General features: G+C 47.3%; 3 protein-coding genes across 5 annotated transcripts in view; 1 reads left to right on the top strand and 2 right to left on the bottom strand.

Moving 5' to 3' along the window:
* SFRP5 (secreted frizzled related protein 5) overlaps positions 1 to 4,985 on the top strand; it is a 6,019-nt gene extending 1,034 nt beyond the window's left edge. The window contains exons 2-3 of the mRNA XM_049855886.1: positions 1,874 to 1,951; positions 4,371 to 4,985. Of these exons, the coding sequence (XP_049711843.1) occupies positions 1,874 to 1,951; positions 4,371 to 4,717 (425 nt within the window). The 3' untranslated portion in view covers positions 4,718 to 4,985. The remainder of the gene's footprint in view (positions 1 to 1,873; positions 1,952 to 4,370) is intronic.
* A 6,221-nt stretch (positions 4,986 to 11,206) lies between these two features.
* Positions 11,207 to 37,757, bottom strand: ZFYVE27 (zinc finger FYVE-type containing 27). 2 transcript variants are annotated; one of them, XM_049855350.1, is made up of 12 exons: positions 37,528 to 37,757; positions 36,140 to 36,337; positions 32,903 to 32,973; positions 31,099 to 31,285; positions 26,981 to 27,076; positions 24,908 to 25,020; positions 23,745 to 23,881; positions 22,852 to 22,923; positions 21,143 to 21,341; positions 17,009 to 17,055; positions 16,555 to 16,636; positions 11,207 to 14,629 (listed from the first exon to the last, which is right to left on the bottom strand). In XM_049855350.1, exons 2-12 carry the CDS (start codon positions 36,334 to 36,336, stop codon positions 14,565 to 14,567), a joined length of 1,266 nt encoding a protein of 421 aa, XP_049711307.1. In that variant the 5' UTR covers position 36,337; positions 37,528 to 37,757; the 3' UTR covers positions 11,207 to 14,564. The 2 variants fall into 2 exon arrangements, with proteins under 2 accessions (XP_049711307.1, XP_049711308.1); XM_049855351.1 differs by having other exon boundaries at positions 11,208 to 14,629; positions 21,143 to 21,287; positions 37,528 to 37,756.
* Positions 37,758 to 64,644: 26,887 nt separating this feature from the next.
* Positions 64,645 to 68,998, bottom strand: MARVELD1 (MARVEL domain containing 1). 2 transcript variants are annotated; one of them, XM_049855669.1, is made up of 3 exons: positions 67,473 to 68,998; positions 66,837 to 66,958; positions 64,645 to 65,611 (listed from the first exon to the last, which is right to left on the bottom strand). In XM_049855669.1, exon 1 carries the CDS (start codon positions 68,805 to 68,807, stop codon positions 68,286 to 68,288), a length of 522 nt encoding a protein of 173 aa, XP_049711626.1. In that variant the 5' UTR covers positions 68,808 to 68,998; the 3' UTR covers positions 64,645 to 65,611; positions 66,837 to 66,958; positions 67,473 to 68,285. The 2 variants fall into 2 exon arrangements, with proteins under 2 accessions (XP_049711626.1, XP_049711625.1); XM_049855668.1 differs by having other exon boundaries at positions 66,837 to 68,998.
* Between the last annotated feature and the right edge of the window lie 1,899 nt (positions 68,999 to 70,897).

The following is a 70,897-nucleotide window of genomic DNA, read 5'->3' as shown; positions in this document are numbered from 1 at the left end:
CCTGCGCCTCTGAACGTTCCCACTGGTTCTCCCTACTCCACCTCCGTTCCTGCAGACCCCTGACGTCCCTCGCAGCGCCCACCTCCCCAAACCGCTGGCATCCCTAGGACGCTCCTAATCTGCCTCCCTCCCCAAACCTGGGGCGTCCTGATAAATGCCTTCTCGCTTCCCTCAGCCCGACAATGTGGTGATCGCTGAACAGTGCCTTTCACCTCCCCCATACCCCGGACCAGGGCACTAAGGCAGGCATCGCCTCCACTCCAGATTGGGGGCTTTGCAGGAGGAGGGGAGGGCAGAGGAAGGCAGGAGAAGACAGAGCAAAAGACAGGGGGCTAAACATGCGCTTGGGCTATTGCTCCCCTCCGATCTCTGCGCCAGGAACTTCTCCCACCTTCTTCCCAGTTTCCTGGGCTGGGAACCCTTTGGGCAAGCCTCTGTGTGGAGAAAGAGCCAATTAGCCAGACTCTGCCCCTAACAGACTTGAGAGGAGTTGCTTAACTTTTCTGAGCCTCGGTTTCCCTATCTGTAAAATAGAAAGCCATCTAGGGTTCCCAAAACCTCAAAAATCCTGCCCTTGCCCCCAGTCCCCTTACCCCATTTCTCTCCTGTCTCAGCCTCCCTCTCTCTGGGCTCCTCCACGGGCTCCTCCGGAGCCCCAACTGGCCAGGTAAGCTCCAGACAGGACGGTAAATGGGTGCACCGAGTAGGAAAGCGTCACCTGGGCAATTAATGTGGGAGTCTAAACACCCCAATGCAGAGACTCCCCCAAGGGGCAGCACCACTCCCTCTTTTTCATATCCTCTGTGCTCCCTGCTCCCCAAAAAGTAACTAGACTCAGTTGCCGATGGGTGGCCCATACCATTCACCCCCCGCCAATACCTGATCCCACCCCTCAGGGCTAAGCTAACCTCACCCATACACTCTGCCCAGGCTACCCACTTCTACCCAAGCCATGCCATCTCTGAAAGCTGCTGTTGGGTGCCAGTTCTGTGACTGGGGAGGGTTGGGACCTACTCAACCCCCTCTCCTGGAGGTCGAAAATCAGAGAGGGAGGGGCAGTTGAGGCAGTGACATCACAGTCCCCAGTGAAGATCCATGCAGGGGGCTCCATTCCAGTGGGCATGGAAATCCCACTTGACCCTGCCCTCTGCCCTCCCCAACCTCTTTGAGCCTCCCTTTCCCCAGTGATGGGGGCCCACCGGGAGGCAGAGACAAAGGAGATGCTGAGCAGAGATCAGGCAAGGTTGGGTGTGGTGGCCTGAGGACCAGAGACAGCCTGAAGAAGTGTCTGTGTGGCCAACAGATAAAACTCAAAATATATCTTGTAAGAATTAAGAATTCTGGCTTCCTTTGAAAAATCAGCAGTTCTGGCAATGCTAATCTGCCCACTTGAGGGAAGGGAGGCCCTGCCCAGCCAGCTCGACTTGTTCACCTACCTGCCTGACCTTGTCAGCATTTGTTTTCCTAGAAAGACTCTGCAGACACCCCCACCCCAGCGCCAGACCAGGAGTCCCCAGCCTGGTTCTCAAGCTTTACAGAGTTGGGTAATGACTCGGGGCCTCAGTTTCCCTTTCTCTAAAATGAGAATATAACACCTACTTGCCAGGCTGAGGACAGAATGAGATAAAATTTAGAATACAAGGCACAGGATGGTTGTGGCTGCCAGTTGTGAGTGCCCACCTGGGCAGCTTTGTCCCTGCACCACTCAGTGAGCAGGTGATGGTGGTGTTCCCATCATCCTCCTTTACTGATGAGGAAGTGAAGGACTGGGGGAGGTGGGGGTGACTGGTATGTGGGGAAGCCTGCATCCCAAGTGGACCCTTGGACTCAGGTCCCCTCAACTTCCCGAACCCACCCCGCCTTCTCTCCTCAGTGACCAAGATCTGCGCCCAGTGTGAGATGGAGCACAGTGCCGACGGCCTCATGGAGCAGATGTGCTCCAGCGACTTTGGTGAGTGTGGGCCTGAGCGGCCACCCCACACACCCAGCCCCTCCTCCTTGACACACCCAATCAGACAGTGCCCAAGTCCACCACAGTGAATCCCCACCGTTTCTGCATCATGGGCCCCTTCTAGAATCTGATGACAACCAGAAAGCTTCTCCCCAGAGAAGTGCACCTCTTTTTAAATACATATACTGTGGTAAAATGTACATAAAGTTCACCATTTTAAAGTACCATTTAGTATATTCACAGTGTTGTGCAACCACCGGCATCATCTAGTTCCAGAACATTCTTATCACTCTAAAAGGGAGTCCTGTGCCCATTAAGCAGTCACTCCCCATTTCCCCCTCACCCAACCCCTGGCACCCACTAATCTGCTTTCTGTCTGTTTTTGCTCATCATCACAGGGGCTTCAAGAGCCCCCTCAAGGCCATGGTCATAGACTTTAGAAACCACTCCCGGGCAGGGCTCCTGCAGCCGTCCCTGGGCTCTGTCTAGAGGTGCCTCGAAGCTGCTTTTGTCTCTTTAGGGGATGTAGGCTTAGCCTAGTGATGGATGGGGGCTGTGGGGGGAGAGATAGGCTCCAAGATGGAAGGTACAACATCCTCACCTCTAGCCACCTCTGCCAAGTACCTAGCACACCTCTGGCTAGGGAACTGTGGTCACCTGTCCCTAAAACTTCATCCTGGAGCTTCCTCTTCCTGGGACAGCTGAGCCAACAGTCCAGTCAGGCCTGGTGTGTACATGGACCACACAGTCCAGCATGTGATCTCTGCCAAGTCAGCTCCCTATACGGTGTCTTAGCCTCCCTGTGTATAAAAAAAGAGATACTTCAGGGTGTCTTTTATGAAGTTAGTCGGTTTGGAAAGAGAATACTGCTATTGCACAGTGTGTAGGGGTTGTGTGGAGGGTATCAGAGAGAAAGAGAAGGGAGGAGAGAGAAAGAGATTTTATGAAACTTTCCTGAGTGGGCAAAGTTATTCTGTCTTCTCCTTGGCCACTCCAGAACTGGGGCCCAGAGGCCTGAAGAAGGGGGACACTAGCCCAAGTGACTGGCTGAACCCAGAACTTCCCATCCCGAACCATACCAGGCTCTCTGCCACCACCTCAGAGTAGCCTGGACTGTGACTCTCTGGCCACAAGCCTTGCCTTCAACCACCTCCCCTCAGTACTCTCCCTACACACACATACACTCACACACTCTACACAAACCACAGACACGCTCTCCTACACACACGCACACACACACAGTCTGCATATACCACAGACATGCTCATACACACACACACTACACATACCACAGACAACACACACACACTCTACATATGCCACAGACATGCTTTCCTACACGCACATACACACTCTACACATACCACAGACATGCTGTCAAACACACACACTCTACACATACCACTGACATGCTTTCCTACACACACACATACTCTACACATACCACAAACATGCTGTCATACACACACACTCTACACATACCATAGACATGCTTTCCTACACACACTCTCTACACATACTACAGACATGCTTTCCTACACACACACACACTCTACACATACCACAGACATGCTGTCATACACACATACTCTACACATACCATTGACATGCTTTCCTACACACACTCTCTACACATACTACAGACATGCTTTCCTACACACACACACACTACACATACCACAGACATGCTGTCATACACACACACTCTACACATACCATACACATGCTTTCCTACACACACTCTACACATACCACAGACATGCTTTCCTACACACACACACACTGTACACATACCACAGACATGCTCTCATACACATACACACACACATACTCTACACATACCACAGACACGCTCTCATACACACGTACACACAAGCACACCATACATACAGACTCTCTCACACACACACACACACACTACAGTGGTGTGTTGGAGCTGGTGCACACCCACAAGAGCGGATGATGTATACCCACCTCTGTGTTCACTGAGGTGACTGGCAGTAGTGGGAGTTTTACCCCAGGGGTAAACACTATAGATTATGGCTCTCTCTGCCCTAGAGTTAGGTGTTAAACATTTACCAGCCCACCTCTGCTCAAATCAGACTCACACCACACACCCCATATGGACTCCAAACCACACACACACGCAGAGTCAGAAATCCAAGCCAAAAGCATCCCTAGACTTCGGTCCACTGCAAGCCCACAATGCAGACAGGTCACTGCCTCTCCAAACCTCACTCTCCCTCTCCTGTACATCGAGGGCAGAATGAGAGAATGCCCGTGAGAGCCCAGCATATGAGAGGAGGTGCATAAACAGTAAAATATACACTACACGCTCACCATTCCCAAGCCCCCAGAGCACAGGTCCCGCACCTGTGGTGCCAGCATCCCCAGCTTGCCCTATCCCTCCCTCCCACAGTGGTCAAAATGCGCATCAAGGAGATCAAGATAGAGAATGGGGACCGGAAGCTGATTGGAGCCCAGAAGAAGAAGAAGCTGCTCAAGCCAGGGCCCCTGAAGCGCAAGGACACCAAGCGGCTGGTGCTGCACATGAAGAACGGCGCGGGCTGCCCCTGCCCACAGCTTGACAGCCTGGCAGGCAGTTTCCTGGTCATGGGCCGCAAAGTGGAAGGACAGCTGCTGCTCATGGCCGTCTACCGCTGGGACAAGAAGAACAAAGAGATGAAGTTTGCGGTCAAATTCATGTTCTCCTACCCCTGCTCCCTCTACTACCCCTTCTTTTATGGGGCCGCAGAACCCCACTGAAGGGCACTCCTCCCTGCCCCTGCAGCCAGCTGTGCCTTGCCCTCTGCCCGCACCCCGGGATGTGCTCTGTCCTCCTCCCTCACCAGCCTTACCCCACCCCCAGGCTGATCCACAGGCCCTAAGGGGTGGGCGTGGAGCCGGGGCTCTGCTCCCTGACCAAGGTATCCCTGGGTCTTGAGTGTCTTAAGGACAGAACTTTTTCATTTGGGGGAAACTCCAGGGTCTCAGAAAGTAGACAGAGGAGAGAGTGAGAGAAGGGTGTGGGGGGGGGGGGCTCTGAGCAGCCTGAGGAGGAAGTTTCCAGAGAAAATGGGTGGTGTCCAGTCCCCTCTGTTGGTGGTGGGACCTTGCCTCAGAGAGGAGGGTCTTAATATTAGGCTGAGCTACTTGGGACAGTTACCCTCCCCCACTGCCGCTTTGTGTGCCTTAATAGTAGCCTTCCAAAGGAAAGGAGCTGTGGTCACAAAACCCTCCAGCCATACCCCCTGCCTTTCCCATCTCTACCCATTTCCTCACCTCGAGGCCTGGAGTTCGGTGACTCTAGATCCGGCCTCTGAGCAGACTCCCCTTTCATGGGATCGCTACTTGGATTCGTTCCTCAGCCTCTGCACCCACTCTTACCCTGATGACAAGTAAATTATTGCTACTGCTACGAGGCCATAGTACTAGACACCCGATGCAGGTGGGGGTCAGGTTTTGTTTTTTGACATTTCTAATTAAATGGAAGAAACCAACAGTTGGTATTGACCAGGTGATTTCTTTGTCATTTGGTTTCCAAGAGGGGGGAAGAGGAAGGTTTAGAATGGACTACTAGAAAGAGGCCCTTATCTTAGCCCACCACCAGTCCACATAGACACACTTGGAGTGCCTAAGGATAGCAATGCCCCCTGGGTTTGTAGGGTTCTCAGAGAGCAGAGTGAGGGATGGAAGATTGTCCCTTTGTTCGAGGAGCCGCCAAGGAGGAATAGAGGGCCGAGTCCCTCAGCCCTCTCCCACGGTCAGACGATTGCCATGATCCTGCAGCATCTCCCACAGCTATGCACTGCCTGGTCCCAGCAGCTCAGGAAGCCTGGGCCACGGGGACTGCTCTGAAGACCCAGAGGCCTAAGCAGTGTCACTGCTACCCCCTACAGCGTTCAAACACCTCTGGGCACTGGTCCTGACCCACAGGAGATAGGATGGTGTACAGCCACGCTTCCCTAAGTGTGGTCCCTGGACCAGCAGCATTGGCATCACCTGGAGACTTGTTAGAAATGCAGCATCTTAGCCGCCACCCCAGACCCGTCATATAGAATCTGCATTTTAACGTGAACAGGAGAATCATCTAGGGAGCTTTACAAAGCACTGGGCCTCACCCAAGGACAATTACACCAGAATCATTCCTAGGCAACCCCCAAACCGACCCAAACCCATTGCCGTCCAGTCGATTCTGACTGACCCACCAACCATATAGGACAGAATAAAACTGCCCCAAAGGGTTTCCAAGGAGTGGCTGGTGGATTCTAACTGCTGACCTTAACAGCTGAGCTCTTAAACTCTGCACCACCAGGGCTCCAGAAGTCAGTATTTTCAGATGCTCCACAGTGTGACGTACAGCCAGGGTTAAGAACTACGGTCTAGATAAGCTAACAGCTGAGGCAGGAAGAGGGTGAGGGGCTTGGTCCTGCACACTGGGGGAGGGGGCTAAGATGCCTAAGGGGGGTCCTTGGGGGGAGGACTCAGAGACACTGGAAGCTGCTGCCTTGAGGTGGTGAAGCAGGGAGGGGAGAAGGCTTGCAATGGGAGCAAGAGGTTGCTACCACTCAAATGTTTGGCATTTTGGGAGGGGTGGCACCAGGAAAGAGTTTTGGAGGGGAGAGGCAGCGGATGTTAAGGGGCAGGACAGATGTACCCAGAGCAGGGGGTCAGAGCCCAGAGGGGCTGACCTCACCAGGAGGGGTGAAGCTGGGATGCCAGGGCCTGTCTGAAGGTCTGCTGCTCCTCCAAGACAAAGGAGCCTCATTCTCTTGAGGTGAGGAAAACCTTAGCCTCAGCAGCTGCCTCAGAGAATGGAGGGAGAGGGCGTCTCCAGAAAAGCCAGAGGGCCTGAATTCTTTTGTGGGGCCAGTGTGAACTGTGCTCCCCTGAGGTCTAGCTAACAGGTGGTCTGACCATCTGCCCATAAACCACCCCCTGGACAGTCAGGTGGCCTCACCACAGGTCAGGAGTGGCAGAGGACTACTTGTTCCTCCTCGACTGTGAGGAAGCTACTACCACCCACCCTCATCCAAACCCTGCCCAGCTCACCTGGCTCCCTGAATCTACTCCTTGTCTCCCAGCCTCCTACTCTGACCAAATATTTACAGACACTTCTATGGTCAACCAGGACCTGGAGTTCTTTTTCCACTGAACGCACAGGATACCAGGCCGTCTTCTGGCTCGAGTACAATGCCAATCTCTGTCAGGTGCTGGCAGCCAATAAAAGGAAGTGGGGCAGGGAGGGTGCTCCCTTTACCCATCCCATGAAGACCCAGTAAGACACTCCTTACCCACCTCACCCCCACAAAGGCGTGGGGACCCTGTTCTGTAATATCTGCTCTGACCCCTGACATCTTCTGTCAGATCCCCCAGGAATCTCTTTCCTGGGGCCAGAGAAGAATCCTCACAAAGACCAGGGAGGCCCTGCCAGGCCTGAGCCCCACCCTTTATCTCCTTCAGTCATAAAACCCTTCTTTCCACCTCACTGCACGTGGACCTGGAGACCCGCAGCTGGTGCTGCCCGGAGAGGACACTCCAGGCTGAGTGTATCAGTAAAGGCCTACATCGGACTGCACAGACCAGAAACCCCTAATAACAGTGCAGGCTTCTCCCCATGAGAGGGCTGGAGGCGGGCTGCCCAGGGCTGCTGCAGCTCCCCCTCCAGGCCTGCCATGTCCGACGCTGTCTTTCTGCTCTGTGGCTTCTGTTCTCGTGGTTACAAGATGGTGTCGCTCCCAACTTCTCAGCCGCATTCCAGGCAGAAGCACACCAGCTGCCTGTGCCCCTTTTAATGAGGAAAATAATAATTTCCCAACAAATTCCACCTGGTAGATTTCCACGTCTCTCGCACTGGCCAGAACTACATCACAGGGCCACCCCACGGTGCAAGAGAGCAGGCGAAATCAAGTTTCTTAGCTGAGTACAAAGTCAAGTTCTGCTAATTAGGAAGAGGAAGGATTTGGGGTAGCCAACTTGCACTGAGGATCAGGGTAAGAGGAGGCAGTATAGACCAGTGCTGGGTTCCAGTCCTGTGACTTAGTGACTGTGACACTGAGAACATTCCTAAACCTATGTGCCCAGCTGTAAAATGGAGTAATAACGTCTACTTCACAGGGTTTCTGAGTATTAAGCAGGAAAATGAATGAAAAGTGCCTGGAAACCACGCCTAACATGTAGATATTCATTAAATGGCAATTAGCATTTTTATTAACCAAAGGCCTAGACCTGCCATAGTGCCGCCCACAGTGGGTGTTCAGCAAATTAATCAACTAAGAAACACTATTGGCAGGTAGGCAGGGGACAGGTGCATCTTGCCTAAAAGCCAGAATCATGACATTCAGAAGAGAACCTACATTTGGGGTTTTGGCCTCAAAAAACACATCCCTAGGTGGTATGTGGAGCCCTGGTGGTGCAGTGGTTAAGAGCTATGGCTGCTAACCAAAAGGTCGGCAGTTTGAATCCACTGGTCACTCTTTGGAATCCCTATGGGGCAGTTCTACCCTGTCCTATAGGGTTTCTATGAGTTGGAATCAACTCAATGGCAACAGGTTTAGGTAGTACGTTAAGTCCATATTGGGAGAAGACATGTAATAAAAACCAATAACTACCAGGCACGTGCATTCTAACTTAGATCTTCCAATAGCCCTTTGAGGTAGACACTATTATTATCTGTTTTAATGATGAAGTGGGTGATGCTCAGAGAGGTTAAGTAACTTGCTGGTCACACAGTCTGTACGTGGTGGTTCCAGGATTTGACCCCATGCTCTTAAGCCCTACACTACTATATGCAGGGGGCAAAGCCCAGCAGGAGCAGGGGTGCAGGCAGCATGCTTCTGCCACCTTGCCTCACAGAAGACTTCTGGGAGCCAAGCTCCCATCCTACTCCAAGGGCCCAGACAGAGGCAGCGGGGCCAGCTTCCCACAGTGCCTTTTCTCCTGACCACCAGAGACAGCCCACCAGCCGCCCCACCAGCATCCAGCCTCTGGTCCTCACAAAGGAGGCTCACAACCCACAACTGTTCAGTTGGCTGTAATCCTGGCTAAAGTTCACTCCTTGGGAAATCCAACATAGGGGGTGGTTGCTGCTGGAATGTGTGTGGCTGGGACCCAGTGTCCCAGCCCAGACAGCAGGCTCTGCTGGGGCTGTGAAGCAGGCAGCCAGGGGCCTCGGGAATCCCCAGCCCTCAGCTGTGCCAGAGAATGGAATGTGCTGCTCCAGGGTGTGGAAACAGGCCCAGCCAAAGGGGGGCGGTGAGGTGGCTGGGAGCTGGGGGAGCTCCTGCCACAAGGCTGCCTCTGTTCCCCTGGAAGCTGAGCCCACTTGGCTAGGGAAGGAGGGATGGGGAGGGGCCCACAGGGGAGGGAGGCTGTGCTTAGGGGCAGCCCCTCCTGTTATCTCAGTGGCTCAGAAGCTCCTGGGGCTAGTGGGGACCAGGCAGAACAGAGGGTAGGGTGACAGCCAGGACTGCTATGTTCATCCTAAATTTCTCTCATGAGGCATCTATAAGCATATGTGGCACAATTCACATCCTGGCTCCACCACTTACTAGCTATGTAACTTGGACAGGTTACTTAGTCTCCCCAAGCCTCTATTTACTCATCTGTAAAATGGAGTTAATAACAGAGCCTAGCTTTGGGGGTTGCCATGAGGTTTAAATGAGATCATGCACTCAGCATGCTGCCTGGCACAAAAAAGAGACTAAACCTGTTGCCGTCAAGTTGATTCTGACTAATAGCGACCTTATAGGACAGAGTAGAACTGCCCCATTGGGTTTCCAAGGGGTGCCTGATGGATTCAAATTGCCGACCTTTTGGTTAGCAGCCTTAGCTCTTAACCACTGTGCCACCAGGGTTTCCAAGAGCTCAATAAATGTAGGTATCACCATTATTTTCAGGGCCACCAGCTGTAGGATGGATGCTGGAGCCAAAGCCCCTCAAAAGGGTGCCTCAAAGCTTCCCAGGAGACCAGAGGATGCAAATGGAGCTTCCTTTGGCTTCAGCCCAAGGATCAGGTGGTCAAGGGCCACAAGTCCTGAAGACCCCAAAAACCACTGCCAGGTGCATGTCCCCTGGGGCCCACAAACAGAATCAACAGAGGCCTGAGCCCCAAGCCAGGTACTCACAGCTCCAGCAGGTTCCAGGGCTGTAGCAGAACCTGCCAAAGCCATCCTCTCCCACTGGGTGCCTCAGAGCAAATGGGGCACACATCTTTTTTTTTTTTTCTTTTTGCAGCAACTGTTCTTTATGCATATAGGGAGACCATTCTGAATCTTTTTTTTTTTTATTGTGCTTTAAGTGAAAGTTCACAAGTCAGTCTCTCACACAAAAACTTACATACACCTTGCTACATACTCCCAATTACTCTCCCCCTAATGATAAAGCCTGCTCCCTCCCACCACTCTTTTCATGTCCATTTCCCAGCTTCTAACCCCCTCTACCCTCTCATCTCCCCTCCAGGCAGGAGATGTCAATATAGTCTCAAGTGTCCGCCTGATCCAAGCTCACCCCTCACCAGTATCCCTCTCCAACCCATTGTCCAGTCCAATCCCTGTCTGAAGAGTTGGCTTTGGGAATGGCTCCTGTCCTGGGCCAACAGAAGGTCTGGGGGCCATGACCACCGGGGTCCTTCTAGTCTCAGTTAGACCATTAAGTCTGGTCTTTTTACAAGAATTTGGGGTCTGCATCCCACTGTTCTCCTGCTCCCTCAGGGGTTCTCTGTTGTGTTTCCTGTCAGGGCGGTCATCGGTTGTAGCCAGGCACCATCTAGCTCTTCTGGTCTTAGGCTGATGTAGTCTCTGGTTTATGTGACCCTTTCTATCTTTTGGGCTCGTAATTATCTTGTGTCCTTGGTGTTCTTCATTCTCCTCTGATCCAGGTGGATTGAGACCAACTGATCCATCTTAGATGGCCGCTTGCTAGCATTTGAGATCCCAGATGCCACTCTCCAAAGTGGGATGCAGAATGTTTTCTTAATAGATTTTATTGTCAATTGACTCACATGTCCCCTGAAACCATGGTCCCCAAACCCCTGCCCCTGCTACGCTGGCCTCTGAAGCATTGTTTATTCAGGAAACTTCTTTGCTTTTCATTTAGTCCAGTTGTGCTGACCTTGCCTGTATTGTGTGCTATCTTTCCTGTCACCTAAAGTAGTTCTTATCTACTATCTAATTAGTGAATTTCCCTCTCCCACCCTCTCTCCCTCCCTCCTCTCATAACCATCAAAGAATATTTTCTTCTCTGTTTAAACTATTTCTCGAACTCTTATAATAGTGGTTTTATACAATATTTGTTCTTTTGCAACTAATTTCACTCAGCATCATGCTTTCCAGATTCCTCCATGTTATGAAATGTTTCACAGATTCATCACTGTTCTTTATCGATACATAGTATTCCACTATGAATATACCATAATTTATCCATTTATCTGCTGATGAGCACCTTGGTTGCTTCCATCTTTTTGCTATTGTAAACAGTGCTGCAATAAACATGGGTGTGGGCACACATCTTTTAAGGTAGGCATTCAATTCTAGAATGGACAGTTCATCTTCCAGACCATTCCATGTTCGGGCCCTCTCTGCTGTTGACCCTGGCCACTGTGGAGGCACAATTCGACCTCGTCAATCCCAGGGGTACCAGCACTTTAAAGCTGGCTGCCTGCTCATACTGAGCCCCTCACATGCACATCAAGGAGAAAAGGTAGCCCTCAACTTTCCCGTCTGGGAAGCTGCTGACCCACACCCTCTGCCCCGAGTCTCATGCAGGCTGCTCCTGCTGAAAGTCTCCATCTTGTTCCATGCTCCAACACTGTGGAGAAGCTGCATCCTCAGTGGTGTCCGTGTCTCTCCCAGAGCAAGGGCTGTGCTGGGTGACCCGAGCATCCTTCCCGCTGGCCTATCATACAGGCTGCCCTCATGGAAGCCACCCTCCACAGTAACTGAGGTCACAGCGCCCCTCCCCTTCTCTAGGCAAGTTGCCATCACTGCTTTCCCCTTTATTAGAGGCCCCCAACATCCTTACTGTTCCCCTCTGAACCACCGGGCTGCCAAGGCTGCTGTGGCCCTTTTTAAAGTACGCATGATCTGTGAAACTGCAAGGATGGGTTCTGGCTGCTGCCCTGCCTCTCAGGGCCCCGTGGGGGCTACTGAGGCTTTCCCATACTAGGGAAAGTTCCTGGGCTTTGCAGAATCTCCCCTAGACCAGACCAAGACTGAGGCTTGCTCATGCTGCAAAGACACCCCAGCACCTAGTGGCCTGAATCATGAGAGCACATGCATGGGGCCATGAGGACGTGGCCACCACAGGGCCTCCTCTCCTGATACAGGGCCTCCCCTCTCTCTACTGCCCCAGGCCTACAATCTGGAAGGCACCGCTCACGTCCACCCCTGGTACGCTGAGCCTTTCACAGCCACTACCTAACTTCGTTGGGCCACCTCACCTGTAAAATGGGGAGACAGTACTCACCTCACGGAGTCATTGTGAGGATTAAATGAGATAATGTGTGTAAGGAAACCCTGGTGGCGTAGTGGTTAAGTGCGACGGCTGCTAACCAAAGGGTCAGCAGTTCGAATCCACCAGGCGCTCCTTGGAAACTCTATGGGGCAGTTCTACCCTGTACTATAGCGTTGCTATGAGTCGGAACTGACTTGACGGCACTGGGTTTGGTTGTTGGTTTTAATGTGTGTAAAGCACTTACCACAGTTCCTGGCCGCCAGGAAAAGCCCAACCCACCCCCGCTCGAAGGAACTCCTTGTATTCCTCACCCTCTTTCCTGTGGCTCCCGGCCTCCTTGAGGGCTGACCCTTTCTTGCTTTCTCAGAGGGATTAGCTAAAATCTTTCCGTTCTGAAGTATTTGTCGCTTGGCATTTAGCCAGGTCGGGTCCCAGCTCCAACCCCCAGCCTTGACCCTCAAGATCTGGTCACAAGACGGTGCCTCAGGTCAATGTGACAAACATGAGCTGAGCCCTTCAAGCGTGCAAGGCACAGCCTTCCTCCTCTCAGCCCGACACACAGCAGGCCAGGCTCCAGCCCCCACCCCTGCACTGACAGGGCCAAGAGACCCTGTCCTACAGCCTCAGCAGAGCTTGCAGAGATCTGGGTGTCCAGCCTCCAGGAAGAGCTAGCACAAGGACCAGGACAAAAGCATCGGAAGCTTGAGGGCTTTTTATTGACAATTGTCCATATACACAGAGGTCCTTTTCGTTCCTCTCCAGTGTAGACAAAGCACAGGACTCTAAACTCTCATCTCTTAACAGGACAAAGGAGCCCAGGAAACGGGAAGACAAGGCCTGCCTAGTCCCCAGGGACTCACACCTCAGCTGGCCTAGAGCCAGCCCCTGGCTGCCAGGTCCCAGCTAGACCAGCTGGCCTGGTAAGAAAGCTGGCCTGGGATAGGTCCCTGCTTCCTCGGGTCCCAGCTTCTGATGTAGAAACGTCTCAGCCTCCTATGGGTTCTGGGTCCCAGACAGCCCATGACTCCAGGGAAGAGTTCCAGGGTAGAAGCTCCCCCATCCTCTCCATTCTGTTCTTTGTGCCACAAGTTCCCAGAAACCATGAAATAAATAAATAAATACTTCAACAAGGCAGGGCAACTCCAGGGGAGGGGTGGCGCCTGAGCCAGCTCATGGCTTTGGGAGAAACACCTGAGTCCCTAAGAGTCCAGAAGTGAACATGAAATTTTGGGGAAGCGGATGGGGACCCCAAGTGGCCTTATTCCACAACTAAGATTGTCCCAGTGAGATCCTACACTTTCCAGGTCTGCAAGGGTCAAGGGCTTCAGGACCTCTGCTCTGCTCACCTGGCCTCACACTCCAGAGGGTGTGGGGAGGGCTGCCCCACGCTCTGGGCAGGTGTGATGTGAGTGCCCTGCAGCTGCCCGGCAAAGCTGAGAACAGCAGGGTCTCTGTAGGGTGGCCTGTGGTCCCTCAAACTGCTAGGGCCTCCCCAAGCTTTGCCCCATTTAATACTGAAAGACTCTTCCAGCCCCTCCTATACACGCTCTCCTCTTCGGGAACTTCAGCCCTGCTTCTCAAAGCACTTCTGGTTTCCTTAGCCCTGGCCACACCCTCTGATGGGGAAATGATCGAATCCTGATGCCTGGAAGGATATTCAAGCAGCAGCATTGTGGCATGGCACTACCAAGCCTTCCTACAGGCGCTCAGAGATCAAGGGCTTGGCGCAAGGCCCAGCAGGGAAAGAACCTCTTTTTTGATCTCAGGGTTCCCAGAATTCCCAGTTGTGGATAGAATGGCCCCGATCAACAACGATCCTAATCGAGACCAGGCTTGGCTCACTGCTGCCCTCTAGCTTATATTCCCTGCCCAGCCCTGCTTGCCCTAGAGTCCACAAACTCAACCCAGGGCAGAGCAGGGTAAACAGGCCAGGCCCTCCAGGGGCTCCTCTCCCCTCTGGGGTTTGAGGGCAGCCACAACCAGCCACCCACAGCGTAGAAACAGCTCCAGTACCTGGCTGGAAACAGGGGAGGACGGTGAAGCCTACCTAGCATCCAGGCCACCTTGGCCCAGCACACGCCACACAGAGCTAAGGGTGGGGAGAATGGGGATCTACTGCCAGCCCCAGGGACCAGTCCCAGCTGCACCCTGGCCTCTCTTCTCACTTGCTCAAGGTCTGGTTACACGAAGCGCACACAAACACAGTCTCTCTCTGGGCTTCGGGGGCTGAAAAGGAGAAAGAGCTGGGTGAGAGGCGTGCTCCTGCCCTTCGGCTCATGGCCTCAGCTATCAGAACCACCCCCAAGCCCCACCCCTACCAACAGACCACCCGGTGCCCAGCCTACACCCTCCCTGACCCAGCTCGCCACCCTGCCCTCAGACTTCTTTCCACGGGAGCCAGGGACCACGGGGTTGACTGCAACAGCAGCCCTCTCCCAGGTGTTCTATGCATTAAAAATGATGTGGGCACCAGCAACACCTTTAAAAATGTTTTCTAAATAAAGTATCAGAAGGGAATCTTCCAAAATGTTTTAACAGTGGTTATTTCTGGATGGTAATATCACAGGCTTATTTTTTTCTTCCTTCTTTTGCTACAGTAATTTCCCAATTTTCTAAAATAAGCATGTGTTACTTTCACAATCCACGGGAGAAAGATGTTGCAGTCTGCTCCCAGAGAGATTTACAGCTTTGGAAACCCTGTGGGGCAGTTCTACTCTGTCCTACAGGGTTGCTGAGTCGGTATCAACTTGACGGCAGTGGGTTTGGTTTTTTGGTTTTTAGTTTCATGATCCAAAACCAAAAACCCACTGCCGCCGAGTCGATTCCGACTCATAGCAACCCTATAGAACAGAGTAGAACTGCCCCATAGGGTTTCCAAGGAGCGCCTGGTGGATTCGAACTGCCGACCTCTTGGTTAGCAGCTGTAGCACTTAACCACTACACCAGCAGGGTTTCCACTTTCATGATCAGAGGGGTAAAAAAAAAAAAAAAAAAAACTTGATTTAATGTTATGACATATCACAAAGCAGTCCATAAAACACATCACGTTTTTCATGACTTGAAGAACACAAATCAATGTCACCAAACTGTGCAGAAAAAAATTATTGAATTGGTTGTATGTTCTGCTGTATATATTCTCAACCACAAAAAATAATTTTTAAAAACAAAATTTAATTAAAAAAAAACACACATCACGTTTTTCTTTTATCATACCAGAGAGCTGCTGGTTGGGAAGCGGTTACAAATGTTTGTCTTCTTTCTGCTTACCTGTATTTTGGGTTTTGTTTTGTTTACAACGAGTATTACTGCCTTTACAGAAAGAGATGGTTCTTTATTTTGTTCAAAGTATTACCATGTTAATAAGAAAAGGAATCAAATTCAGGACAACGGTTTCCCCGGGAGGAAGACAGGAGGTGGCACTCGGGAGCCTCCGAGATGCAGCTGTTGTTGAGTGCCATCAAGTCAATTCTGACTCACAGCAACCATACAGGACAAAGAAGAACTGCCCCAAAGGGTTTCCAAGGCTGTAATCTTTACGGGAGCAGATCACCAGGTCTTTTCTCCTATAGCGCGACTGGTGAGTTCAAATCCCTGACCTTTCAGTTCATGGCCAAGCGCTAAACCATTGCGCCACCAAGGCTCCTTGAAGTATAGCTAATGCTCTGTTTTTTAACTTCAGTGACGCATTCACAAGTATTCATGCTATTACAGTAAGACCTGTGAAAGCCGGAACCTGTGTGAAGTGGAAACCTGAGTTTTCTCAGAAGGAAAACTCAAATGTTTTCCACTAAAAGAGTGCAACAGAAAGTGGTGACTGTCTTGTCAAAGGCATAAAACCTGAGACCCAGAAAAATAAGGCAGTCCTGCCGAGTTCCAGCTCTCACAGGTTTAGCTGCATTATGCTTCATAATTTATAGGTACGTTATGTGTGTTCTTTTCCATGTATCAAATATTCGTAGTGTTTGTTTGGCTTAGGGGGGTGTTGTCTGAAGGCAAAAGAGGAAACGTTACTAAGCAGACAGACAAGGCTTCTGCAACCCCCTGACCTCACTGACACTTGGCTCTTACTCGCAATGCAGCATCCCCTCAGAGAAGGGCGGACACCAGCCAAGCCCTCCCACTGCCCTGCCCCAGCCGCCTGCACCACTCACCTGTGGCCCCCATGGAGGACTTGGGCACCTTGAAGGAGCAGCACCGAGAGCAAAAGCTGTTTCCACAGTTACTGCAGCTTCGCTGTAGACAAGAGCCAAGGTCAGTGTCAGACATGTTCCCTAACCCCTGGGCATCTGCAGCCCCCAGCATCTCCCTCCTTTCTACCAGCTGATCCCATCCAAGGAACCTGGTGCTACTGTGGGCAGGGGAGGTGGCCAAGTGGGGCAGGAATGAGACCAGACACCACACGCCATGGGCAGGCTGGTGAAGGCATGGACACGGGGCAGGTGAGACAAGATCATTCAAGCAAACCACGAAAACCAGGCCGAATGGGGCCTGAGAAGGATTCAGGCTTTACCTGTGACTCCCACATGCCCCCTCCCCTAACTTCCCCACAACCCAGCACTCACAAGCACGCTGTCCTCAGCAAACGCACACCCCGAGGAGACTTACCCTCTTCTTCAGCACTGAGAAGGTGGCAGAGCAGCCCGTACAGTTCCCTGAGAAACAGACAGCAGCTCAGCCTTGACGCAGCTCACACCTTGCATCGCCTGCCTAGCTCTTCTAAAGGGTGGCACTCGGGACACCAGCCCAGCCCAGACTTCTTGGCTGGGAGCAGTGAGCAAGTGAGCAGAGTCCAGATTCAGAGCCCGAATGAGGAATTCAAACTAAGAAGGCAAGACTGACGGCCATGGGAATCACTATCTCCAGATATACAAAGTTCCTCCCTCCCGCAAAACCCCTGAGCTGAGAGGTCCCCCCTGCAAGCTCAGCAGAGATCCAAGAGCAGCCAACAGAATCTACTCTCCAGAGTGCAAGCTAAGCTGGCGGACAGCTGACCTTGCCTGGAACAACCAGGCATCCACAGAAAAGTCGGCTCCAAGCGCCTTAAATGAAACCTGCCTGTCGTGACCTCCTCCAGTGCCTCCTTACCAACGCTCTGCCCAGAGGGTAAGGAAAGAAATGCCTCCTCAAAACATAGACCCTTGTTTTCTGTGGTCTAAAGATTCCAGGAGAGACCCTCAGAACCAGGCACCTTTCAAGAAGACCCATCTGAGCTAGGGCAGTGTGGAGGGATGTGTGTGCAGGGCAGACCCAGGCACTGAGAGCTGTGGGGCGGATGGGGTGAAAGCGTGGGACGGAGAGGGCCTGCCTCAACAACCAGCGATGACAAGGTGGCTGGTAAAGGCGTCAATGGCAGTTTAAAAAGCAGTTGGAAGGAGGCAGGGGGTGTAACAAGACATGAAGGTTGAGGAAAGAGACCAATCAAGACTATATCAAGGCAACTAGGCCTAACGGAAACTGTTCACCACCGCACTTTCAGACCCACATGAAGAAAAGGTGGACTGCAAAGACAAGCCTGATGACAGGTGTCATCACCAGACACATGAAGGTGAGTGGAGGCAAACTAAGACCCCAGGAGGGAAAAAAAGGCCAAACTGGGCCCTATGACTTCAGCAAGCTCAAGAAGCAAACCCAGAGGTAAGGGAGAACAAAGAAGGTTCCAAACACTACCTCCAGGAATATTAACTATGTTTTAGCGCGGCAACATCCATGAGCCAGGGGAGAAAAGGAAGGGAGTCCATGCTCCCCAAAAGCCCTGCCAAGGCTTGAGAGGGATAAGACTACTGGAGAGTTCTGGAACTTGGGGTCCAAAGGCCTCCTGCGGTCCAGCCAAAGCAACTGTCAGCCTCAGGGAGTACTACTGCTGCTTCCTGGATCACTGTCTGGCCAAGTACAAAGCACCAGTGGGCCGCCAGGCCTCACCTCCACACAAAGGCCCCAAAGCTATACTGACATTTATACGTGGTCCCTTCCTCCACAGCCAGAACCTCCTGCAGCTCTTACTCAAGGACACTGCCTGGGAGGGCCCTAGCTAGAGAACAAGGGGAGACCTGAGGCCCAGGTGCTTAAGGTAAAACCCGTAGCTACTGTTCAGCTAGTGGCCCGTCGGAGGACAGAAGAGAGACAAGCATAGCAGATGCCTGCTGGTGGTGCCAAACCAGAAAACAGGTTGCTCCGAGTCTCTGTCCCCAACACTAAGAACTGGGCAATGGCAACCGCCTCTGCCTCTCCAATGGGCAGCGAGGGGCTAGGGCTTGGGCAAGGAGGTGCTCAATGACTGGTCACTCTAGCATGTCTCCAGGGAATCCTCACAACCAAATGGAATAGCAGGGCCAAGTACCCCAAGGGCAGCCACATGGTCCAGTGAAAGAGCCATGTACCATGCACAGGCCCGGGGCCAGGCAGGGCCCTCCCTGAGAGTGACCCCAGACAGGCATGTGGAAGAGTACTCTGCTCCCTTCCAACATCTGCCAACTTCTCTGTTCCCATTCCCAACAAAGGTCCTGACTCACCCACCCTAACTCCTATGTGATGATGGCAAGGAGCAGAGGGGGCAGGGGGGAGCCCAGGACCCCAAAGGCCTGCCTGGACAATGGTCACAGAGCTTCCAGGACAGAGGGGAAACCCTCCCACCAGGGCTCTCCCCTCAGAAGCCAGAGAAGCAGCAGCCTGTCCTTGTCCCTCCTACGTGACCCCCCTCCCCCATGCACTGACAGACAGAATGGAATGGCTTCCAAAGTGGCTCACCTCACCCTGGCCTGCCAGAGCCAGACCCAGGAGCAAACAGCTCCTCTGACAGCAAAGAACATCATAGGGAAGGGAAGGCGAGCCGTCCTAAAGGATGAGAAGTGAAGGGCCCAGGAAAAGCAGCATTTCCTGCCCTTGCCATCCTCAGGGGAACCCAAGAGGCCTTTGCACATCCTGGCAGGGACTATCTTACCCAAAACCAAATCAAAAGCAGGACACATCTTAAACCAGGGGACTATCAGACACCAGGACAAAGGAAAACGAAGGATGACAATGAGGAGTTAGAAGAACATGGCAGCCGAATCAGATGGCCCAGTTCTAAGTCACGGCTCTACCATCCACTGGCTAAACACTTTGGGCAAGTCACTCTTCTCACCTCAAGCTACTAATCTCTAAAACAAGAACATCTACACCCCTTTACCTAAAATTCCCAGATATAAACACATCATTTGCCAGAGCAAGAGTATGAATTCTTGTGTGGTGTCATCTGGGACTTCTGGAACCTGACTGCTTCTAAGTCCATGGGAGCTGCTCCCTGTCAGTTCCACCATTGGGTTAGATGGGACCGTGTATGTGATGGCACACCGCACACACAGGGCACTCCACAGAAGTCACTGACCATCGTAAACACAAGGATCGCCTGCGGGCACAGTTCTATTCGGGCACACACTGGGCCGCTACGAGTCGGAATCGACTCAGCAGCAACTGGTGGTGGGTGGTGGACCCCCAGTGGGGAAAGGGGGCAAGCGACTGGGTGAAGGGTGCACGACGAGGCGGCAACTCTGTTACCAGTGTTTTTTTTTTTCAGCCAGGTAGTGGATTCTGGGGTGTTCATTATATCATACTCCACACATTTCATAGATCATAAATACTGCTTAATGCTTTTAAAAAAGGAGACATTCCAATTAGAAGATAATCAGGGAAGATGCTTTTCTGGACAGCTGCTTTATCTCTTTGGGCAGGAAAGCGAAAAAAAAAAAAGGAAAGAAAGGGATCATGAATACTGGAGGACAGTCACACAGCAGAAGGAATAACATGTCCCTAACTTCTAAACCTGAGAAAACAGGGATGGGAAGGCAGGCCCCCAGGGCCCTGGGTCAAATTCCTCAAGAGATCACAGAGGCTTCTCCCTGGAGCACAGCACCCTCCTCTCCTCGCACCTGCTGACAAGAGGCAGAAGCAGGCGCGGTCTTTGGGACCATGGCTGCCGCACGAGGATCACTAGCTATTCTCAAGGCTTCCCCCTCAACTTCACCTGGCTCAACTCCCAGCTCTCCTGATCTGAGCCAGGACTGCAAGCCGTGCTGACACTGAAGTTGCCCTTCTCCAAAGCTGCCTTCCACGCCACCACAACCCCCAGTAAAAAGAGGCCTGGCCAATCTACAAACATGGCTGGGGAGTGACCACAGGGCTCTGCCAGGCCCAGAAGATACTGTGCTTCAACTTGCTTCCACATGGATCAGAAAAGCCGAGGCAGGCTCCTAGGAATCCACAGGACAGGCCAGGGCCTCCCAGGTTAACAGTACCCACTTACTAAGTACCTACTAGTTCTAGCACTTAAAAAAAAAAAAAATACAAGCATGACCTTATTTGAGCCTTCTAACAACCTTGTGAGGTAAGGACTAATATCCCCTTTTACAGAAGGGGAAACTGGCTGCACAGGGAGGTTAAGTAATTTGCTCAAGGACCCGCAGCTGAGCTGGGATTTGCACCAGACAGACTCCACACTCTGTTCTTGGCCACTGTGTCAACTCCCGAGGTTCTATCTCAAGATTACACCTCTCTGCAGTCCTGGTGCGGCCTTTCTGGAACTGAGCTTCTTTCTTTCCCACAAGCTAATGTTCACTAAGGACAGAAGGACACAGAGGAACCCATGCTCACTCCCTCAACAGCCCTGCCTTCCTGGGTCCCATGGACACACCGTATACTCCTTGCTCCCTTCCCAAACCAGTGCCCACCCACCAGCCCTCCCCCATTCCTCTTCCTTGGCCGTACCAAAGTTGTTAGCAGGGTAACGCTTGCGGAGCCGCTCTGTGAGCCGAGACACCTTGCTGCGCAGCACCTCATTTTTGCTCAGGAACCCGTTGTCCTGCAGGGCCAGCTCGTCCTCTGCCGGACATGGGGCGCCCTCATCATCCTCCTGTGGGGAACAGCTCCTTCCAGTCCTGCCCACCTCTTGGCAGGGCCCTGGGACCTGCATGCAGAGGCACCCATCACGGCAGACTCCAAAAGGCACACCACAACTGGCTCGGCACCCATCTCCCCAACCCATACCCACCTTACTGATTAGCCTACTTACCAATACCACCAAGTGGGTCTCCTGCCTCCCAAGGTGCGGGGGAGGAGAGAAAAAAGGGAGAGAGATAGCAAGGAGAAGAAGAAAGCTGCTGTGAGGGGGGCTCCTTCAAGGAAACTCAGGAGCGCTGCTCTGAGTTGTCTGGGCATTTCCCAAAGGGTGACGTTAACAGATGCCCCATAAAAGGATTCTGCCATCAAAGAACCTTGGGGAGCACTATATATTACTGTTTTCCAATGGGATGAAATTAATTTAGTGAGTCAGTCACCCCTCTAATAGGAAAGAATAGAACAGAATCCTTACTATGTATTTTTTCAGGGAGCAGCTGTTTTAGTAAATTTTAGATATTTTGCAGATATATATTTAAACGGAGTCCAGATATAAAACGTGTTTCTGCCTGTGGGTCATGAATAAATGCTTGAAAGTCCCTGCTGCTACACTCCCCCCCCCCCGTCCCCCTCCACACACACACCAAGATTCATAATCTACAATCATATATTGTAGCCTTGGAGAAATCCTTCAGCAGTCGGAAATTCAGATCCCTCCATGGGCCAGGCTGGCCTGAGAGTGAGGTGGGCTAGGGGTAAATCACAGGCCTGGTGGGGGCAGGGGAGACCTCCACTTTTATTTCTCACTTTCCCACTTTACAAAGAGACATAAATTAGGATAAATAATTTCTACTTTAAGAAAAACAAAGCAAATGTGATAAAAAATGGCAACCGCCACGAGGCCTTGGTGACTAGGGACAACAGGAGTGTTGGGACTGTGTGGCTGTGAGCACATGCCTCGTCTAAAGGGGCCGGTCAATCAGCCACACTGGCTGCTGCAGACTCAGGTTCTGGTTTTTCAGAAAAACTCAAAATCTAAACTTTTTATTGAAATGCCCGTTTTTAAATGTTGGCTAAAAAAATTCTTTTTAAAATTTTGCAGCCCAAATAAACACTTCTGCAAACTACTAGTCCTAAAATCAAGAGAATGATTTAACTTTCCCTGACCCAACACCTGGCCAGGCAACCACTTACTCCAACCTCCTCCCTGCCCCCCAAAAGGAGCACCTCATGGGACTCATTCCACACCAGGCCATCAGACCCAGGACAGCGCCCTCCTTCAAATCTACCTTCCCCACATCAAAGGCACCAAGCCACCGTCTCCACCAACTCCCCCATGAGGGCAGCTCCTGGAGGCTTCCAGAGCCAGCCCTGCCTGGGCACCCAGGACAGATGACGGACCAGCTAAAGGAGGTGTGGAGGTGCAGTGGCACCCTTTTAACCAGTGAGGGCAAGTTTCAACTTCTCATTTGAACTAAGAGAATTAAAAAACCAGACCTGTGATGTAGGAAGGCACAGGCCTCCAGGGCCACCCCAGTGCTGGTCTGGTCAGTAGAGGGTGCTGGGGAAGGGCCACCCACCTCAATCGCGTCTTTAAACTCCTCATCTGGCTCAGCCTCCTCGGCCTCCTCCACACTGCCTGGCGTGAGATCCTGGGAAGAGAAACTCTCTTACAGAAGGACAGGGTAAGAGGGATGGCAGCCCTGCTCCTGAGGGTAAGGGCCATCTCCCCGAACCAGCATCCAGGCTTCCCAGGACCACTGTTTCTGCCTCAGAGGAAATGCCAGAACTGCGAGAAAGCAGTCACAGGCGAGAGAACAACCTCCAACCTGCTAGCAGCGATAGGAAGATGGGTACCAGGGAGCACCTGGACTAAGGTGGCCTACAGTACGGTGGCTGCGAGCACAGGCTCTAGAACCAGAGGGCCGCTTCCTGGCCACGAGGCCTTGAGCAACCCCTCTGTGCCTCAACCTCCTCTTCTGCAAAACGAGAATCATCTCATTCTTAGAAACAACCCATTCTTTATGGCGTTAACATCTATGAAGTTCTTGGAACAACATCTGACACAGAGTAAGCACTCGATAAAGAGTAGCTATCAATACCTAGATGGTTCAAATGGTCAAATATGTGGCCACAAACCAAAAGGTTGGTGGTTCAAACCCATCTGGAGGAGCCTCAGAAGAAAGGTCTGGCAATCTGCTTTCAAATGGTCACAGCCATGAAAACCCTATGGAGCACAGCTCTGCTCTGCACACATGGGGTCACCATGAGTCAAAATTGAGTCAAAATAAAAAAGTTTTTATTTATTATTACAATTATTAAGCACTTCGGAGGCAATGAGGCCTGGGAAACAGCAGCCACAAGGACTACAACACAGGCCAGACTGGGAGCTACATCGTACGGACAAGCTGGTGAACAGGAAGGCCCGCCACCTGCCTGCGGCAGGCTCTTCCCTGACGGTCGGGGAACTCACCTCCGTGGGAGTGGGTGCAGGCGTGCTGTCCGGCAGAGCAACCCTCCCCACAGCATCTGGTGGCAGGCTCTCCAAGGTGCTCTCTTCCTGCTTAGGGTTCATCCGCCGCTGCAGAGATGCCCTGTACTCAGACACCACTAGCCACGGCGAGGGGGGGGTGGGGTGGGAGGCAGAAATGGCATAGAGTGAGGGGTGCTTTTGGGGTACCCACTTCCACAGCAGCTGGCCTCTTCCTCCACGCCCCAACCTCTGTGGCAGGAAAGCGTCACCCTCCTAACTCCTGAGCAAATCACCTCTCTTAGCCTCATAAACAAAACCACCACTACCACCTACCTACCTCATGTGGCTGTTACAGAGATGAAATGAGGTGAAGGATGAAAAGCATCAAGCACAGTCCCTGGCATATAGCAAGTGCTCAATAAATTGTGGCTTCTGGAATTAATCACGCTACCACAGGGTGGAAAACAAACATGGCAGTCACCCAAGCATACGTAAGGCCAGGCCTCTGTGAGTCAGGGCCTCTCCAGATGGCCTTGCTGCTTCAGAAACCAGACAGCAGATGGGTATTCTCAGCTCACACAGAGCTATGGCAACAACTCCAGGTGGCTGCGGCCAGGGGGCACGTAGCAGCATTGGGAAAACATCCCTCACTCACCTCCCAGGAGCCACCGTATCATGTAAGCAGTGATTCATTTGCCTTGGGAAGGGAGAGAGGCAGCAGCCTCCCTGTACCCCACCTAACATCCCAGAGATGCAGAGCCCACTGAGGCCTCTGATGGAGTATCCCAGTGTGGTGCTGTCCCCTTGTGGCAAGCACAGCAAACAAATCTTTTAGCAGTGGAGACCATGGCTTCGAACCCCTGCTGAGAATTTGCATTTGTAACAAGTTCCCAGGCAGTGTTAATGCCCTTGGTTAGGGACCAATTCTGGGAACCATTAGTTGAGCAGTGGTTCTCAAAATTATACATAAGAATCACCTGAGGATCTTATTAAACTGTAGATTCTGATTCAGTGTATCTGGGATGGAAACGCAAATTCTCGGCAGGGGTTCGAACAGGAACGAACCTGTTCAAAGCTGTGGTGGAGACAAATGAATGGGGGACCCTGACCAAGGCCACAGAACCTGCCTGGGCCCCACCTCTGCCAGGCTCTACAGGGCTTACCTCGGAAGAAATCCACATTGCCCAGAAAGAGTGTGCTGTTTAAAAGGGCAAGGACCCAGCACAGTGGTAGCAGGTACAGCATGCAAACTGTGCCCAGAAGAGCCCCGTAAAACCTGGATCGACGGAGAGGAACCACAGAATCAGAACTTCGTAAGATCAGAAAGAAGCAGGTCTGCAGCACACCCACATACTGGTCCAGCAAAAAAAACTCCAAAAACCAAAACCAAACCCATTGCCATCAAGTCGGTTCTGACTCATAGTGACTCTATAGGACAGAGTAGAACTGCCCTATAGAGTTTCCAAGGAGCACCTGGTGGGTTCAAACTGCCACCCTCCTTTGGTTAGCAGCTGTAGCTGTTAACCACTACGCCACCAGGGTTTCCAAAATAGCTCCAAGCACTGTTAATTAACCAACCAGACCTGCTAATCAAACAAGACACGAGTTGCTAACGAGCGATGCTGGTGAGGCCACACAGTCCTGTTCTATTGCTGGAGGTACCAACCATCCAACCCCTCATCACTCCTCAGGCCCTAGACTCTGCTGTCGAGAATAAGACAGGCTCGGGTTTGAATCCAGCTCTGCCACTTCTCGCTGTGTGACCTCAGGCAAGTCCCTTGGCTCTCTGAGCTTCACCTCCTCTGTGTGTAACATGGGGATTCAAATAGTGCCTACCTCCTCGTGTTACTATGAAGACACACAGACAGTGTTTGGCACAGTGCCTGTCACAAGATAAAGGCTAAATAAATATTGGTTGTTATTATTATTCATACAAGAGCCTCAAAAATACTCAATCTATTTGATCCAGTAGTTTCATCTCAATTAATTCTAAGAAAAAAATGTCAAAAAGCTAAACCCATAAGAATGTTCACTGCAGGGTTAATAATGAAAAGTAAAATCTGATCAAACATGTAACATAATGCTTCCATAAACTAGAGTACAACAATAGTATAAGATACACTATATACTAAAGTAGAACCCTGGTGGCACAGTGGTTAAGAGCTATGGCTGCTAACCAAAAGGTCAGCAGTTAGAATCCACCAGCAGCTCCTTGGAAGCCCCATGGGGCAGTTCTAGTCTGTTCTATAGGGTCACTATGAGTCAGAACCAACTCAACAGTAACAGGTTTGGTTTGGTTTTTGGTTACATACTAAAGTATATTAACCTGGTATTACAAATACAGTAAAATCTGCAAAAGCCAGAACCTGTGTAAGGCAGAAACCTGTTAGAGAAGGAAAACTCAAATGTTTTCCACTAAAATGAGTGATGGAAAAGTAGTAAAACCACACCCTGTCAAAGGTGGAAAACTTGACAGACCTGAAAAAACAAGGCAGTCTGGTTGCGTTCCAGCTCTCACAGGTTTCACTGTAATTTCAAAGGCTATAAAGCATCAAAGAGAACTACTTACTATATAATTAGTGGAAAAAAAAACTCTCAAGACTATGAAGCTATATGTCTACAAAGTACATGCATATAACAAGGTCTAGAAGGCAAACCTAAGAGATCAGCTGGTGTATCAGGGTGTTAGATTACATGGTGAGTTCTTTTTCATCTTTAAAACTTCTCTGTTACAGGGAGTCCCCAACTTTCAACAGGGTTCTGTTCCAACAGCTCCGTCATAAGTTGGTTCTGACCTAAGTTGAATACTTTTTTTTTTTAAGTTTTCGTTACTATTGCCTTCTATTATCAGTATCTTTATAAATTCGATCTTGGAACACCTGGGAGTGAACATCTGAGAATGATATCAGCAAATCACGTGCTGCAACACTGTATATAGTACATACTACTAATAGTAAGAGATACCAAAAAAAAACCCCCAGGTGATCATAAGTGGGGACTCCAAAGTGGGAACTCCAAAGTGGGGACTACCTGTATTAAAATAGTTTTACCACAAATAAAACAAAGCTGTGTATTAAAACCTACGGAATATGTTCAGGTGGACACACAAGAGCCTAGGAGGCTCCCTCCCCTGAGGTGGAGGGGTGGGGACCTCTCAAGGCAGCTGGCTTTGCTTGAGGCTCAAGCTGCAAATTCCTACAGGGTAGTGCTGCAGGGAGAGGAGCGGGGCCACTCACTGTGAGGACACGACCGGGTTCTCCCAGTGCAGCACGCGGTACGCAGCTTCACAGGTGCAGCACAGGCGGCTCAGGAAGGCCTCCAGCTGGATCAGGCTACAGACACAGGGGGTGTCTGTGAGTGGGCAGGCCCTGCCCCATCTGTCCACACACAGTGACAGACACTCTGGGGCAGTGGCGCCTGGACTCCATACACACAGCTGACTAGGGATGGCCAACTCTCTTCAAACACACTGAAGGGGTCCAGAGGTGCACTGGAAAAAGGGGCCTGGCCAAGCCACTCCCACTTCATCCACATCAATCCCTTTTTTAGAGCCCCTATAATGGATGAGGGAGCCCTGGTGGCACAGTGGTTAAAGTGCTCAACTGCTAAGCAGAAGGTCAGTGGTTTCAAGCCACCAGCTCCCATTCCACCAGCCGCCACGCTGCAGGAGAAGGACATGGCAGTCAGCTTCCGTAAAGGTTACAGTCTTGGAAATCCTATGGGGCAGTTCTTCCCTGTCCCATAGGGTTGTTAGGAGTCAGAATCAAGTCGAAGGCGATGAGTTTGGTTTTTTGGTAATATGAGGTAGGAAGGAGTAGCACAGTGGTCCCTGCTTTGGTCTCTTCCTAGCTGTTGATGTTGGGCAGGTTCCTTGACCATTCCAGGGCTGCAGTTCCCTGATGAAGCCACAGGAGTACCCACCTCACAGGCACACTGTGAGGATTAAATGGCAGGATGTAGACCAAGAAAGGTTCTCAACTCGATGGAAAATAGACTCTCTCGGGGGGCGGGGGCGGTTCTTTTTAAACATGGATGCACCCCAGAAGCACTGAGCACATCTGCACCCAGATCCTGGCTTCTGAAGGGCTCCTTGGAGAAATGGCTGATTCTCGGGCTGGAGCAGGGAAATGTAAGATGAATCTGAACATCCTGTTGTGCTGGAAAGTAAGGAAGCACTAAATAATAACAGAGACATATCGAAAGAACAGAAGCCAGCTCAAAAGAGCTCCCACTGAGAAAATCTGGACAATTTGTGGTCAAAATAAATGATAGTAACAGATTATAACCCACTGAATAAAATAAAAATCTACAAGTTCACACTGATAATAATAAATACAGAAAAGTTTTCTTAGAGAAAGCCAGCTAGTAAATACAGATGGAATGAGAGTTACAAAACCCCCTTTGCAACCATCACAGTAATAAATTGATTCACACGAGATTCATCCATGTATTTAGACGTAGCAGGTGACTAACAATGACTAGTGAGAGGGTAATCTGAAGATACGTTATCTACTTGGATCCACCATCAAAGCCCATGGGAGCAGCAGTCAGGCGATCAGATGACATACTGCATCAGGCAAATCTGTTGCAAAAAACCTCTTTAGGGTGTCAAAAAGCAAAGATGTCATTTTAATGACTAAGGTGCCCTGACCCAAGCCATGGTGTTTTCAATCGCCTCATATGCATGCAAAAGCTGGACAAAGAATAAGGAAGACCAAAGAAGAACTGACACCTTTGAATTATGGCGTTGGCAAAGAATACTGAATATACCATGGGCTGCCAGAAGAATGAACAAATCTGTCTTGGAGGAAGTGCTGCCAGAATGCTCCTTAGAAGTGAAGATGGCAAGACTTTGTCTCACATACTATGGACATATTATCAGGAGAGACCAATCCCTGGAGAAGGGCATTATGCTTGGTAAAGTAGAGGGTCAGCAAAAAAGAGGACAACCTCAACAAGATGGATTGACACAGTGGCTGCAACAACGGGCTCAAGCATAACAACAATTGTGAGGATAGCACAGGACCTGGCGATGTTTTGTTCTGCTGTACAGAGGGTTGCTATGAGATGGACACGACTCAATGGCACCTAACAACAACGAGTACTTCCAAAGGATAAAATCCTTGGTAGTCCCCCATTCAAAGTAAGAACCAAGTTTCGAGGGAAGAAAAGACTTCAAAATGAATGACTAAAGGAGGAAGAGAAAAGTTCTGGCCGAATTAACTTCATGTGACTCAAAGGGAGAGGTATCAGGAGGCAGAGTTCCTCATCTGTGTAATTACATTCATGGGGTTTTTTAAAAGAATTGACAGACAAAAAGAAAAGTGTTAAGAGTAAGAAATTCAAAAAATAAAAGTAGGGGTGAAAGTTTGATGAGGAACAAGATATTTACATAGTTTCAAAATATCTCCTCTCAGAATATTAACTATAAAGGTTGGAAGTGGTAAGGTGGCAATTTTACAGTGATCATGTGATCAAAGTTAGTACCTCCCACAATGGGACACTGAGATCACATGCCTTCTAATACGATCCTCTAACAAAGACACAATATCACTTGTCATATCCCTGACAAAAACGCAGAAACTGAATCTAATAAGGAATCTAATAAGGAACCAAACAAACTCAGACTGAGGGAGATTCTACCAAATAATAAGCTTGTATGCTTCAAAATACGTCAAGGGCAAGAGAGACAAAACCTGAGGAGCTGCTCCAGGTTAAAGGAAACTAAAATCAGTTGCTGTCAAGTCAATTCCAACTCATGACAACCCCATGAGGGTCAGAGTAGAACTCTGCTCCATAGGGTTTTCGTTGGCTGATTTTTCCAAAGTAGATCACCAGGCTTTTCTTCCAAAGTGCCTCCGCGGGACTCAAACCTCCAACCTTTCAGTTAGCAGCACTTGGCTGCTAACCATTTGTACCACCCAGGGGCTTCTAAAGGAAACTAAGGAGACATAAAAAATAAAAACTACATAAAATCTGTGATCCTTGATAGGATCCTGGGTCAGGGGAAATTGATACAATTTATTAATATAACTGGAAAATTTAATTCTAACTGTATATTATATAACGGTACCAATATGGGGGTCCCTGGGTGGCACCAATGGTTAAGCACTGGACTATTAATGGAAAGGCTGGTGGTTCAAACCCAGCCAGAGGTGTCTCAGAAGTAAGGCCTAGAGGTCTGCTTCCAGAAGGTCACAGCCTTGAAGACCCTATGGAGCAGTTCTACTCTGCACTCACAGGGTCACCATGAGTCAGAACTGACTCGACAGCAACTAACAGTGTTAATGTCACCAATATTAAATTTCCTCATTTTGATCACTGTACTATGGACGTGTAAAAGAATTATTAGGAAATAAGAACTGGAGCATCTGGGGTAAATGGGCATATTTGTAACTTACTTTCAAATGGTTCAGGAAAAAAAAACTGTGTACATGTAGAGAGAGATAAAGTCAATGTGGCAAAATGTTAATAATTGTTTTATCTGGGCGAAGGGTATATGGGAGTTCTTTGTATTATTCTTGCAACTCTTCTGCAAGTTTGAAATTATTTCAAAGTAAAAAAATTAAAACCAAAAAACCAGATACCCAGGCCCCATTCCAGATAACTAACTCAGAAACTCTCAGGTGGGGCCAGGTATCTGTTTGTTTACAACTTTTCCTCAAGCTCCACAGATGACTCTGACACCCAGGGAGGACCGCGAACCCCTGCTGTGTGTCAAGAGCCTGTGGAGAGCCTGGCCCAGGGAAGGGCTCCATAAATGCCAGCTGCCACTGAAGTTGTTACAGTTCACATTACTCAACAGTCCTAAAACGTTTCCTCCAGAGTGCCAACTCTGTCAGATTTAGGTAGCTTCTCCACAGTGTAGTGATGATGGCTAATACTTATTGAACACTTCCTGGGTGCCGTCCTACGAGGTAAACCCTATTAGTACCCCACTTAACAGATGAGGAACCTGAGGCACAGGGAGGTTAAGCAATTTGCCCAACGTTACACAGCAATTATATAGTAGAGTTGGGATTTGAACCCATACAGGCTGGCTCATGCATGCACGTGCTTAGCCAAGATCCTAAACTAGCTCTCTAGCAGAAACAGCAAGCTGTGAATTTGGCTCTATCTGGATTCTCATCCCAGCTTGGTCACTTCCTAGCAGTGTAGGCCTTTTCCTCATCCATAAATGGAGGATAACAATAGTGGCTCCCTCTCAAAACTGATAAAAAGATTAAACGAAGTAACATCTATGGTTTGCCTGACACAATGTCTGGTGCACAGCAAGCACTCTATGTGGTGGGTCGGTTGTGGCTGCTATTATTGTTATTACCCCCCACATCGCCTGCCTCTCTTCCATACTCACAAGCTCTTCACCTCGGCCACCGCCTCAGGGCGAGACAGGCGCACTCTCTGCAGGTCCTCCTGCCTCACGCTGTGATACTTCCTCCGCATCAGCTCAGACTCTGGCAGCCGAGCCTTGCATACCTCCTGAAGATAGCCCAGCAAGGCGGGCACAGAAATCAGCAGGACACCCATGGAGTACCACGCACCTATGGATCAAAAATGCCCCAGGTAAAATAGGCAAGCAAAGACCCAGAGATTCTGTCCATGTGGCTCTCCCTCACCTCCTCCAGGGCTCTGCCCCGAGGGGCCTTCCCAGATCACCCCCATATGGAACCGTCACACCCCTCGCTCTCCAGCCTTGAACTCAGCTTTACTTTTCCTCACACCACTTATGACATGACAGACTGTAGGTTTGTTCACTGTCTCCTCCACTACTGCAGGCTCTAGAGGACTGAGTCTTTGTCCATCTGGCCACTGATATAGCCCCAGCCCCTAGAACACAGCACACACCAGGCACTAATGCCTGGAGTATGGGGTGAGGGGAGCTCCCGGTGATTGACAGTCTGGCCTTTGGGTTCCTAAGGCAGATTGGAAGCCCTGCCTTTGGCTTTGAGCATACTACATGCCAACATGGATTGCAAAATGGTGAAACTGAGAGAAAATTCAAAGAAGGACCTTCTTCCATGCAACGTGGTCCCCCAAATGCAAGCTAACAGAGCACTGGGCTCATAGTAAACGCGTGTTAAATATCTGCCACGTGAACTGATTTACTTTGGAAATGGATTCAGAAAAATCTAATAGCCTGGAAAGGGGCCCTGACTTTTGATCGAACAAAGAATCCCACTAAGAAATGGAAGGGGTCTTAGGTGAACTGGGTCTATTTTTGACCCACTAAGTCCGTATCTCCACAGGAACCAAATGAGACACTCAGAAATGCAAGCTCAACAGAGAATGAATAAAGGACCCAGCTCCTCAGGACACTCTGTCCCAGTCTCTTCGCTCCTTTTCCCCGAGGGGTTCAGCTTTCCCGGCAGCCATCTGCCAGTTCCAACCAGGGAAAGGGCTGGGTCACAGCATACATTGCAATAAAAGGTCCACAGGGGACATCATTACCTAGGACTACCTAGGACCTCTGCAGACACCTACATGTCCACCACGCCAAGACTCTGCTCACTGCTGGGGACTGCCCAGCAGGCCTCTCCTGGCTCACTTGCTGAACCAAAGAAAAGCATCAGATATGGCAAAAATCTGTCATCAGCTCATCCTGCTGGTACCCTCACCACCCCCCATCTTCGCCCCAAATGACCCTGACTCAGTTTGGAAATGGTCAATGGACAAAGGCCAACGCAGCAGCAATAGCAATCGGTCAGTTGAGCTGCAGCAGTCAGTCAAGAAGGAAGCATCATCAACAATAATATTATAACAGCTACAATGTATTGCTGCTTACTCTGTGTGAGGCACTGTGCTAAGTGATTCACATACTCCTCACTACTACCCTACAGGGTCCCTGTGAGTATGAGCAGGCATCTGCTCAGCAGCAACGGGTTTGGTTTTTGGCTTACTGCCCTTTGAGGAAAACACTATTATTGTTCTCCATTTAGAGACAAGGAAAATTTGGCTTAACAGATAGGTTAAAGAACTTGCCAAGGTCATACCAGTGGACCAGTCAGGGTCCCAGAGTCTATGTTCTGATGCCAAGCAGACACAGAGGGAGGCTACTTCCAGGGAAAGAAGAACAGCTCCTTCACACAGGGCCGTGGCTCAGTATCCTTCCCCCACATTCATTCACCAAAAATCCCTTGGCTCTCAGGAACAGTTCTTACCCTCATTCAAAGTGAGCAACATGATGTTGAGGCCCAGGCAGGTCAGCAAGGAACACACAGGCATCTGCCACCTACAATACAAAAAGTCCTGATCACTGAAGACAGCCGCTCCTCACGCTGCAAAGAGGGGAGATGGGTGGTTAAAACCAAGATGAAGAGGAGGAGGGAGCCAAGAGGATCAAGGAGAAATCAAAAGTGGTCCTCTCACTTGGACAGGTGACCAGAAAGGGGTTAAGAGGTCACACATTAGCCCCTGGGGTAAGAATGGTACTGTCTCAGAACTAGACCTGTAGAACTTTCTCCCAGGAGGAAGAAACCCACTCAACATTGTTTAACCACGTTTTGTTAGGTTCTATATTCCCTCAAAGAGATCAAGCTGACATTCTTATTTTAAAATTTCCTTTATTCATTTTTATAATCTCATAAGTAACATATGATCATATATTCAGTGTACCAGATTGACCTAACACTGAAACTGAGAGAGAACAAAACGCGAAGGACTTCTTTGACAGCATCAATGACTTTCTCTTCTATTCCCGTAATTTGAGAGTTTATTCTGAACATATGTTAACTTACAAGGAGAGATAACGATAAAGGTTTTAATATATGAAAAATGAAGACAAAACCAGGGTGGAGCATTCACTCAGCAAACACACCCCACATGAACTGGAACAGATGGAAGCACAGACCCAGTCCCTACTGCACCGCTGCCACCAAAGAGCAAAGAGGGAAGAAAGAAGAGCACGAGATCCCAGCTGCTGAGGACAAGCAAACGCTGCTGGCTTAGTCCCTGATAAGGGGCACTTAATAGGGAAAGAGGAACATAGATATAACAACAAAGCCATTGACACATCAGTATCCTGAAGAGCAGTGTCACTATACATAAGGTGAGCAATCAGAGGAGGGAGACAAATATCAGAAAAAGAAAAATGCAAGTTGCTGGCAACCAATGCATTCGGTACTTAAGTGCATTTTCTTTTGCTCTAATTGGGGCATTTCAAGTTAGTTACTAAGTGAGGTCAGCTAATTTATGTGCTGCTTTGTTTTTTAATAAGAGTTACGAGTGAGGGAATAAAATGACCTCTTTGCACCCGTACCATCCCAATAAGGCCTCTGGATCATCTGATGGCAGCTACCAGTATAAGTAGGGTCTGCAGTTAATCCCATTTCAGAGATAAAAACATCACACCACTCCGGAGTCACCTGAATTTTTAAAAGCTCCTCCATTCCATCTGAAGTCTTTACTGACACTTCAGTTACAGGAGACCCACCCACTGGAATAACTGATACAGCAGAGATGGATCTTTTTAAAATGTACTGCCAGCTCCATGCTTTAGATATAATAGCCAAAGCCCAAGATTAGGTCCCTCCTCAAAGCCAAATCCTCGTTACTAAGAAAAGAACAATCAAACGCACAACCTAAGCTGACAGCCACTTTCAGAAACCAGTGGTCCATCTCCCAGCTGCTTGGAGACCACCAGCTCCAGGGGCTTTTTAGGTCTAACACTAGGACCTTCTCCATCCAACTTTAATTAATCCTACCACATCCTCAGATTTCTAATTTTCATAAAATGGGAAAACCCTAGCCCATCAGTGTGCCAAGGAGCCCTGTAGAATGGTAGCAATGAAAGAGAAGGGAAAGATGTATTTTAACTTTTGTGATTTGTCACAAAATGGAACACACACATACACTCTTAGAAAACACCAGAGAGCACAGCCCATGCTCTCTAGAGCCTACCCACTCCCCTAAAGAAGACCAAAGCTCAGTCCAGCTAGGTGGTCATGCTGGGATTGTAAAATGAGAAATGGGCCCCTCCCCATACCACTCCCTACCCCTTCCACCAGAGCAGTGGAGGGCCTCAGTCTAGAACAGTGACTACCCCATCTCCAGGATCCTGCCGCTTATTAAAGGGGTTCTCGAGTGTACATGAGAAAGAAAAATTTAGGACCTTGGTCAGAGAGTTAAAAATAAACTGCCCACTATTTCCAGACTGAGGCAAGGATAAATACTCACGGCACCCTTAGAGGCTAACCTAACTCCACCATCACTCACCCTGCCTCCTACCAGTCTCTCTACAGCATTTTAGAGGGTTGAAGATCTCTCTGAGAATCTGATGAAAACTAGAAGCTTCTTCCTAGAAACATATAAACAATTTTACATGTAGTACCTGGGCATTAAACTGACCCCTAAAGCCTACCCACAGGCTCCAAGTCAAGAATCCCTGCTCTTTAGGACAACCAGGTTTTAGGGGAGTCTGGATGTGATACAGCATTAGGAACACAACACTATCCTTTGCCAAAAAAAAAATAAAATTTTAACTTAATTCCAATCTAACCTTTAAATCTAACTTACAGTTTTCACCAGGAAGAAGCAACCAGACAAATCTAGGTGAGAAATTTTTCAGAACAGTTGCTCAGTTTCTTCAGCAAGTCAGTGTCATGAAAGAAGAGATTGTACTGGACTGAAAAAGACTTAATTGACATAATAACCATATATGCCACCCTGTGTGTATGCACAGTCCTGGACGGAACCTGACTGGTACCACAGCAACTGTGAATTACATTTTTGGGACAACTAAGGAAACCTGAACAGGATGGGTTAGGCATGATGCTTGATTATGAAGAAAAACACCCTTATTATCTGGAGACGTAAACTGAAATACTTAGGGAATGGCATACCACATCTATAATTTGAAATACTTTAACATAAAAAATGAAATGAGCTGAAAGGAGAAAAAGAAAATTACTGAAGATAAAAATCAAAGCAAAATAGGAACAAAAAACATTGAAATTAATAATTCCAAAAGATTAGAATAAGATTACCTGCTTATTCATAGGTACTGGCATTTCTTCAACTTCTGCTCAAAATTATATCCTAATTTTAATTTTACCTATGTTAATATTGGGAAAGACAAAAAATCCTGCTCTAAGATGTAGAACAACTGATGAAATTAGGTCAAGGTTAGCTAGCAGTCTTAGGGGTAGGAGTTTATTCAGCCACAAAGAAACCCCGATGAAAGGCCAGATCCTTCCCTGCACCTGCCTCACCTGGGCTGTGTCTGAGACCCAAATTTCTGAGATGTCCGCACAAAGCCAACCCAGGCCTGTGGGACCTCCCAGAACTGCACCTCACTGGGGCAGAAAGGGCAGCTCAGCCACTGTCTAAATGACCACCAACTTACACACAAAGCAGGAGACAGAAGGCCCCGCAGGCCAGGGCAGCTCCACAGTCTGTACCTGAGCAAGTATCGGACTCCATCACCTGCATCCTTCAGGGGTTCCAGGTAGATCTCTAGTCTCTTGTAGGACAGAACCAGGTTGAAAAGATCAAATGCCGGAGACTTGGTAGGGGCAGGTGGAGACTCTAGGGGAGCCTCAAGCATCATGCTGGGGCTCACCTCCGGCCCACTCCCCTCACGCTCTGATGTCTGCATTCTGTAACCATAATAATGTATGACATTAGCAACGCACTTCCAGCCCCAACACACTCCAACTTGTATTATTCCATGTAGCGCCCATAAGAAACCTGTGAGGTAGGCAGGCCTACAGATGGAATGCCCATTTCACAGAGGAGGAGTAAGGTGGCGTGAGTTACCTACGTATAAATTCTGTTCTTCTGTCTCCACACCCAATGCTCTTTTTCCCACAGACCCATCAAGAACATAAGTAATAAACGCCAAGCACATGTGGTTGCTGGGACAGGCAGCTTGGGGTCCCAAAAGAAATGATCTCCTGGTATATTTTCCCTCACTCCTTACCTGGTTAATGCCTACTCATCCTTCAGATCTCTGTTTAAATATCATCACTCCCTCTCCCAGCACTCCCAGTCTGAACTGGGAGACCCTCCCCAATGCTCCGGAAGGACCATGTACTCACCCTAACCAAGCACTAACACACAAAATTGCCTGTCTCCCCCTCTTAACTTTGAGCTCCATGAGGTCAAAGACTCTGTCTCCCATTCACCACTGTTTCTGCACACAGTGGGCACTCAAAAAATGCTTGCTAACTGAGTAAATGCACTACCCATCCTCCAAGACCTTCCGGCTTTCCTAAGTCCCACCCCATCCTCTAATCTTTCATACCACCATCGGTTCTTTGAGAGCCCAAACAACTTCCTGGACCAACCCTGCCCATCGCCTCACCCTTTCTGTCCCTGAACCCCACTGGGGCAGCCATCACCTTCCATAAGGCCCCATTCCCATCTTCCCCCTCGGATGAGGAGAGCCGCACGACCCCTCACCCACTTCCATAACTTCAAAGTCCTTAGCGAAGGCTAAGGAGAAAACGAGGGAGGGGAGCTTCGGCGCACATTTACAAACACCAGTCCCAAGCACTTGGCCTGCGATCTGTCAGCGGGCTGGCAAAGGGGCCACCGGGAGCCCGAAATCCCCGTGGACGGAGCCAGGGTGAAAGGACCCATGGCGGACTTGAGATAGGAGCGCAGGAGAGGGCGCCGGCGGAGGCCCTGACCACCACTTCTGCCGCCCACAGAGCCTAATAAGGCCCCTACAGCCTAGACTAGGGAAGGCCACGCCCAAGGTCGCTGGGCCAGGAGGTGACAGCCCCGCGGCGTCCAGGCGCCTAGCTCGGCGGAGATACCAGGCCGGGAGGGGGTGGCGTCTCACCTACAGGGTCGCAGGGCTGGTGGGGGAGGGGCGGGGACGGCCGGGGGACCGGTCGGGCCACTGGGCCCCGGGGTTTTCCTCAGGCCCGCCCCACCCCGACGCCGTGGCCCTCCTACTGTGACTCCGAAATCCGAGGTCCGAGACGCTCCTCCACCTCCTCCGCAGTCGCGGCTTCCGGGACCCCAATCGCTCTGCGGCAGCGTGCCCGTGACGTCATCGCGCCCGCCCCGCCTCCGGCCCGGCCTGGCTCCCGGGCTTAGCTCCGCCCTCTCCCCTACAGGTGAGCGCCCTTTTCAGCAGTGCGCATGCGCGCCTTTCTCTCTTCAGCCCCCTCCTGGCTTAACTGTGTCCCTGCCGGACGGCAATTCGCAATATCCTACGGAGCCCTGGGAGCACGCGCTTGGCGACCCTGCATCTCGCTGCCCCCGCCTCGCTCTGAAGGACCTCGGCGGGGAACAGTTGGAGAGAAGCTAAACTGAACAACTGGCGTCTCCATCCTCTTCCCCTTCCCCCTTAACTTGCACTTACCTAACGGTCACCGGTCCGGACTGCTAAGTGCAGAGATCATATCCTGTGTGCCGGATGCCTAGCAGAGAATGCAATTCCGTTCAGTGTTTACTGAGTACCTCCTGTGTACAAGATCCTGTGCAGGCCTATCTCCACTCAGTCCACTTCGCACTGTGTTGCCAAGTTCATCTCCCTCAAAGCGCGTATCCGATGGCTTTGCGTTAATAGCAACAGCATTGCTTTAGTGGGGGCTTACCAGGTGCCAGGCACTGGACTAAGCACTCTTTATCTTATCTAGGCCTCCTCCAACAACTCTGTTAGGTTACCACTGTTTTACAGATCAGGAATCTGAGACATGTTAAGGAACCTCGTCAATGTCACATAGCTAGTAAGCAGTCAGAAGGTAGTATTTGAACCTCAGGTCGTCTGACCCCAGGACCCCAAGCATACCACCACCCACCTTAGTCTGCATTAGGCCACATCCTCTGTTCCTCCCCTTCAGGAACCTCTTAACTCTGGCCTGAGCCCATGCATTGTTACCTTCAAATGCTCCTGGGTCTCCTGCTAGTCCGTGAGCTCGGATAGGAATATCCTCCCCCCATGTTTACTTCTGTCCAAATCCAACCCAGTCCTTTAAGCAGAAGTCAAAAGTCTGTATCTTTCCGGATTGCCCCAGCTAGAAGTAATCACTCCCCCCTCCAAACAGCCACAGAGCTTTATTGGGCATCTCTTCCTGGAAGTATCTCCTGGCAGAACAGCAGATGCCCACTCTGCAGCCAGAAGTCAGCTATGCGTGAAATCATCACTTCTCACTTCCTTGGGGCCTGGCTCTGTCCAAATGAAATCCTCACTCTGAAGGCTCTTAGCCTCATCCTAGAGACAGAATCCCAAGAAATGTTTTTCCTCAACCTTGCTTTACCCTTCTTCCTTCCCTGCTTAGAAGCCTTGCTGCACTCCCTACTTCTGCTTTCTCACCCCACACATTCCTTACCCCACTGCAACCCAGCTTCCCTCCACAAGGGCAGAGCTACCTGCTACAGTCACAGATAATGTCCTGGCTGCTAAACCTGAGAGACACTTCCCAACACTCCTCTCAGGTGATCTTTACAGCACCTCTTCAGTGTTTCTTCTTCTTGGCACCAGTGTCCACCTTAGCTTCCGTATTACCTCCCTCTCCTGCTCTTCTTCCTACCTTCAAAGTCTGCTTAGGTTTCTTCTTCCTGCCTCTCAAACACTGATGTTCCTGTCTGCCACCCTCCTTCCTTCCCTTCAACACTAAACACTCTCTCTGGGGGTTTCTTGCACTCTTATGGTTAATGTTTCCTGTATTTATATCTTCAGCACCTGGAGCAGTGCCTGGCACATAGTAGGCATTCTGTAGAAGTGCATGAATAAGGGAATGAAAATCTATCTCCGGTTTAGAACTCTGGGCATCCAACTTTCTTCTGGCCCTCTCCATCTAGATATCTTGCATGCACTTCAAACTTCACATGTGCAGCACAGAAGTCATCATCTGCCACCCCAAGCAGCAACCCCTTCGGAGGCCTTCATCTTAACTAATACCTCCACCATTACCTGGCCAAGCCAAAAATCTAAGACTCAACCTTGACTCCTCCCTCCCCCCAGCCTCCCATCTCCAGCCTGTTACCAAGTCCTTTCGATCTCATATATTTCTTTCCAACACTACTGCTACCTCCCTACTCCAAGCCACCAACACCTCTCTCCTGGTCTACTGCTCCTTCCCCCTAACTAGTCTCTCCATCTGCTATCTCCAAGTCACACCTCACACTGAGGCCAGACGATCATATCTCTTATGTTTTCCACAGCCACGCCAACGCTGAGGGGCACCATAAAATTGGGAGTGACATTTAGTGTAATGAATGTCTTTGACTATAGCCCCCATCTGCTGTTGCAGGATCCCAGGCTTTCCTCAAAGTTTCAATTGGTTGTTTCTGGAATATCTCACTAGGAGGCATCCTCTACTTCTTCTTCTCCAAACACTACTTCTGAAAAATCAACTATCGAAAACCCTATGAGCATAGTTCTACACCAACACATGAGGCTGCCATGAGTCAGAATCAACTCAGTGGCAACTGGTTTTTATGCACAGTGCTTAAGAGCTCAGGTTTAGGAATTAGACAGGCTGGTTTGAATCCTACCTGTGATCCTCAGAAGGTACACTAGAAATGTACTTAAGCAACCACCATGCAATCAACTCTTAATTAACCTTCTACATTCTTTCTGCAAACATATTGACTAATTCCCGTAGTACAGTGGGCACTGGGTACTCACAGCTACTCAGCTACTTTCTAACACACTCAGACACTTCTGCTTCTACCCTTTGTGTTTCATGCCAACTAAGAGTCACTTTGCAGCCCTGGTGGCAGAGTGGTTATGAGTTCAGCTGCTAACCAAAAGGTCAGCAGTTTGAATCCACCAGCCACTCCTTGGAAATCCTATGGAGCAGTTCTCCCCTGTCCAATAGGGTTGCTATGTGTTGGAATCAACTTGACAGAAATGGGTTTGGGTTTTTTTTTTTTTTTCTTATAAGAGTCAATTGTGAGAAGAAAAGCAAGAGTCAATTGTGATGTACCTAAATCTGTTTACTTATTATTGTAATTTTGAATCAGTTGTACTAATTACTGTAATTTTGTATTTATTTCAGTTACCTATTTCTGTATAACAAACCTTCCAAAAACTTTGTTGTTTAAAACAACAATGATTTTTCCTCAAAAAGTTAAACGTAGGATTATCATATGACCCAGCAGTTCCACTCCCAGGTATATACCCAAAAGAATTGAAAGCAGGGACTCAAACAGATATTTAACACCAATGTTCATGACAGCATTGATCACAATAGCCAAAAGTTGGCAAGGACGCAAGTGTGCATCAGCAGATGAATGGACAAATAAAATGTAGTATATTCATACAATGGAGTATTTTTCAGCCATAAAGCAAAGCGAAGTTCTAATACATGTTAGAACAATGTGGATGAACCTTGAAAACATTACGCTGCGTGAAGTCAGTCAGACATAAAAAGACGAATATTGTATGATCCCACTTAAGTGAAATGTCTAGAAGAGGCAAATGCACAGAGACAAAAGTTTATTAGTGGTTACCAGGGGCTAGGGGAAGGAGGAAATGGAAAGTTATTGCTTAAGGGGTACTGAGTTTCTGTTTAGGGTGATGAAAAACATTTAGAAATAGATAGCGGTGATGATTACACCACATGGTGAATGTAATTAATGTCACTGAATTGAACACTTAAAGATGGTTCAAATGGCAAATGTTTTGTTGTATATATTTTACCACAATAAAAATATTTTAATGATTTATTATTTTTCTTTAGGTTGGCTGGGCTCAGCTGGGCAGCTCTTCTGCTCTGCATGGCACCAACTAGGGTCACTTATTCGGCTCTACTTTGCTGGCAATTGCGCTGGGCTGGGCTGGGCTGGAAGATCAGGTACCTCAGTGCTTCTCCATCTGGCCTCTCTCCGCATAGCTAGATTTAGACCTCTTCGTGGCATGGTAGTCGCAGGGTAATTGGACTTCTTATTTGGAAGGTAACTTCGAAAGAAAGCTAAAAGGAGAAAGCAGAAGGTTCCAGACCTCTTGAAGGCTAAGCCCAGAAGTGACACAGAATCACTTCCACTGCATTCTTTTGATCAAAACAAATCACATGGGGAAGGGAAGGAGACACTTCCTTTGACAGGTGGAGTAGCCCGTGCATATAGGGAGGGAAGGAATTGATGGTGGCCAACTTTACAGACTACCACAGTAGTATAATTATATATTATGAAAAGCACTGAAATATAAGTACAAAAATAAAGAAGGTTGTTGTCTCAATGAAAATGTACTAGAATGCTGTCTTAGTTATTTAGTGCTGCTGTATAGGAATACCAGAAGTAGCTGGCTTTAACAAACAGGCATTTATTTTGGGAGGCTAGAAGTCCAAATTCAGGGCTTCTCTAGGGGAAGATTTTCTCTCTGTCATCCCTTGGGGAAGGTTCTTGTTTCTTCTCAGTTTCTTTTTCTTGGTTCCTTGGAGATCTCCTGTGGCTAGCATCAATCTTCCCCCATCTGTGCTTTCTAAATCTGCTCTTTTATATCTCAAAAGAGATAGACTTTAGATATACCCTATGCTAATACTTCCTTATTAACATACAAAGAAAACTCTGTTCCCAAACAGGATTATAACCACAGGTAAGGTAGAATTTACAATACATATTTTTGGGGGATCCAATTTAATCCATAACAAATGCTTTGAAAAGACTCAATAAACATAAATCAGTAATTTTTAAAATGCTGTTGACACGTCCATGTTCATTGCAGCACTATTTACAATAGCAAAAAGAAGGAAGCAACCAAGGTGCCCATCAACAGATGAATGGATAGATTATGGTATATTCACGCAATGGAATACTATGCATCAATAAAGAACAGTGATGAATCCGTGAAACATTTCATAACATGGAGGAATCTGGAAGGCATTATGCTGAGTGAAATTAGTCAGTTGTAAAAGGATAAATATTGTATGAGACCACTATTATAAGAACTCGAAAAATAGTTTAAACAGAGACGTAAATATTCTTTAATGGTTACGAGAGGAGGGAGGGAGGGAGGGAGAGGGGTTCTCACTAATTAGATACTGGATAAGAGCTATTTTAGGTGAAGGGAAAGACAACACACAATACAGAAGAGGTCAGCACAACTGGACTAAACCAAAAGCAAAGAAGTTTCCTGGATAAGCTGAATGCTTTGAAGGCCACCATACAGGGGGCGGGGGTTTGGTGACCATGGTTTCAGGTAACATCTAAGTCAATTGGCATAATAAAATCTATTAAGAAAACATTCTGCAACCCACTTTGGAGAGTGGCATCTGTGGGCTTAAATGCTAGCAAGCAGCCATCTAAGATGCATCAGTTGGTCTCAACCCACCTAGAGCAAAAGAAAATGAAGAATACCAAGAACACAAGGTAATTATGAGCTCAGGAGACAGAAAGGGCCACATAAACGAGAGACTACATCAGCCTGAGACCAGAAGAACCGGATGGTGCCCGGCCACAACCGATGACTGCCCTGCCAGGGAATACAACAGAGAACCCCTGAGGGAGCACGAGAGCGGTGGGATGCAAACCTCAAATTCTCATAAAAAGACCAGACTTAATGGTCTGACTGAGACTAGAACGACCCCAGATGTCATGGTCCCTAGACCTTCTGTTAGTCCAAGAAAGGAACCATTCCCAAATCCAATTCTTCAGACAGGGATTGGACTGGGCTATTTTTTTTATGGGATAGAAAATGATACTGGTGAAGAGTGAGCTTCTTGGCTCAAGGAGACACATGAGACTATGTGAACAGCTCCTGTCTGGAGAAGAGATGAGAGGGCAGCGGGGGTCAGAAGCTGGCCGAATGGACACGAAAAGAGAGAGTGGAGGGAAGGAGTGTGCTGTCTCATTGAGGGGAGAGCAACTGGAGTATATAACCAAAAAAAAACCAAACCCACTGCTGTCGAGGCGATTCCGACTCATAGCGACCCTATAGGACAGAGTAGAACTCCCCCACAGAGTTTCCAAGGAGCGCCAGGCGAATTTGAACTGCCGACCTCTTGGTTAGCAGCCGTAGCACTCAACCTTTACACTGCCAGGGTTTCCAGAAGTATATAGCAAGGTGTATATAAATTTTTATATGAGACTCGATTTGTAAACTTTCACTTAAAGCACAATAAAAAAATTTTGTTTAAATGGTGTTGAATTATGTGTATACAAGAAAATGCAAAAGACCGCAAGGAAAATTCTTAATTGTGAACGGATTCTGCCTTTATATTGCTTTGCAATGATCTTTAAGATCGTGATTCACTTTGTAAAACAGAGACAGAAAATCTTTGATAAAGCGCTTGGGGTGTGATTTATGCAACAAAACACGCTAGGAATTCCAATCAGCTGATCAATGCTCAAATAAAAGGCCTTAGCCTGATGACAAAAGATCAGTGGATCAATGTACATATTTATGTTTTAGTTAAAATTAAATGCTTCAAAACAACAACAACAACAACAATCCAGTTAGAAAATGGGCAAAAGACTAGACATTTCCCTGACTAGCCTATATGATGGCAGATAAGCACATGAAAAGATGGTCAACATCATTATCAATTAAGGAAATACAAATTAAAAGCACAACAAGATATCAAATATCAGAATGACTGATGACACCAAATGCTGGTGACAACGCAAAGGCACTAGATCACTCATACATTACTGGCAGGAATATAAAATGGTGCAGCCACTCTGGAAAAAGAATATGCCAGTTCCTGTATTATTTCTTGTAAAACCAGTTGCCATTGAGTCAATTCCAACTGATGGTGACCCCATGTGTGTCAGAGTAGAACTGTGCTCCATAGGGTTTTCAGTGATTGAAAACTTTCCGAAGTAGATCTCCAGACCTTTCTTCCAAGGTACCTCTGGGTAGGCTCTAACCTTCAACCTTTCAGTTAGCAGCCAAGCATGTTAACTGTTTGCACCACCTAGGGACTCATTAGTTCTTATAACTACATATGAATCTAGAATTATCTCCAAAAAAAAAAGCCAGTGCTCAAGGTATGTAGTATTACTTTTTATAGCTCCTTGCTTTATTCCACTTTTTCAATTAATTGAACTGTGCCAGTGCCAACATGAGTAAGGAATAATCCTCACCCTGAGATGAGTTGCTTGATTGGTTTTTCCAGTTATAAAATGGGGGTAATAATAGTAGCAACCTCATAGCGTTGTGGTGAGAGTTAAATTAGCTAAATACAAAATTCCTGATATGTTCAAAAGTTGCTAGCAATCATTATTATTTCCACTCAAAGCCCTCCCCTCTCTCCTACAACCCAGAAATCAGGTAAGAATTCATGAAGGGCTGGAATGTGGACAGATCAGAATCTCTCTCTCTCTCTCACACACACACACACACACACACACACACACACGAACATGCACCACTAACCTATATTCAGAAATCCCCCTATGTCCCTTTAGAGGAATGGGCTCAGCTCTGTAGCTGAGATTTGCCTACTGGAGAATGCTTCTCCTCCTTTACCTGTTACCCATTGCCGTTGAGTAGATTCTGACTCATAGTGACCCTTTAGGAAGCGTCTTTTCCCAGAGGTCTTGTTGGTTCCTCCTGCAAATAGCCTCTGAAGATCCCACCTGTCCAGTGCCGGCCCTAGGTCTAGATTCTCCAGGGGAGGACATTTCCACCACTCCTTCTGCTAGGCTGTGATCACTCTGGTACTGGAAAATTTTCTGTGGTACTCTGTAGCCCTCACGATAAAAACCCGAAAGGGTGGTGTATTCAGCTCCTGGAAGTTCCCCAAATGTGTCATACCTCCATTTCTGTGCCTTTTCACAGACTGCTTCCTCCCCACATTCTTCACTTGGCCAACTCTGCTTCTTCTTCCAAAACTTAGCTCAGATCTCACTCCTGGGAAATCTTCCCTGACACCTTCCCCATCAGCCACTATGATCTAGCTTAGGTACCCTTCTTATTTGGTTCCATGTGCTTGTCCTACCCCAGCACTTGTCTGTTCACTTGGCTGTTCCTCCCCTCTCTAGAGTGTGGTAATACTGTGGGAACTGACTTTAACTTCTGTGAGCCCAACTTTTAGAACAAAGTATGTACTCAACAAATATTTGTTGAATGAATGCTTGTATAGTAATTTCTCCCCTAAAAAATTTCTCCCCTAGGCACGTGTATATCCTATCTCCCTTTCTAGACATTGGCTTCCTGGAGGGCAGAACTCACAACTCCTTCTTTACCACAAGGCCCAGCACTTTGCTTATTTCTTAAAACAATGACTATGAAATGGACAAGGGTGGACAAGGTACAAATTCTGCCCACCTGGGCCTCTCAGTCCAGTAGGAGACACTGACTTGACTAAGATGTAATACAAAGCAGCAAGTCCTATGGTAAAGATGTGGACAAAGAGAAGGACATACTTAACCTATGAGACAGGGTGGGGAAAGGTTTCTAGAGAATATAGTATTTGCACTAAAAAGGCCTCTCCCTTCAAAGAAATTTTTTTCTCCAATGTCCTAACTACCTAAGATTCCATTACAGTAATTTACTCTGAAGTTAAATTTCAGTTTCTCTGCAATTCCTCCTCCTTGGATTGGCCTGGGTCACTGGCCTCAAGCTGGCTGTAGATGCAGTAGTATTGGCTCTCTCTTCCAGCACCTATAGAATCGAGGAACCTTATTCAAGAACTTCTAGCCGTTATTTGGGGGGAATATTTGTGGATGTAAGAAGGTTCAAGAAGACCAGAAAGGGACAGCAGCCATTTCCAACATCAATGAACAAAGGCCTCCCCTGGCTTTTAGAGCCTAACCAGCTGGGCTCTGCCTTCTAAGGCCACACTCAGATTTTTTATAATTGAGTTCTCCCAGTTTTCTTTTTCCCTCCTCCGGCATTCTGAATCTTCTCTCTTCCCCTCAAATGCTGGTGCCATTGATGTTTTCCTCTGGATAGAAGAGAGGTGGAAGAAACTAAGTGAGAAGCTAAAATAAAAGAGGTTAATTAATACCTTAACTTGACGTTTTTCAGAGGGTAGTCTTGACATCTCTAAGTGAGTGTATTTATGGCCTGCATAATTGACTCAAAAGCTTCACTGTGAACCTTTGAAAAATACTAGCGAGAAACGCTGGCCAGAACAAACCAGAGAAATGGGAAAAGAGAAGGGACCGTCTAAGCACACCTTCATCCAGCAGATGGCTCCCTCGCCCACTCTTACAGGGAAACTCGGGGTTTCAGAGGCCTCTCTAAATGTCTAGGTTCTGGCAGTGACCTCACAATCCAAGCTCACTGAATTTCTGACCATTCCCACCATATACCAGATCTTTTCATGCATCCACTGTATTAGTTATCTATTGCTGTGAAACATTATTTCAAAACTTAGTGGCTTCAAACAACAAACATTTATCTCACAGTGGGTTTTGTTTTTTTTTGCTTTGTTCTGCTTTGTCAAGAAATCAAGACCAGCTTGGCCAGCCCAGGGGTTTTCCAGAGGATGCAGTCAGATGTTGGCCAGGGCTACAGTTATCTGAAGGCTTGACTGGAGCAGGAGGACTGGTTTCCTCACACGGCTGGCAGGATGATGCTTTTGGCAGGAGGTTTCAGTTCCTCCTGGGACTCTCTAGAGGGCTGTGTGAGTGACCTCTTAACATGGAGGCTGACTTCCCCTAGAATGAATATCTAAGAGGGAGCAAGGCAGGAAGCAAAATGTACTTTATGATGTATCCTCAGAAGTCACACATGGTCCTTTCCTACAATACCCTATTGATTTCACAGATCAGTCCTATTCAGTGGCTGAGATGATTATACCAGGAGGTGAAAATAATTGGGGCCATCGTGGAGGCCATCCTGGAGACTGGCTACTATGTGCTGCTCTGTCAGCTTAGAATACCCTTCTCCTATCACCTGGCCACCTCCTACTCACCTTTGAACATCCAGCTCAAACATCAGGTCCTTTGTGAAGCCTTCTTCAAATAATCCCTCACTTCCTACTCCGTGTTTACAAAGAATTCTGTTCAAGTTTCTGTAAACACCTATTGCCTTGCATTCAATCTATGCCTTGAACATGACTGTTTCCCCCATTGTGCTCTGAATTCCTAAGAGCAGAGAAACTGAAACTGAAACACCTTGGCAGCCCCAGTCTTTGCCAAGTATAGAGATTTGGCATAGTAGGTACTCAAGGAATGCATAGTTCAAAAAAATGAATGAATAAAAAACATGATCCAACTATATGCTGTTTATAAGAGACACACCTTAAACTTAAGGACACAAATAGGTTGAAAGCGAAAGAATGGAAAAAAAAAAATTCCATGCAAATAATAACCAAAACAGAGCTGGGATGGCAATCCTAATATCAGACAAAGTAGACTTTAAGACAAGATCTGTTAGAAGAGACAAAGATGGACATTATATAGTGATAAAGGGGTCAGTTAACAAGAAAATTTAATGATCATAAGCATGTATGCACCCAACATTGGGCCACCTACATATGTAAGGCAAACACTGATAGAACTGAAGGGGAAAATAAATAGTACTACAGTAATAGTTGGAGACTTCAATACACCACTTTTAATATTGGACAGAACATCTCAAAAGAAGATCGCAAGAAACAGAGGACCTGAATGACACTGTAAACCAACTAGACTTAACACACGTATACAGAACACCTTACCCAACACCATCAGAATACACATTTTACACCAGCACACATAGATCATTCTCCAGGAGAGGCCACACATTGGGTCAGAAAGCAAGTCCTGATAAATTTAAAAAGATTTAAATCTACAAAGTATTTTCTATGACGACTATGGAGTAAAGCTAGAAATCAATAACAGAAAAAAAAAAAAACAAAACCTGAATGTCTTAGTTATCTAGTGCTGCTATAACAGAAATACCACAAGTGGATGGCTTCAACAAATAGAAGTTTATTCTTTCACAGTCTAGGAGGATAGAAGCCTGAATTCAAGGTACCAGCTCCAGGGGAAGCCTTTCTCTCTCTGTCGGCTCTGGAGGAAAGTTCTTGCCATCAATCTTCCCCTGGTCAAAGAGCTTGTCAGTGCAGGGACCCTGGGCCCAAAAGATATGGTCTGCTTCTGGCCCTACTTTCTTGGTGGAAGGAGGTCCTCCTCTCTCTCCGCTGCTTCTCTCTTTCATGTCTCAAAAGAGATTGACTCAAGGTGAGATCTAATCTTGTAGATTGAGTTCCGCTCATTAACATAACAGCCTCTAATCCTGCCTCATTAACATCATAGAAGTAGAATTTACACGTATAGGAAAATCACATCAGATGACAAAATGGTAGATGATCACACAACACTGGGAATCACGGCCTAGCAAAGTTGACACATATTTTTAGGGACACAATTCAATTCCTAACATTGAAAAAATACACAAACTTATGGAAATTAAACAATATGCTATTAAACTACTAATGGGTCAAGGAAGAAATCAAAAAGTGAGTTCACAAATTTCTTACAGTCAAATGAATAAGAAAGAACAACACACCAAAACTTAGGCGATACAACAAAGGAAGTACTCAGAGGGAAACTTATAGTGATAAATGCCTACATGAAAAAAGATCTCAAATCAAGAGCCAACTTAACTCCAGGAACTACAAAGAGAAGAACAAACTAAGCCAAAATCTACCAGAAGAAAGGAAATAACAAAGATCAGAGTAAAAATAAACAAAATTGAAAACAAAAACAATAGAAAGAATCAATAAAACCAGAAGCTGGATCCTTGAAAAGATCCATTAAATTGACAAATCTTTAGTTCGAATGACAAAGAAAAAATAGAAAAGATGCAAATAACCAAAACAAATGAAAGAGGGGACATTACAACTGACCGAATAGAAATAAAGAGAATTATGACAAGAATTTAATGAACAATTGTATGGCAACAAACTGGATAACCTAGATGAAATGCACAAATTATCAGAAACATACAACCTACCCAAACAGACTCAAGAGGAAATAGAAAGTCTCAGCAGATCCATAACTACTGAAGATACCGAATCTGTGATTAAAAACCTCCCAACAGAAAAAACTCCTGTACCAGCTGGCTTCACTGGGGAATTTTACCAAAATTTTAGAGCAGAACTTACACCAATATTGTTTAAACCTTTCCAAAAGATAGAGAAGGAAGGAACTCCCTAATTCATTCTAAGAAGCAAATATAACCCTGATACCAAAACCAGACAAACACACCACAAGAAAAGAAAACTACAGGCCAATATCTCTTATGAATATAAATGCAAAAACTCAAAAAAAAACTAGCAAACAGAATCCAACAGCATATTATTAAAAGAGTGATACACCATGACTAAGTGAGATTTATTCCAGGAATGCAGGGATGGCTCAACAGTAGAAAATCAATCAACATAATATACCACATCAATAAAACAAAGGAAAAGAAATACATGACCATCTATTTCTATGAATGTAGAAAAAGCATTTGATAAAATCCAACACCCTTTCTTGATGATGGCACTGGGGGTGGGGTTTCTTGATGAAAACCCTAAAGAGGATTGGAATAGAAAGGAATTCCTCAATATGATTCAGAGCATATATGAAAAGTCAACAGCCAACATTATACCTAATGGAAAAAGACTGAGAGCTGTACCCTTGAAATTGGGAACAAGACAAGGGTAACTGTTCTCACCACAATAGACACATAGGCCAATGAATTAGAATTGGGAGTGAGAAATAAATTCATACATCTATGGTCAACTGATGTTTTACAAGGGTGCCAAGGTCATTTGATGAGGAAAGAGGAGCCTCTTCAATAAATGGTGTTGAGAAAATTAGATTTCCACATGCAGAAAAATGAAACAGGACCCATGTCTCATACCATACACAAAAACAAGTTCAAAATGGATTAAGGACCTAAATGTGCATACTAAAATCATAAATTCTTAGAAGAAAATGCAGGGGCAATGCTGTCAGGCCTAGCTTTTAACAATGGATTATCTAATATAATAGGAAAAGCACAAACAGCAAAGGACAAAATAAATAAATGGGACCTCATAAAAATTAAAATCTTTTCTTCATCAAAAGATTTTACCAATGGCTTCAGGGGACATCTAAGTCAATTGGCAAAATAAATTCTATTAAGAAAACATTCTGCATCCCACTTTGAAGTGTGGTGTCTGGGGTCTTAAATGCTAACAAGCGACCATCTAAAATGCATCAATTGGTCTCAACCCACCTCGATCAAAGGAGAATGAAGAATACCAAGGTGACAAGGTAATTATGAGCCCAAGACACAGAAAGGGCCACATGAACTAGAGACTTACATCATTCTGAAACCAGAAGAACTAGATGGTGCCCAGCCACAACCGATGACTGCCCTGACAGGGAGCACAACAGAGAACCCCTGAGGGAGCAGGAGAACAGTGGGATGCAGACCCCAAATTCTCATAAAGAGACCAGACTTAATGGTCTGACTGAGACTAGAAGAAACCCAGCAGTCATGGTCCCCAAACCTTCTGTTGGCCCAGGACAGGAACCATTCCAGAAGACAACTCATCAGACATGGATTGGACTGGACAATGTGTTGGTGAGAGATGCTGATGAGAAGTGAGCTACTTGTATCAGGTGGACACTTGAGACTGTGTTGGCGTCTCCTGTCTGGAGGGGAGATAGGAGGGTAGAGAGGGTTAGAAACTGGCAAAACGGTCACGAAAGGAGAGACTGGAAGGAGGGAGCGGGCTGGCTCATTAGGGGGAGAGTAAATGGGAGTGCGTAGTAAGGTGTATATAAGTTTATGTGTGAGAGACTGACTTGATTTGTAAACTTTCACTTAAAGCACACAAAAAATTATTTAAAAAAAAAAAAAAAGACTTTACCAAAAAAGTGAAAAGACAAGCTACCGACTGGGAAAATATCTTTGGAAACTGTATATCCAATAAGAATCTAATAACCAAAATATATATAAAACTTCAACAATAACAAAAGGACAAATAACTCAATCAAAGAATGGGCAAAGGGCATCTAAGATGCATCAATTGGTCTCAACCCACCTGGAGCAAAGGTGAATGAAGAACACCGAAAACACGAGGTAACTATGAGCCCAAGAGTCAGAAAGGGCCACATAAATCAGAGACTACATCAGTCTGAGACCAGAAGAACTAGATGGTGCCTGGCTATGACCGATGGCTGCCATGACAGGGAACACAACAGAGAATCCCTGATGGAGCAGAAGTGCATTGAGATGCAGATCTCAAATTCTCATAAAAAGGCCAGACTTAATGATCTTACCGAGACTAGAAGAACCCCAGAGGTCATTGTCCCCAGTTTTTCTGTTAGCCCAAGATGGGAACTATTCCCAAAGCCAACTCTTCAGATAGGGATTGGACTGGACTACAAGATAGAAAATGAAAGAGGTGAGGAGTGAGCTTCTTGGCTCAAGTAGACACATGAGACTATGTAGGCAGTTCCTGTCTGGAGGGGAGATGAGAAGGCAGAGGAGGACAGAAGTAGGCTGACTGGACATGAAAATACAGGGTGGAGGGAAGGAGTGTGCTGTCTCATTAGGGGGAGAGCAACTAGGAGTATATAAAAGTATATATAGTAAGGTATATATAAATTTTTTACGAACGACTGACTTGATTTGTAAACTTTCACTTAAAGCATGGTAAAAAAAAAAATAAGCAAAGGACTCAAACAGACATTTCACTAAACAGGACATTCAAATAGCCACCAAACACGTGAAAAGATGTTCATCATCGACGGCTATCATAGAGATGCAAATCAGAACCAAGATGTGGTACTACTTCAGTCCCACTAGGACAGTATGATGGCTAAGTTTGTATGTCAGTTTGGCTGCGCCATGATTCTCAGTGGCTTGGCAGTTATGTAATGCTGTAGTTTGGCAGGTATATAATGATGTAGTTATCCTCTGTTTTGTGATATAATGTAATCATCTCCATGATGTGATCTGATGTGATCCACCAATCAGTTGTAAGGGGGATTTCCTTGGGGGTGTGGCCTGCATCCAATATATGTGGAGATTCTGGCAAAGCATACTAGCTTTTGCCCCCTCTGGATCCTGCATTGGGCTCGTCATCATCTGACCTCCAGTTCTTGGGACTTGAGCCATCAGCCTACCTTCTCGCCTGCCAATCTCGGGATTCGTTAGCCTACACAGCCCATGAGCCAGTGGCCTGCCATCTTAACTTCTAATCTTGGGTTCATCACCCCCTGCTGCTATATGAGTCAGGTGAAGCCTCCAGACTGACACCTGGCCCACAGACTAGGGACTTGACAGTCTCTAAAATTGTGTGAGCCATTTCCTTGAGGTAAATCAATCTGTTTCTCTCTTTTGCTTCTCTCGAGAACCCAGCCTAAGAGAGATGGCTAAGATTTAAAAAAACAAAAAACAGAAAATAACAAAGGTTGGCAAGGGTATGAGGAAATTGGAACACTTATCCATTGCTAGTGGGACTGCAAAATGGTACCGCCATTATGGAAAACAGTGTGGTGGTTCCTCAAAAAACTAAAAATAGAATTACCATATGATCCAGCAATTCCATTCCTAGGTATATATCCAAAAGACTTGAGAGCAGAGACTCAAAAGGGAACTTGTACACCAATGTTCATTGCAGCATTATTCATAATAGCCAAAAGGTGAAAACAACCTAAATGCCCATCAATAGACGAATGGATAAACAAAATGTGTTACATACATACAATGGAATACTACTCAGCCAGTAGGAGAAATGAAGTCTTGATACATGCTCCAATATGGACAGAGCTTTAAGACATTATGCCGAGTGAAATAAGCCAATCACAAAAAGATGAAGATTGTATGACCTCACTTACATAAAAAGACAAGAAAAGCAAATATATGGTGGTTACCAGGGGAAGGAGGCAAGTAGGAAAAGGGGGCTAATGGTGATGGGAAAATCACATAAGGGTAAGGTTGCAGAGCTGACTATTATAATTGCTGAAAATAAACTGTACACTTGTAAAAAGTTGTATTGGTGAAAGTTTTGTGATAGATATTGTCGTGGATTGAACGGTGGCCTCCAAAAATATGCGTCAATTTGGTTAGGCCATTATTCCCAGTATTGTGCAGTTGTCCTCCATTTTGTGATTGTAACTTTATGTTAAAGAGGATTAGGGTGGGATTGAAACACTCTTGCTAAGGTCCCATCCCTGATCCAATGCCTGGGGTGTGACCTGCACCACCTTTTATCTTACAAGACATAAAAGAAAAGGGAAGAGAGCAGAAAGAGGGGGACCTCATACCACTAAGAAAGCAGTGCTGGGAGCAGAGCTCATCCTTTGGACCTGCAGTTCCTGAGCAGAGAAGCTCCTAGTTCAGGGGAAGATTGATTCCAAGGACCTTGCTCCAGAGCCAACAGAGAGAAAAAGCCTTCCCCTGTAGAAGATGCCCTGAATTTGGACTTGTAGCCTACTAGCCTGTGAGAGAATAAACATCTGTTAAAGCCATCCGCTTGTGTTATTTCTATTACAGCAGCACTAGATAACCAAGACAGAAATAATTACAACAACAAGAAAGAGAAGCTGCTGAGGCTGCTTATCTACAACCAAACACCGCATGGGATTTAGTTCCTTGGTTTAGAGGTTCAGGGTCATGGTTTCATGGGACATCCCAGTTAATTGCCCTAATAATGTATTTAGTGCTTCTATTTCCTCCTTCAACGTGTAGTGCCTGGGGTCTTAAAAGCTTGCAAGGAGTTACCCAAGGCACAACAATTGGTCTCTATTCACCTTGGAGCTACAGAGAAAAAAGGAGAGTCAGGAATGGAAGGAGGATATGGAATGTGTGACTAATTGCCTCCGTGAACAACTGTCTCCTTTGCCATGAGACCAGAATTGGATGGTGCCCAGCTACCATTACTGAGCATTTTGATCAAAGATTCAGTTGAAGAATCCTAATCAAATGGGAAAATATGTAGACCAGAATTTTAAATTCTCATGGAATCCAGACTTTCTGAAGCCATGGAAGGTGGATAAATCCCTGAAACTATTGCCCTGAGATTATCTTGAAACCTTAAACCAAAAATATCCCCTTAAGTCTTCTCAAAACTAAATAATAGCTTAGCTTAACTAGTAAAAAATGTCTGCCTTGAGCATTATGTTCTTTTAAGAACTATTTATGTGTGATCAAACTCACAACAGCAACTCGAAAGATTAGGAGACAGTGAGTTTATGTTAATGAGGGAGGAATAACTCAGAAAAGGAGGGTAAGAATAGTTCCACAACTCGAAGAATGCAGCCCATGTCCCGAAATTGTACATGTAGAAATCGCTGAATTGGTGTATGTTTTGCCGCATAGGTTCTCAACAGCAACAACAAAATTAATGAAATTTAGAGAAAAAAACAAATGAATAATAGATAGACAAAATGTGGTATAGCCATGCAATGAAATGTAACTGATCACAAAAAGGAATGAAGTACTGACACATGCTACAACACGAATTAACTTTGAAAACATTACGCTAAGTGAAAGAAGCTAGATACTAAAGACCATATTTTGTATGATTCCATTTATATGAAATGTCTAGAATAGGTAAATCTCTAGAAACAAAGTAGGTTAGTGGTTGCCAGGGGCTGGAGGAAGGAGGGAATGTTGAATGCCTGCTAATGGATATAGGGCTTCTTTTGGAGGTGACGGGAATGTTCTGAAACTAGAAACTGACGATGGTTACACAACCTTGTGAAATATATTAAACACCACCTTGTACACCTTAAAATGAAGACGTTTATATTATGTACAATTGGATTATATCTCGGTAAAAAATGAAGGAATGAATGAAATATTTGAATATGACATATTTTTAGATTCTCTTTAATATTTGGATTTTTTCTAAAATTTAGACTTAATATACGACCAGTGTATATTTTACAGAGCCCTGGAGGTGCAGTGTTTAAGGGCTCAGCTACTAACCAAAAGGTGGGCAGTTCAAATCCACCAGCCACTCCTTAAAAACCCTATGGTGCAGTTCTATTCTGTCCTATAAGGTCGCTATGGGTCAGAATCAGCTGAACGGCAATGGGGTTGGTTTGTTTTTTTAGTGTATATTTCTGGATTAATAGCTCACTGCCGTTGCCCTGAAAAGTGTTCAATAAATACATCTTTATGTTCTTGTACCTGGGAAAGAAGCAGTCCTGAGTAATGAGTTTTCCAGCTGTGAGACGGTGAGCTGTGTGCAAACACAGCAAGGAAATGAATGTCTGCAGTTACATTCTTACTCGGCAGTTCTTGGCAGCCATGAAAACATCCATTCATCAAACACTGGTGCAAAAAAGAGGCTCACAGAGTAAGGCAATGAAAATCTCAGCAATAAAAACTTCGTGGCCTCTTACGAAAGAGACAGTGAAATGTCCACTAAAAAACCTTGTTCCCTGCTTCCATGGTAGTGAGTTGTTGCTGGGCAACAGCTGCCCAGCCAGGGGTATATTTCCTAGCCCCACCTCCCTAACAGGTAGGTGAGGTCATATGGCCTATGTGATGGAAGGTGAGTGGAAGTGATGCTTGTCATTTCTAGACCAAAGCATTTAAGAGTCAGAAACCTACTTCTCTCTCTCTTCTCCTACCTGCTAGCTTGATGCACAGGGTATGGCAGGGCCACAAGCAGCAAGAAGGCTGAGGTTCTGAATCATTACATAGAGGAACGCTGACCACTGATTAGGAATACACACAGTGGACAGTTAGGTAAGGAAGAAAGAGAGTTGTATATGAGCAATCCATAGGTTTTTGTTACGTTAAGCTACTGAAATGGGGTTAATTTGTTACAGCAGCTAGATATCAATGTTCATTCATACCAGCAGATGACTACTAATAAGTATATAAATATATATATATTTTTAAGTCAATCTCTTTTGAGATATAAAAGAGAGAAGTGAGCAGAGAGACAGGTGGAACTCATGCCAAAAGAATGAAGAACCAGGAGGGGTAGGTGCCCTGGGGTTGCTGCACTGAGAAGCTCCTGGACCAGAGGAAAATTGTTGACAAGGACTATCCCCCAGAGCCTACAGAGAGAGAAAGCCTTACCCTAGAGCTGGCACCCTGAATTCAGACTTCTAGCCTTCTAGACTGTGAGAGTATAAATTTCTCCTTGTTAAAGCCACCCACTTGTGGTATTTCTGTTACAACAGCACTAGATAGCTAAGACATGCACCTTTCAAAGAAGGAAAGAATTCATGTTGGAAAGGAAGAGGTAAAACTATCTATTCATAAACGACATGATGATCTATGTAGAAAATTCTAAAGAATCTACAAAAAGCTACCAGGACTACTAAGTGAGAGCTTAGCAAGGTTTCTGGACACAAACTCAATATACAAAAAAGAAATGTATTTCTATGTATTAGCAGAAAACAAACAGAAATTGAAATTACAAAAAAAAATCACTTACAATATTATCAAAAAGTAAATATGAAATCTTTAGGGATAAATTTTAAAAAGATATTCAAGAATCATACATTGAAAACTTACTGGAAAAAAACCTAAAAAATGGAGAGACATAGTGTGTTCATGGATTGGAAGACTCAATCATTATTCCCAATTGGATCTATAAATTTAATGCAACCCCAATCAAAATTCCCAGCTGCCATTTTTGTAGACATTGACAAACTGATTCTAAAATTTATATGGAAATAAAAATAACTCCCAATGGTCAAAACCAGTTTGAAAAAGAATAGCAAAGTTGAATGACTTACACTGTTACCTGGTTTCACAGCTTACTATGTAGCTACAGTAAATACACTGTGGTTCTGGAATAAAGATAGACATATGGACCAATTGACTAAAACACAGAACACAAAAGTGGACCCAAATGGTTTTCAACAAAGGTGGTAAAGCAACTAAATTTGGATACGATAATCTTTTCAACAAATGGTGCTGTAACAATAGGATAACCACATGCAAAAAAGAAATTAACCTCAACACTTGCCTCACACCTTACGTAAAAATTAGCTTGATATGAATCATAAACATAAAATAAAAAACTAAAACTAAAATTTCTAGAAGAAAAGATAAGAGAACACCTTAGCGACTTTGGTTTTGGCAAAGATTTTCTAAACATGGCACAAAAACACAAACTAAAAGGAAAAAATAATCAATTGGACTTTATCAGATAAAAAACTTTTGGTCTTCAAAATACACCATTACAAAAAATAAAAATGCAGTCCACAGACAGACAAAATATTCGCAAACATACCCAACGAAAGATATGTATCCAGAATATATAAACAACTCTTACAACTCAATAAGACAGAAAACACAATTTTTTTAATGAGCAAAAGATTTGAACAAATAGCAGTCCCTGGGTTACGAACATCCAACTCATGTACAGACCATAGTTACAAACCAACCCCTGTAAAGGCTATCATATTAAAAATGTGAGGTACCTACAGTGGTTTGTAATAGCAAATGGGTGCTACTTCGCGATGCACATCAAAACATTATTATTATTACTGTATTATTATATTAAAGATGTTTTAGTGTATCTGGAAGTGTTTCTTTAATGTTTTTTAATGCATAGAAAGGTACACTATATACTATATACTAAGACAAACACTTGACTAGCTGATATTAGATAATGAACTGTACCTAACTGTTCCAACTTACATACAAGTTTGACTTAAAGACAGACTTAGGAACGGAACTCATTCGTAATCCCGGGACTGCCTGCATACAGACGGCAAAAACACATGCAAAGATACTCAACACCATCAGTCATTAAGAAAGTGCAAACTAAAACTACAATGAGACACCACTACACACCACTAGAATGGCTAAAATTTAAAAGACTGACCATACCAACGATGGAGAGGATATGGAACAACTGGAACTCTCAGACGTTCTTGGTGGAAATGGATAATGGCACAGCTGGCCAGTTTCTAAAAATGCTAAACATACACCTACCACATTGTCATGGGTTGAACGTGTCCCCCAAAAATATGTGTATGAGTTTGGCTAGGCCATGATTGTCAGTATTGTGTGATTGTCCACCATTTTGTCATCTGATATGATTTTCCTATGTGTTGTAAATCCTACCTCTAAGATGTTAATGAAGTGTGAAAGGTAATAGTTATGTTAATGAGGCAGGACACAATCTACAAGATTGGATTGTGCCTTCAGCCAATCTCCTTTGAGATATAAAAGAGAGAAGCAAGCAGAGAGACAGGGGACCTCATACCACCAAGAAAGCAGCCCAGGAGTAGAGCACATGCTTTAGACTCAGGGTTCCTGTATGGAGAAGTTCCTAGTCTAGGAGAAGATTGATGACAAGGGCCTTCCTCTAGAGCCAACAGAGAGAGAAAGCCTTCCCCTGGAGCTAATGCCGTGAATTTGGACTTCTAGCCTACTACAACAAACAAACAACATGTTGCCCTCTAATGGATTCCAACTCATAGTGACCCTATAGAACAGAGTAGAACTGTTCCCATGGAGTTTCCAGGAGTGCCTGGTGGATTTGAACTGCTGACCTTTTGGTTAGCAGCCATAGCACTTAACGGCTATGCCACCGTGGTTTCCTATGGATGTATACATATGTCAAAATTAATCAAATTGCACATTTTAAATGTGCCCAATTTATTGCACATCAGTTATATCCTAATAAAGCTGTTTAAAAAAGGAAATATCTACGCAAACTTCACCTCTCTGAGCATCGACTACTAAATGCAGTTATTATCTACACTGTTAATCTGTTGTTGTCAGGATAAAAGGAAATGATAAACATAGAAGTATTTTGTAAACTGAATCCAAGAGTATAGGGAGATCGTGTAATCTTCATTCCTGTTAATGTTTTTATCAACAATAATGTCACCATTTTTTAAAGGTATTTTTCTTTTTTTATTTTATTGTGTTTAAGGTGAAAATTTACAGAGCAAATTAGTTTCTTATTTGAAAATTTATACACAAATTGTTTTGTGACATTGTTACAATCCCCACAATATGTCAGCATTCTCACCCTTTCCGTTTCCACCCCAAGTTTTCCTTGTCCATTTATCCAGTTTTTCTGTCCCTTCCTGCCTTCTCGTCTTTGCTTTTGGGCAGGTGTTGTTCATTTGGTCTCGTGTACTAAGAAACTCCTCATGGGTGTTACTGTTTTATAGGCCTGTCTAATCTTTGGCTGAAAGGCGGACTTTGACAGTGGCTTCAGTCCTGAGTTAGCAGAGTGTCCGGCGGAAAATGCCATCATTATTATCATTATCACAATCAGTACGAAAAGACTCCATCACTTGGTCTTCTGGCATCCTACATTGAGTTTACTGAGGTAGTTCATCAGTTTAACTTAAAGGGAAAAAAAAAAAAAATGCAGCAATTTAGCTGCTTCCTGGGCAGCTGGAAGGAGACAGTGAGGAGTTAGTAAATACAACAGCATTTATCAGAGAAGTGGAGCAAGACAAGTTGTGAAATGCCTCCATATGCCACAGCTGGAGGAGAAGCCAAGTGCGGAAACGTCACTGGGCAACGCCCCTTGTGCCTGGATAAATTTTGCTTGGAATGCGTCATCTGAGATCCTGCAAACACATGAGAGAAGTCTGGGAACATTCCACCGCAGACACCTAGGAATCTGTGTTCAGTTACTCTCTCACAATGGAGCTGATTTCCCAGAAAACTAGAGAACAGTGAGTGCTCTTTCCAGGCTGAAAGGGGAGCAAAAGGAGGTGCTACTTGGAGCGCACAAGCTGGATCAGGGAAGTACAAAAAAGAAGAAGGTGGGTAGAGATGGATCTCAGATTCTAAAGAGAAGAAATTCCCCTTCAGACAAAAAAAAAAAAAAAAAGCAACAATAATTTCTACTCTTTTGTGCTGTCTTTACAAGAAAGCTCAGAAAACAAAGTCTGGACACAAGAAGGAACAGAAGACAAGGCTGAGAAAGAGGGATCAACCCACAGCTGGTGAGACTGTCATTCTTCAAATGGAGAGAAGGACCCATGGTGGAGTGGGGGAGAAGGGAATTCACTTTTGTGAGTGCTTACTGTGGGCCAGGCACTAGGCTATGCATTTCACACACATTATTTTTATGAAATCCTCCCAGCAACTTTATGCTGTTGAAAGCTGAACCTCATTGACTAAACTGCCAGGTACTCTGCTAAGAGCCTGACGTGCATCATCTCATTAAGTCCCGTCAACAGCCCAGTGTGGTAGGTGCTAATATTATCCCCCACTTAATATGTGAAGAAACTGAGACGCAAAGAGGCTTAGTAAATTGCCTCTGACCAGACAGCTAGAGAGAGACTGGGCTCACCTCTGACGTCACCGGCTTAGCTCACCTAAAAATCAGAGCCAGTCACGCCAACCGCCTAAGGAACACAAAATGAGACAGAACAGAGTACGGGACAAGATTGTGAAAGGTAGGAAGTTCCAGTGAGTACTCCCAGGGAACAGGAAAGCCAGCTTCAGTCTGGTGACCTGATTAAACTTGGAGATAATGTCTAACTAAATTCATTGTAGACCAGGAAGAGAAATGCTGCTAGGATTCAGAGCATACATAACTTTCTGTAAGTCTGTCCTTTCTGCCTCATCTCAAGATATGAGAATTACTCCCCAAGACTACGGCCCCCCAGGCACCCTGCTAACTCAGAACTGAAGCCTCCCCCAAGTCCACCTTTCAGCTACAGATTAGACGGGCCTATAAAACAAACAGTAACACACGTGACAAATGGTCTTCTTAGTTCAATCAAGTATACAAGACCAAATGGACAACACCTGCCCAAAAGCAAAGACAAGAAGGCATGGGGACAGAAAAACTGGACAAACAGACATGAGGAACCTCGGGTGGAAAGTAGGGGAGTGCTTACACGTTGTGGGGATTGCAACCAATGTCACAAAACAATACATGTATAAATTTTTGAATGAGAAACTAATTTGCCCTGTAAACTTTCACCTAAAGCACAATGAAATTCTTTTTAACTCTCAAAAAAAAAAAGTTTTTTCCCATTTTGTATTAAAAAAAAAGATATGACAATTACAAAACCCAGACTAGCTGTGAATGACATTTTTGGATAATGGAGAGAATCTGTCTGCTGTCGAAACCTGAAACAGCATGTTCTCGTGGACAGACCAAAGCTCTGGAGTTGCACAGACCTGAGTTTGAATCCTATTTCTGCCCCTAAGTAGTCACATTCCCTGGGCAGATCAGTTTACCACCCCTACACTGAGCCCGTTTCCTTGTTTTAAATGGGGATATTAATATTTCATGGAGTTGTAAGGACGATGTTGGGTGCTATCAAGTCAATTCTGACTCATAGCGACCCCATGTGACAGAGTACAACTGTAATCTTTGAAGGAACAGATCACCAGCTCTTTTTCCCATGGAGTCACTGGGTGTTTTCAAACTGCCGACCTTTTGATTAACAGCCAAGCACTTTAGCTTTGTGCCAGCAGGCCTCTTTGTAAGGATGATAAGAGATGTTATCTAAGGCATCCATTATTTTCTTAGCTCTTAGTAGGGGCTTAATAAAATTACTTCCCTTTCTTCCCTCTTCTCAACCTTGACTCAGAAGTTCTCTACAGCTGGGGGATCAGAGCACCCCCTTCAGGACTTCTGTAGATAGCAGGAAGGAGTATTTACGTCCTACAAGAGGGGGATGCAGGCATCAATGGCCTGGGAGCTGCCTTTGTTAGCTTGTGGTCACCATCAGTGCTAGGGGTCACATCCTTTGCGACTTCGAGCTCCCGAATCCAGTTCAAAAGGAGTGGGGTGATGGTAGAAGGAGAGCAAAGAGCTTTCAAATTAGAAGACTGATGAAGCTGTTGCTGTGGGCAGGTCCCTCAGAAGGTCCTGCCAGTTATGCCCATGTGCCCTTCTTGGGCTCTGGCCATCTCCCCAGCATACCTTTCCTTTGCCCATGGGCCTAGAGAGTCTCAGGCCCTTCTCACCTCTTTCCAGCTGCCTCCACTGACCCTAGTCCCTGGGGTTCCTCTCCTCAAGGCTGGCTGTGGGGTGGGATACAGCTGCCCCAGTTCCCCACCCTTCCTTGTTACTGTAGGCAGTACAGGCGTGGAAAGAACAGACCTGAGAGAGCCACTTCACCTCGCTGAACCTCAGTTTCCACATCTGTAAAAAGGAGCTACCCCCCTTTTGAAGGGTTTTACTAAGACCTCTGTAGGAAGCAGCCAAGAGAGTAACAAAACTGACCAATGCAAGAAAGTCACAAAGGTTCCAGGAAGCCCACAGAATTGTTGCAGTTACTGACTACTGTTTATACAAACATACAAAAAGGGTTAGAGCTACACACTATTGTTAAATTTAAAAACTAAGTTGCAGAAGAGTCTGAGTGTATATACATGTGCATCTATATATATTTGATTAATTATTAAAACGTAAGGAAGGGGAGTTAATAGTTAACAGTGGTTTATCTCTCGGACATAAGATTGAGATGGTCGAGAATTTCTCTTTTGACTTTATACACTTCTGTACGGTTTTTTTTTTCCAATGGGTACATATTGTTATGATATTTTCATGGATATATATAGTTTCATTTTTCAAACAAATAACTATTGTAACAAATAAAACAATAAATACATAGAAGAATATTGCTTACCAGATCTTTCTTTCATATCCCCTCTTCCAGACACCTTACATTACTACCCATCTTCACGTTTATTCCTGAACAGGATGGGTTTATTAATTCTCCTTTTTCACCACTGACCAGCCTACCCCTTTGAAAAGCGGAAACCTTTCAGGAAAAGTAATAGACATAAATAGACACAGAAGCCTTGGACTCAGGTGGGCTCATTATGTCTCCAAGGAGCAGTGTCTTATTTCAAAGTAGCCCCAGCATTAGACAGGAAAAGTCAGATTAGACCACTTCCGAACACCTGGTCTCCAGGAGGGAAAACCAAACTCCACCTAAATACACAGGCTCCGCCAGAGGAGTACCAGGGCTTAGCAACTGGCTGCCGAGGGGTATGAGAGAACAGCTGTGTTCCAGTCCCAGTGCCACTTGCCACTGTGACCATGGATAAGGCCCTCCCCTTCACTGGGGCTTGGTTCCTTCCTCTACTGAATGATAGCGACATTGCCAATCTCCAAGACTGTTGGGAAGATGAGGTGAGGTAATGCAAGTAAAAGCACGTTTTCAACTGCAAAATGTTCCAACAAACTGAATTAGAGCAAGGGGGCTTACCTGCCTTTGCAGAAAGGGGAATACTGTTTATTTTGTGTGAAATTCATGAATAGACGGGAGAGGGGAGTAAGGGAGGGCCTCAGCAGCTGGTGGTATTTTCCTCCACCCTGGAAATCCCAAACCACAAAGAGGGGGCTGTAGTGTGTGTGTGTGTGTGTGTGTTTTCATGTTGCAGAGGGTGCTTTGGAAGACAGTGCATGTTGAGCACACACAGCATCCCAGCCTGGCAATGTTCCAGTTGAGTTTTGACATCTTCCAGGAGAATCCAATTTCCTGGCTGCAGACTTCAGACTCAGTGCCTAGGAGGGCAAGGAGCCAGCAAGGATGACTGCTAACTGCCCCTACACCCGTTCCAGGGCATCTCAGTCAGCAGGCTGTGGCTGGCTGGGGAATGGAGGCAACACCAGAGAAGGTACCGTGGTCGGCAGAGAAGAACCAGGGCCTGAGTGCCAGGAGACCCCACTCTGCCACTCTGCCCCTAATGCTGGGTGGCATTAGGCAAATTGTTGCCACCCCACCCTGGGCTTCAGTTTCCCCTTCTACAAACTGATAGGGCTGGATTAGAGTGGGCCCCTCTGCCTCCACCACCATAGTCATTCTAGGTCTGCCTATCAGGCAGAGGGGCTTCCCAAAGAGAAGGACCACTGACAGCCAGGATAGGAGCCTTTGGAATTCCGTCTGGTCTCAATCAGGGACAAACACAGGCAGTTTTCTTCCCTCTAGTTCCTGCCCTCAACAACTCTTGTCCCCTGCCTGTAACTGCACTGGCAATCTGTGAATTCATCTTTCTTTCCCACCCAGAAGGGACTGGGTCCCAGGATGGGGGGTGTGAGTGGGGGCAGAAAGGCAGCAGACAGCAGGGCAGGGTGGTATAATAAGATGGAGGGAGGATAGGGCCCCAGCACAGAGCGTCACTGCAGAGGACCAGAGCAGAAGATGCATAATACCAAAATCAGACAAACCAAATTTTATTCAGAAAAGCAGATTAGTAATCACACTAAACTACTGAATAGGCACATCGGTCCCCCCTCCTTGCCCACACTCAACCCTTCCACCCTCCCTTTTGGCCTTTGTAGAACACTGTAGAAATTCTCGTCCAGGTCTGCACGTGGCCCCAGACTTTTGAGCTGGGAGTTACCCAGCATGATCTCGGGCTGGACTGGATGCTGGTGTCCAAAGAGGATGAAGCCTATGAGATTATCACCAGTATCCAAAAGTCTGGGCCAGGTCAGATGGCCATATGTATGGCACAAGGCCTCAAGTGGGAGGAGGGCATGCATGTGGGGGCTGTCTTACACGTCCTTCTCACATCCAGCAGACAGAGGAACTACCAAGCAGCTGGAGGCCAAGTGGAAAGGCACATCTAGAAGAGTCACAATGCGCTGAAATGCTACAGGCACATCTGAATGGATAAGGCACTGTCAAGGCCAAGGAGATTCTGCTCCTGAATAAGGTCCCCCGACCACAGACAGAGCACCCTGGGCTAAGGGCTAAGGAGGGGGCTCTCAGGGGGCCGGACCTGATCTGAGGATGCAACTTAAATGATGATCTAAACACAGAAAAGAAAAAGGAACAAAAGCTGGGGCTAAAACCCATTGTTTAGGGTTCAGGGGTACAGAACTCAGTTCCAGGTGTCTGGAATCTTGTGCCCAAATCAGGAATCAGGAATCTCCTTGGGTTAAGGCAAAATGAGTCTTCCTCGTATTGATTCTTCCATGGATAGTGTAGAAGCTTGTGTGAAGGGAAGATGCTGAGCAGAAGTTGTTCTCTCTCCCCCATCTCCCTCGACAGATAACGAAGCTCTGAAAACTTCCACTGGCCTGAGCCAGAATGGTGTTGCAAGCCGGGAAAATTGGGCACTCGGAGAGATCAGCACAACCAAGCTCTGGGAGTCTCCATGGCCTCAGCAACATGGAAGCCTGCAACAGAAGGACCAAAATCACCGGGCTTCCAAGGCACTCCCAAGTGCCACAGCAAATTCCACGTCCAGGTTTTCGCTGACACCAGTGGTTGGAGCTTAGGGACCAGTTACCTGCCCAGCTGCGGGCTCCAGCCTAACTGAGACATCAAAGGACTCAGGGACCTTTGGAGTTCAATGTTCAGGGATTTCCCAAACGAAAAAAAAATTACTATAACAGTATCTCTAACATGTATGAATCCCCTACTATATATAATATAGGAGCCCTGGTGGTGCAGCAGTTAAGAGCTCGGCTGCTAACCAAAAGATCAGCAGTTTGAATTCACCAGCCGGTCCTCTGAGGCCCTCTGGGGCAGTTCTACGCTGTTTTTTTTTTTTATGGGTCAGAGTCGACTCGAGGGCAACAGGTTTGGTTTTTTTTTGGCTATATATAATATGGGGCCCGGGTGCAAATGGTTAATGTGCTCAGCTGCTAATCGAAAGGTTGGAGGTTTGAGTCCACCCAGATGCCCCTCAAAGAAAAGCCTGATGACCTACTTTTGGAAAATCAGCCACTGAAAACCCTATGGAGTACAGCTCTACTTTTACACACATTTGGTTGCCATGAGTCGGAACTGACTAGAAGGCAACTCGTACCTGGTGCTATCTGTAGTATAGCATGGTCCTGAAGAGGCCAGATTGCCATGGTTCAAATCCTAGTTCTGCCACTATGAGCTGTGAGACCTTGGTCAAGTTATTTAACCTCTTTGGGACTCATGTTTCTCATAGGTAAAATGAGAATAATAAAATCCATTTCAACAGGGTTGTTGAAAGGATGATATGAATACATGTAAAGTACTTTGAGCAGTGCCAGGCTAGATAAGTACTATGATGGTGATGTATGGAAAACTGATTAAGTGCTCTACACCATCACAACCACAACAGAGGGACCCAACGCCTTTACACCTAAGCTTTAAAATCGTGTTCACAAAAACAGTTTGGCCTCCCCTATTCCAGTTTCTAATCCAGAGCATTGAACTTTTTCATAGAGCAGAACTTCTGAAGGTTATAGCAAAAGATTGAATTTTCACAACTCTCTAAACATTGCGGTGACTATGTCACCCTTCTAGCCCGTGTGGGAACCTGTCCTCTGTATAAAGACCTTTTAACTTTTGGAAAAGGAGGGGGCTCTGTGTTTTTTAGTCAAAGGTGTATGATCCCTTCCAAAAAAGCAAGAAGTGTCTTACCTCCCAGACACTTGGCCAGCTGTTCACTCCAGCTCCAGAGATTTTTCTCCTCTCTTGGGTGATCGTGACCCTCCAGCTTCATGGACAACACCAAGATCTCTTACACATGAAGTTCCTTTTGACTGGGAAACCATCCCAAGCAATGTCAAAGGATGTTCTAATCCACCTCCCAGGTCTTGGTGTATGGGCTCTCTCGCTGGCCTGGCAAGGGCAAGCTGTCTCCCTCTCTCTGCTAGGGAACGTGGGAAGAGAACATGCTCCCCAAATCTCCATAGACCGAAGGCAATGGCTTGGGTCAGCACAGCACAGGGCTGTGTGGAATCTTAAGGTGGGTAAAACTGGTCCAGGCCCCAAGATAATTAATACTGTAAACTAAGTTACCTGTGCTTCTTTTACAGCGGACTTCTCAGAGCCTTTGGTATACAAATGTATTGTCAATCTTCAAAGGGCAATAGCGCCAATGGCAAATCTATTTGCTCTTGAAATCCTCCTTTAAAGGAGTATCTCCAGGGCAGGGTTAGTGGGAAGGTAAACAGCGCTGGACTGAGAGTCCGGAGACCGGTTCTAATTCTGTTCTGGCTGTTCCCAAGAGCAGATCCGGGGTCCTTATATGTAAAAAGAAGGGGGGGAACTCACCCTAACTTTCCGTGATGATTTGGAGGGGGGGGGCGGTGAAGCAGACGCCTGTGAGAGGAAGGCTGGGAAGGGGCTTGTATCACTGTGAGGCTGGGGATCAGTGACCTGTGTGTTTAGACAAAGGCTGGGCAGGCATATGTGAGAGGACTCCGAAGGTGCAAGGGTACAGCCGGCCCTTCCCATTCATCCGCACCTCTGCAGATGGGCACCAGCCAAAGACATCAAAGTACCGAGGTGTGTGCCGGGAGGGGCTCCTCAGGACGTTTGCACAATCCCAAATTCGTCACTCATGCCAGAACCAGCCGAGGCCTCTCCCCAGCTCCGCCAGCGGCTGCTTGCCGGCCTTCTACAGCACCCGAGGCTGGACGGGCCCGGAAAGGGTGCTCTTCTGACCGCGGGGCCGGGAGTAAGGCGCAGTCACGCAGCGCTAAGGCTGGTTCCAATTTGGAAGCCTCCTCCGGATCTACGCGGCGCCTCTCCACGTCTCGCTCTCAGTAGGGAAGGGAACAGGAACCGCGAGGTTTCGCCTCGAGGCGGCCCGTCTTAGGGTGTGCATCCACCCCTCCGATTGCAGCCCCGCCCAGGTCCCTGGAGAGGGCGCGTCCCGCGCAGCGCTTTAGCCTCAGGGCCCGCCGTTATGTGGGAGCTGCGTGTCAGGGTCCCCGTTCCTGGGCGTGGGCGGCAGCAGAAAGGCAGGGCAAGGGGAGGGTGCCAGGGCGCACGACCGCGGGGCAGCGGCGGCAGGAAGGACTGTGGCGCCGCTCTCCAGAAGGTCCCCCGCCCGGGTCGGGCCCGCGACGGCCGCGGGCGGCCTCACACCACCTCCTGTTCGCCCTGGCAGAGGCGGAAGCAGCCGTATAGCGCCGAGAGCAGGTAGAGGCCAAGGCACAGGCCGCCGCAGACGGCGGCCGCCATGAAGGCGTGGTAGGCGCAGGGCAGCCGGTAATCCTTGATGTTGCAGTAGCTGTGGAGCTGTGTCTGGTGGATCATGATGCCCGTTGCGGCGCCGTACAGCGCGGCCGCCAGCAGGTCGTGGGCCACGTTGACCAGGAGCCAGCGCGCACCCAGCACGGGCACCAGCTCGTGCTTGCCCAGCAGCGTGAGGAAGTAGAGGCCCAGGGTCAGCAGCCAGAAGAGCACAGACACGAAGAGCGCGAAGTGTACTGGGCCCTGGTACCTGCTTGTGGCGATGGTGATCCAGAAGGCGGCGCCGGCCAGCAGTTGCAGCAGCCGCAGCACGCCCAGCGGGCTGCGCAGGAAGGGCCGCTGCAGGCGCACCGCGCCTCGGGCCGCGCGCGCCTGGGGCGGCGGCTGGCGCGGGGGTGGCGGGAGCATGGGCGCCGGGCGCGGCGGCGGCGGCGGCGGAGGCGCCCCGAGCAGCGGAATGGCGGCGCTTGTTCGCGGGGGCGTCCGGGCCGAGGTGCCCGCTGCGCCCGCCGCGGCCTCCGCGCTACCTTCCGAGTCTGTCTCGCTTCCTCTTCCCTTCTACCCACCCTTCCTCCCCTCTCTGCTCCCTCTAGCCCTCCTCGCTTTCTCTTTCCCACTCTCCACCCCTCTTACCCTCCCTTTTCCTTTCCCCTCCTCGGTCTCCACCCCTCACTCACTCCTCCCGGCTTCCTGCCATCTCGTTCTTTCTCCCTCGCCACCCTGGCGCCCCCCTTTCCCCTCCGCGCCAGACTGCCAGCTCTTATTCCTTGGTCCTCGCGGCCAGGCGGAGCGTACGCGCACTCCTCAGCCCGCCGCGGGCCTCCCGGTGTCTCCGCCGCGCTCTGCTGGGCGAAGTTTTCCACATCTGGGGCCGCCCTGCTCTCGCTCCTCCCCGGCTGTAGTCCCGCCTCGGATGGGAAGCTGGCTTCCTGAGCGCCCTGCAGCCTCTGGCTTGGCTCTTTTCTTTCTGCTTTCTCCTGTCGTAGCGCCCGCTGGGACCTCCCGGCCCTTCCTTGGAGGAGAGCAGTGCTGGTCTTGAATTGACATTCATTCTGTCCTGGACATCCGGAATGTCCTCCAATCGCCCACCTCAAACTCATCCTGTCCAAAGCTGGACTCAGATCCTGTCTCGGAGTCTGTCGGAGTAAGGAACCATCATTTGCCAAAGGTCTCACTGCCCCTCCCGCATTCCACAAAGCCAAGTCCTGTCAGCCTCACTTTGAGCTATCCCCTCATCATCACTCTCCCGTCATGCCTAGATTAAAAATATGCTACTTAACATGGCTAGGACACAAACTTAGGTTGCAATGGCAGCAAAGCCGGTATGGATGACCACTAGGCAAAACTACCGGCAATCAAGCATGATGATACTTTACATTGTTATAAACCATTGCTTCATTGAAGCCTCAAAACAACCATGAAAGATACAGTTATTTTCTGAGGGAAAGAAAGCCTAAAGGGGTCAAGGTCACGAAATCAGTAACTGCAACAGGTCTCAGTTCTTCTCTCCCCTTACCATCCAACCTTTGTGTCCCTGCAGGCATATTTCTAAAATACACACCTGGTTATTTACACGGCTTTCCCCACTGACCACAGAATGGAGTTCTATGTGGCATATTTCACAATCTGGACCCCACCGACTTTCAACTTCCTGGTTTTCCAATTCCTTCCCTTACCCATGCTCCCACTCAAGATGCCAACCCCACCAAACTTCTTATGTTTCCCAGATAAGCCCAGAATGCCCTTCATTCCCAAACCGCATCATGGCTGGCAAACTCGTACTTATCCTTCAATGCCCAGTTTAAATGCTGGCTGCCTTGGTCCAGCCTTCCAATCTGTTGATTGCTGACTCTCCCAGGCCCCCACTTGGAGCATGCCTCTGCAGTCATTCTGAGTCTGCTACATTGTAGCCATTGGTTATCATGTCTCATCCGTCTTTGTCCTTGCCTGCTGTATTGGAGACCCTCAGTAAATGTCAGTGGAGTAGGTGACTGAGTGGCTGCAGGAACAGCAATGGAAAAGAGAGGGCCCCTCTTACCCCGGGGACTGCGCATGCATTAGACCCCCCAGCCGATGGATTCCCTCATTTCCTGGTCATGGGATGAGTCCACTGGTCCCTGGCCTGGGTGAGCAGATCCCTCTTGTAGCAGCCTGGCGCCCCTTGGAGGGGTAGGGGCTGTGTGGCTTTTCTGGAGGCTAAAGTTTCTCACTGTCAACTCACCCCACCTGCAGGTGCCCAACAATTAAAATACACAAGAAGCTTTGAATATGTATCTTTAATGAACAAATTGGTAGCATCTAACACCACAGATTTACATAAAGCAGCATGGCATAGAGGCTCCTAAGGCAGGCTCTGGACTTCGATTCCTTAGCTGTATGTACACACTGCTTCACCAACTCTCTGTTACTGTGGGTGGGGGAGGGTTACTTAACCTCTTGGTGCCTCAGTTTCCTCTTCTGCAAAACTTTTTTATTCAACAAATAGATCTTGAGCACCT

The sequence above is a fragment of the Elephas maximus genome, chromosome 16, assembly GCF_024166365.1.
Source record: "Elephas maximus indicus isolate mEleMax1 chromosome 16, mEleMax1 primary haplotype, whole genome shotgun sequence".
Lineage (NCBI taxonomy): Eukaryota > Metazoa > Chordata > Mammalia > Proboscidea > Elephantidae > Elephas > Elephas maximus.
This window is presented reverse-complemented; position numbering and strand designations above follow the sequence as displayed.

Excerpts from the sequence above, each read along its gene's own strand:
- ZFYVE27 (XM_049855350.1), bottom strand. The coding sequence starts at position 36,336 with ATGCAGACATCAGAGCGTGAGGGGAGTGGGCCGGAGGTGAGCCCCAGC. Across the intron at positions 27,077-31,098 it reads GTGGCCGAGGTGAAGAGCTT|CCTGATCCAGCTGGAGGCCT; the intron begins GTGAGTATGGAA and ends CTGTGTCTGTAG. Across the intron at positions 21,342-22,851 it reads AGTTTAAAGACGCGATTGAG|GTCCCAGGGCCCTGCCAAGA; the intron begins GTGGGTGGCCCT and ends CTCTGCATGCAG.
- MARVELD1 (XM_049855668.1), bottom strand. The coding sequence starts at position 68,807 with ATGCTCCCGCCACCCCCGCGCCAGCCGCCGCCCCAGGCGCGCGCGGCC.